Here is a 60,948-nt window from a genome sequence, read left to right as displayed (position 1 = left end):
ACGACACGACACGACACGAAAGTTAAACGAGTTAGGTTAGGGTCAAGATTTTCAACTCAAATATAACCCGTTTAGTTATATATAATTTTTATTATAAATTTATATTTTTGTAAATATATTATATATTATAAACTTGTACCAAACCAAACTTAAAAGATTATATATACATATCTAATTGTAAATGGAGAACTAAGTAAACTTTCATTTCATGTTTTTTGCCCATAAGTTTTGCATATTAGCAAATTTAGTCTCTAAGTACTTTTCTATTTAAGATTTTTGCCACAAAAATTTTGAATATTGCTAAATTTAGTCCCTAAACAATTTTGCATTTTAGATTTTGGTACAAAGGTTTTAAATACTACTAGATTTAGTCCCTATAATTTCATAATTATAGAAAATGTCACCGTGAAGTTTTTATTATAGAAACAATTCATATATTTAACTTTTTCGTATGTTGGCAAGTTTGAAACATTTGTAGACAATTATTTTAAAAAATTATCCTTATGATTTATAGAAAAAAATCGATCCCCCCCATGAAGCAGGAGTAATAACTTACTAGTTAAAACTAAAATACAAACTTTTAAAGTTACTTAATTGGGTTAACGAACTAGAAATGTAACAAACTTTGGTCTTTGTTCACATTAACGTAATCATGTTTTTTTCTTACACATTTGACCATTGAACTTGTTTGACCTGTTCATAATAAGGTAATATGATTGGTACTAAGCGGTAACATTAACCTATTATGAACAGATCAAACAAGTTTACTGGTCAGATGTATACGAAAAAAACATGTTTACCTAAATATGGATAAAAACCAAAGTTTCTTACCCATTTTGGTAATACTGGGTTCTTTATATTAAGTGCAAGTAGTCATAAGATTTATTGATGTGACATGAAATTAGGTTGTCTGATCTTTATGTATGAGGAGATAGTTAAGTCTTGGGCCAACCCAACTTAGGCCCAACTAGTTAGGGTTTAGGTTGTATACGCTTAAGGGGCTAAACTGTATGTGCTTTAAAGACCTAGCAACACAGCCTATCCCATGACTAGCCGAGACTGAATTGGGTTAGACCAAGCCTAACCTAATTGTTCATTGAGTGTCGGAGCCTAATTCCAGGGCACAGTCCCTGAGACGGTTCTTGTCCGGTATTACCAAAACGGGTAAGAAACTTTGGTTTTTGTCCAAATTTAGGTAACCATGTTTTTTTCGTACACATTTGGCCAATAAACTTGTTTGACCTGTTCATAATAAGGTAATATTACCGTAATTACCAGTCATATTAACTTATTTTGAACATGTCAAACAAGTTCAATGGTTAAATATGAACGAAAAAAACATGATTATCTAAATGTGAACAAAGACAAAAATTGGTTACTTTTCTAGGTCATTAACCCTACTTAATTTTACTCCACATTGCATATCTCTTTGCTGCGTAACTATTATTTTTTTCATTTTGCTTTCAAACTTTCATATTTCATATTCTTATGTTTGGTTCAAACTTTTCAAAAAGAATTGGATTCATAAACGAGTCCAACTTTTCTTTTATCGATGGAAAATATTTTTTATTCACAAACAAGGGAATTTTTTTTTTCAAATGAAAAAGTTGAAGATTATCTATCTATCTCTCTCTGTGTGTGTGTGTGTGTGTGTATATATATATATATATATATATATATATATATATAGGGCCGACTCTACATTTATTGAAATTAAGGAAGGGCTTAGGGCCCCCAATCCTAAGGGACTCCACTTAACTTTAACCTAGATGTCGATTAGTTAAGGGACCGATGTCGATTTCTGATTCTCCATTTGCAAACACGCACATTGAATTCTAAATGACTGTTCTTCTTCTGTGTTCTCGATTTTCTTCTTCTTCATGGCTTTAAAGTCCGAAAAATAATCGATTCTTGAATCTTGATTTGATTAAAAATAAAAAAAAAAAACGTTTCTTGAATCTTGACTACTCAAAAATCGATTCTACATCAGTCCATTCTTGAATCTGAAACGGTATGTTATTCCTCTAATTCTTTATTTCTCCATATTCCATATTCCAAAACTAATAACTGATAACTCCATTATTGATTATTCTTTTTCGATTAGACTATTTATTAGGGTTAATATGGCTTAATTTTTTTTTACGGTGACAAGTTGGATTTTTGAATTAGGTTTGGACTTTAGATATTGGATATTAGAATCAGCTTTGGATTTTGGATATTGGAACGATTTTGATTGGATTTTAAGAATGAATTTCTGTTGTCCAGACTCAAGAATTGTCAAGAACTCACTTTGCCAAGCAGGCAAAGTAGGTATTTCCAATCTATAATCCATTAATAATTTACTTACTTTCCAGTTGGCTTTTTATTGTCTTGGTGATACTTGTTGTTAAAATGAAATAAAAAATTATTTCTAAAAGAAAATATGATTAATGAAATTTAATTAAAAAGGAAAAGAAAAATACAACAAGAAGCTTTTATAGAATCATAAAAAATATTGTTTTTAAAAATTTTAACTACAAACCAAAATGTTGATAACGAACAAGAATAAACTAATTTTGATAATAATAATCATGAACAAACTAATATTGAAATTGATAATAAACAAACTAATGTTGAAATTGATATTGAAGAAAATTAAAATGATTGTAGTTGTATTTATGAAACGGCCTCAACCTTTTGGTTCGCTTAAAGCCCTCAAACTGGTTGAGACGGCTATATATATATATATATATATATATATATATATATATATATATATATATATATATAGAGAGAGAGAGAGAGAGAGAGAGAGAGAGGGAAAGAGCTAGGTTTAGGTATTTAAACTAATTATTGTGTTATTATATGCATAAATATGGGCCAATTAAAATTAAACAAAAGATTAAATAATTAAATAAATAAATAAGGGTAATTTAGTAATATGATTAATAACTTCCAGAATTAATCCCTATAATCATGATATTGACTTTTAACCTAATTTCTCCGGTGTATATCTAATTGACTTTTTCTAACCCTAAATTTATCCCCTTCATAAAACTAAAAACTTCTCTGTGAATCTTCTCAAGTGTATGCTTCTCATATGCGATTTGTTGCCTCTCTAAAAATCTAAGTATGGGCACCCTTCCTATGCTCATGCTTGACCATAACGCAACCGACGAGTCTACATGTTCTATGTCAAATCGAGTTATCGGATCTGGTACTAATCTCGATTCAGGTTCCTCATTCCCGATTCAGATCTTAATGCTCAAGATGTGCGTATGAGTTATTTTCATATCAAACTTCCTATTTTACTTATGGATTCTATTCAATCACTGATTTGGTATATTAGCTCGATAGGAATAGAAGAGAGAACGAGGGGTAGTCGTCGCTGGCGGCAGCGCTGACCACCAGAGAGGGAAACGACGGTCTTTCTGATATTTCCCTCTTGATTCTTGTTCTATTTGACATCGATCTGGTGCGAATTGAAATCTCTAATCGAAATTTTAACCATCAATTACCTTAAAAAAATTTGGATGCAATGTGGAAAAGCAGGTATGTGCAATTCGAAAACAAATTGTAGTGTGTAATAACTTAAATGGGATGACAACCCTTAAGATCATCTCATGATTTTTTTAAATGTGCGTAGTAACTTAAACAGTGCATTACCACACCTAGCTACTTACATAAGCCTACATGAATCTAAAGTATTATCATTTCAAAAATTGTGGAGCAGAAAATCCACAATAGTGTCCCTTAGTTTATTGTATGGCAAGATCAAAAGAAAGACAATATTGTCTATATAAACACATTAAGTGAAATACATAAATACAAACAATATATCAAATTGCATTACACATACAAAAGGAAGGGTAAAAAGGGAAAGTGAAGGGTAAAAAGGGAAAAGAGTAATTACCAATGAGCAAGAGGGGTAAAAAAATGATATCATTTCATATCAAATTTACTTCTTCTTATATGATAAAAATCAATTTGTTTATGTAGGTGATTTAATGGATGTTATTAGTGAGATTCCAATTCTATTGGAATGGAATCACGAATTCCAATTCTGTTGGAATGGAATCATGAATTCTAACTCTGTTGGAATGAAGTATGGATATTTTATCACTAATTTATGCATGTTCTATAATTCTTGGTTATTGGTTTTGGTGCAATTCAAAAGTCTACATATTTTTCCAAAGGAATTTAGTTTTTTATTTTATTTTTCATTTGCTAATGCATTTTTGGAATCTAAACTACAATTTGATTTTGTTTTCACAGAAGTTGATGCTTGAAGAATGGACCACAAAGTTGAAAGTGATTATAAGCAACATTATTCTTTTAGAATGTATTAGTGTCGTTGTTAGATTTTGATGTTTTTTTTTCCCATTTTGAAAGTTTTTTTAGTTTTATTCTTTAACAATAAATGTAATTCTTAACAATTGTTACTCGTATTTGTATAAGAAATAATGTATTGTTTGTTTTTATTCTTCAATTGATTGTTCAAGAATTTGTTATTCTACAAGAATTTTTAGAGTCATGATCAAGAAATAGGTTCAAGAATATTTTTATTATTTATGGTTCAAGAATATTTTAATTTTTGAATATACTCATAAACATATTTTGTCAGAATGTCCGAATTAAAAGAATTATAATTCGTAAAATCGGATTTGTAAAATTAATAAAATCTATGATCCCTTAAAAATGCAATTTTTCTTTATTAAATCTATATTAATTGACTAAAATACCCTTGTAATTAATTTTAATGATATTTTTCAATTCAATAATATATATTAATCACTTTCTTAAAATAAGTAAATTTGATTGGCTCATATTTATGCATACAATAACACAATAATTATTTTGAATAGAATAAACTAAGCCTATCTTTACTATCTTATAAAAGAAATCTAACTATTTCTAAAAATAGATTGATTATAATAATAATATTTTTTTAAGACGTCCAAATGATGAAGCTGATAGTACAAGTAACCATTAATAAAATAATATTAAATTTTAACCATATTTTGAATTCAAATATTTATCATCAAATCTCCTTATATTTCTCAGCAATTTGATATGGTTCCCTCAAATCCCAGATTCATTCAAATTTTGAACCCTTTTAGATATCCTTAAATTTAGCATGTTGATTCAAATATCCCTCCAATCGTATATACCTCTTTGTTCCCTCTTCTGCTATAAAGCCCACCGTCCAGGAACAAAAAATGACTTCATCTCCCATCTTCCATTATCCCCAACCATCGGTTCTATGACACCGCTTTCTGACGTCTTTCCTTCCAAAAACGACTTCACCACAGGAACCCTAAATTACTTTTGGAAGCTCACCCTCTTCTCATTCTCTATCTTTTTTCTCTCAACTGGCATTTAGAGTTTTGATTTGTCATATGTGACGCCGTCCACCGTGGCCATGACATTTTTTGATCGTTTTTACACCGTCGCTTCCAGTCAAACCCAACCATTCCCAAATGTCGGCCTGATTGATACACACTTTTGTCGTTTTCATGGTTATGCCTTCATATTTTATGTCGTCTTGACCAGTTTTTTTTATCGGTTATTTGATGTATCATGTAACAAATAACACCATAGTTTGATTATTTTGTCTTCGACATGTATTTTTTTTGTAACATAACATTTTTGTAGAGGAAACATATCACCGAAAGAATTTACACGCCCTGCCGCTTTGCGCGGGTACACTGCTAGTATATATATATATATATATATATATATATATATATATATATATATATATATATACACTGCCTACTAAATCCCATTAACCGTTATCACCCACCATCGCCGCCACCACCGCCACCACTATCACCACCATCTTTGCCTTATATTTTACATTATTTCAGTTTTATTTTATATAACCCAAAAAAATATTCAAATTCTATTTATTATATATATATATATATATATATATATATATATATATATATATATATTAAAGTTATGAAAGATTTTAACAATAAAGTGGTACTCTTTTTGTCAATTTTGGTCCTCCAACTTATAACATTGACCTTTCACCTTTATGTTTTTGTTCATAAACAACCCTTTCACTTTGGTTTGAATTTTTCATAACCTTCGCATTTTATTACATATTATTAGTATTTAGTTTTTTGGCAGAAATGGTCCCTCATCATCATTATTATTATTGTTAGACAAAATTACACGATTGATCCCTATGGTTTACCATATTTAACATTCTCTTTTTGATTTTAAATTAATGTCTTATTTATTAGAAAATACCCACCCAATACCATAAACCCACCCACCATCTGTCATCACCACCACCACCACCACCACCACCACCAAAATTACATAAATGGTCCATATGGCTTACCCATGGTGACAAATTCAGTCTCTACTACTTGAAAAGATCAAATTACCCTCACATTAACGGACAAAAAACAACCGTCTATATTTTCCGGATTGGTTTTCCGACCGCTGCCATACATGCCAATAAAGTTCAATTTGTGAGACCATTTCTTTGTTTTCCTCATTTATTGCAAGAAATAATGATTCAGATTTCTTTATTTATGTAATTAGATGGCATTGTTTATATTTATTTACTAGATTATCTCAATACAATTCAAAATGCTACTTTACTTTACAAAGTAATACCTTCCGACTCCAGTAACGCTAAATGAATCTTTTCTAGTTAAAAATAAAGAATATGAAATTGAATATCATAGATTTCAATTTCTTCGTAGAACCAAACACCACGTAAGATTTTTAATATATTGTTTTTACTTAAAAATTTTAAGATGATGACTTAATTGTATTTGTAAATTTTAATGACTTAATAATTAATCTAAAAAATAGAGCAACCTAATAATTAGTTTCATAAAAGTAAACACATTTGTTCCCAAAGCAGTTTTCATACAAACCTGAAACCCTTCGTTGTTTCCCCCCCTCACCAGTCACCTCCACACTCTTTCTCTACGCAATTGGTCTGATCGACGAGCTGTATAAATCACCAGCAACGTATCCAGTGTCGATCGATTCTCTTGTCCTCGTTTTGAAGACAGTAAATTTATAGCGACAGGCGAAATCTCTCTGCTGATGTTCTAAGACTAAATTTCTGTCTCCTCACCAAATCCCTAAAAATTTCCATCAAATCCCACGTTTTTCCAACCAGGTTTTCACCTGGGCATCTATCCAATTTGCAAGTTGTTGATGAATTTTGGTGGGTATTGATGGTGACTGCGGGTTCGAATAATCAAGATGAAGTTATTGGGGATAAACATCCATCATCAGCTGTTTCGAGAGGAGGAGGTGGGGCGACTCGGTCCTGGGGCACCACCGCCTCGGGTCAATCCGTTTCAACAAGTGGCAGTGTCGGGTCTCCTTCGACCCGGAGTGAGGCCACCATGGCGGTGACACCCGCTAGCGAGAACACATTTTTGAGGTTGAATCACCTTGATATTCAGACAGATAATGCTGGATCTCAAGCAGCTGCTGGGTAAGAAATTTGGTTTCAACTCCATTTTTGTATGCCGTTTATGCTGTCTACTTTCCCAGCTACAAAATCAATATGAATGTTCATATATAAACAATGCTAAGTGTTTAATTTGCAGAAAACTTCATAATTATTGGTTTAGTAACACCATAAGAAAGAACGATGAAATTGCATTGATACTTTCTTGAAATTGGCACATATTTTTTGTGACATTTGGGCTTTAATAACCATTTTAGCTAATAATGATGTGGTTAAATTCTTAAATGCATTAAATAGGACTATGTGTTGATTTCAGTTCTTGTTTTTATTAGTAACAAAAAGAAGAAGCGAGCACAACGTGCAACTGGAGGGGACAAAGGGGGTAGAGGACTTCGCCAATTCAGCATGAAAGGTTTCTACTTTGTCTCAATGCTTTCATAATGTTTTCTTTATGTATAAAAGTAATGCTTATTTTGATATTGATATTGCATAGTGTGTGAAAAAGTTGAAAGCAAGGGAAGAACTACTTATAATGAAGTTGCAGATGAACTTGTAGCTGAATTTGCTGACCCTGGTGATGGTGGTCAAACCCCTGATCAGGTATAAAGAAATATTTATGAATGATATTTGGGTATGAAGAAATGATATTTGATACTTATAAAATTCTTGTTTTTTTTGAATATTTATGACAGCAACAGTATGATGAAAAGAACATTCGTAGAAGGGTATATGATGCTTTGAATGTTCTCATGGCTATGGATATTATATCTAAAGATAAAAAAGAAATACAATGGAAAGGTCTTCCTCGATCCACCTTGAATGATATTGAAGAGATAAAGGTCCACTTTTATATTTCTAATCTTATATAAAAACTCATCAAGATTCTTTTTTTAAATACATAGATTTTATATAGTTTCTGTTGAATATGTCAGGGTGAACGTCTTGCTATAAGGAATAGAATCGAGAAGAAAACTGCTTATTTGAAAGAACTACAAGATCAAGTGAGAATCTTTATCATTTTATATTTATCTTCTTCTTCTTTTTTTTAAAAAAGTTTGAAACTAATAATCTTTTTGTTTTTCTAAAAGTATGTAGGTCTTCAAAATCTGATACAAAGGAATGAAGAGTTATACACCTCTGGAAATGCGCCAAGTGGCGGAGTGGCTTTGCCTTTTATACTCGTACAGGTAAATTTTTTGTGAGTTTTATTATTTTTTTTTATTGTGTATATTTTGTATTTGACTAATAGTCAAACATATTGATAATTGTAGACTCGACCTCATGCAACTGTAGAAGTGGAAATTTCAGAAGATATGCAACTTGTTCATTTTGACTTCAATAGGTGAGATAAGTATTATGTATGTTGTTGTTATTGAGGGTAATAATGGAATTAGATATTTAACTAATAGTTAAAACTGATTTTGTAGTACCCCATTTGAGCTACATGATGACAATTATGTTCTCAAAGCAATGAAGCTTTCTGACCAATCAAAACACGATGACGTGGCAAACAATGCGTGTGTTGATGTGGATGGAGGTGAAGGTTCGAGCATATCTTCCATGTTTCGTCCCTCGTTGGGACCCACAATGCCACCTGGCAGGGGGTCAAAGTTGCCTTCGGTGCCTGGTATTCTCAAGGGACGTGTGAAGCATGAGTTTTAGGTGTTTGTAGAAGAATGTTAAGGTTATTGGTTTTTAAGTTATTTGATGAGTAATGGCAAATTTGGTGCTTCATATAGGTGATTTATACTTGGTTGTATGGTAAATCTTGGGAATGTGGATGGTTTTTTTTGTTGTTTTAGATGTTAAAACAACTTTCTCTTACGTAAACATGCAAAAGTTTATTGGTATAATTTTTGGATAATTTGGGTTTGTTGATTATAGCATATGATATGATCATATATAATATAAGTAGTATTAGAGTGACAAAGTTAGATATTTGATCTTGAATAGAGATTTTAGGGGGTGTTTGAGATTGTATATTATTTAAAATAATTTATGTTTATTTCTAAAAGTGTTTATTAGCTTTTATGATGCAAAAAATGGATTTTAAGAAAATGTCAGAGTTTGTTCGATACAAAAACATAATAGACACATAAGTTAATTTTGAGCGGTTGAAAATTTTAGTTTATAAAGTAGTTTATCAAAAAAACTCATGGGTAAATTACACCGTTGGTCCCTCGTGCACATGCCAGAAAACATGTTTAGTCCCTATTTCCAAAATTTAACTCGTGCAGTCCCTCGTTGTTATTTATCTTGCATGGTTAGTCCCTATGCACGTTAACTGTTAACTCCTTCCGTTTAAGCTACCCACGTGCCTTGCACGCAGGGGCGTTTTCGTCTTTTCAGGGTTTTTATACATGAACCAGTATGGCGCGACTTCGATAGCCGATCATTTCTGATTTCATCCTCCGTCGACCCTTAGCATTGCACGAGAAAACCCTAGTTTTCTACGATGGTGAACTGGAGGATTAGGCAAGAATGGGAGGAATACGACCTCCAAAGCTCATACGGTAAAATTTTCTACATTTTCAGTTGATCATCCATTATACGTTCCTAAAACGTAATTTTTTTTTTGGGTTCGCAGCTGACAATCCAAGTATGTTCTCGATACGATTGAACTATGGTGGAGTTTTTACGAAGTTTCCAGGCCGCAAATACATAAAGGGGAAGATGAAATATATTGATGGCATTGATAGTGACTTGTTCTCGGTGCATGATATGGACGAGATAATGGAATTGCTTGATTGTGTGGAACCAGGTAAAAGTATTTATTATCATTTCAAACGACCAACCTGGGATTTAGATTTTGGGTTGTATGCTTTGGGTTGTGACGAAGATATAAACCACTTTAGGTCATACGTGTATGAACACAAGGTGATAGAAGTGTATACAGAGTTTTGGGAAACCAAGCTCCATACGTATCAAATGTCCCCAAACCCTGCAAAGATAAAGATACACGAAATTCCTGAGTCCCTTTGTCGTAAAAGCTTGTTATTGACATGGTCAAATTCAGGGGATTGTCCTAGTGAAGAAGCCCCTGTTTTTGAGAATGTAGAAACTATGGACGAACCCCCTAGTACATTACTTGAAACAACCTTGGAACAACCCCTTGTTACATTGAGTGAAACAGTTGAGTCAACCCCTGCCTATATACCAAGAATTGATAGCCCTTTGACTGAACCAATGATAGGAAGCACATGTCCTAATGTTGATGGTTTGGGTGATACATTTGAATGGTGTGAACCTTTTGGTGGGACTCCTATGGAACAAGATGAACCAAATAGTGAAAAAGCAGGTGAAGACAGTCAAGCTAGTAAAGACAGTCATGATAGTGATAACACTGAAGATAGTGAATACAGTCAAGATAGCGATTACATAGTTGATGAAGATAATTTGTTAGATGATCCAGAGGTTGATATGAAGAACTTTCACCTCAACATTGACAAAGACGTGGAGTGGGTTGGAAGTTTTCCTGATGATCGAGATGAAGCAGTAGAAGGTGATGAAGAATTAGAGGTTATAAACACTGAAGAATTTGTATCTGCATCTTCATCAGATGAGGGTGAAGCTAGTAAAAAAAGGAAGAAGATAAGAGATTTACGAAGAGCACATAAGAATGAAGCAGCTGCTGTCAAAGATCCATTTTACATCCACCAGACTTTTAGCACAGCAAAGGAAGTTAAACAACAAATTTATCTTCATTCCATACAGAGTAGAAGGGAGTTAGACTTCGTCAAGAATGACAAAAATAGGATTAGAGTGGTTTGCAAAGGGACAATACCAAACCTTGGGATATTAGAAACAGATGGGACCAACAAAAGTAATGACAAAGTGGGACCAAGTCAAAAGAAAAAGAAAGTGAAAGATGGTTCTATTCATAAATGCCCATGGGTCCTACTAGTGAGTAAGTGGAAAAAAGACATTAACTGGACTGTTAAGACCTATGAAAAGCAACATACGTGCCTTCAAACAAGGAAAATTAGGGCATGTAACTACAAGTTTCTCTCTGAACAGATTGTTGACACAGTGGAGGCAAACCCAGAAATACCACTTAGAGCATTACGTGAGATGCTTGAGAAGAAATACCAACTTGGATTGTCAGACATGAAAGTTCATAGGGCGAAAACGAAAGCCCTGGAATCAATTAGGGGAGATTTTGCTGCTCAGTACTCATGTCTAAGAGACTACTTACAGGAGGTGCAGAGTAGAAATCCAAACACCACAGTCAAACTTCAAGTGCAAAGCGAACCATGTTATGCATCTGAGACCAGGGTATTTGAACGAGTATACATTTGTCTTGGTCCACTGAAAAGTGGATTTGCAGCAGGGAAAAGAGATTTACTAGGGCTTGATGGTGCATTCATGAAGGGTCCATACCATGGTATGATCCTGACAGCAGTGGTATGTGCATAATCATATTTTAGTATTTGATTAATGTTTGACCATAGTTAATTGTTTGCTTATTACTGTGTTTGACATGATAATTCAGGGTTTAGATGGGAACAATTGCACATACCCTTTGGCATATGCAGTTGTTGAAGCAGAGAACTTTAATTCATGGACCTGGTTTTTAACTAACTTAGGAGATGATCTTGGTTTGTATGCAAACTCCAACTTCACTTTCATATCAGATAGACAGAAGGTAAATAAATTTCTCCATTCATTTTCACATGCATGTTTTACAATTCAATAAGCAACTTCACTCTTTTGATGATTTAGGGGTTATTGCCTGCACTTGAGAAACTTTTCCCAGCAGCAGAGCATAGATATTGCCTAAGGCATCTTCATGAGAACATGAAACGTAAATGGAGGGGCAAGGAATTCAAGGATTGTCTTTGGAAATGTGCAACATGTACCACCATACCACAATTCAACAGTGCCATGGAAGAACTAAAGAAACTTAACAGTGAAGCATATGACTGGCTTAATTCTATTCCACCTAAGCACTGGTCTAGATCTCACTTCTCAGGTATATAATATTATGTTTATAAGTGTATAATTTTTAAATATAATCTAATATAGTTGTGTTTTATTAGGGAGGGCACATTGTGATGCTGTGTTGAATAATATGTGTGAGAGTTTGAATAGCAAGATAGTGAAGGGTCGTGATAAGCCAATTATCAGTTGCTTGGAGTTTATTAGGGAGTATATCATGAGGAAAATTGTCATGGTTCAAAAAGAAATTGATAAAGCTAATGGCCCATTAACTCCTACAGCCACTAAGACCCTTGAAAAAATTAAAGAAAGGGCAGCACAGTGTAGGGCAGTGTTCTGTGGCAATGGGAAGTACCAGGTTACAAGTGAAGGTACTAATCAGTATGTGGTTAATATGGACCAACAAACTTGTTCATGTAATAGGTGGGAACTGACAGGCATACCCTGCAAACATAGTATAGCAGCTATATGGGATATGAGGCTCAACAATGAAAATGTTGGAATACCTGAGACATGGGTACACCCAACTTATTGGCTCAAGACATGGAAAGAAATGTATGTCTTCAAAGTTGAACCTATTAATGGGAGGTTATTGTGGGAAAAAAGCACATGTCCTACCAAGTTGATACCACCAAAGTATCGTGTCCCTATTGGCAGACCAAAAAAAAAGAGAAGAAGATCTGCAACAGAAGATGATGGAGTGTCCACAAAATGGAAATCTGTAACATGCACAAAATGTGGAAATATGGGCCATAATGGAAGGACCTGCAAGGGACAATCACAGACTGGGAATGGAACAGGAGAAGGTGCAGCAGGGAATACAACATGAGAAGGTGCAGCAGGTAGCAGTGGTGGTGTACAAAATGGAGTTGGGAACAAAGGAAAAAGCCCCATGCTTTGAGAATTTGTAGTTTGGTATCATGATCATGAAGGATAACTATGTTTTTGTTAGGCATTTATTGCCATATTACTTTGTTGTTATGTGTTGTATTTTGATACTTTGTTGCTGTGTAGGATAACTATTTGTATGCCATAAGACTATGTTGTTATTTTGGATGTCCCTTTATGTTAATGGTCAATGGTTATCTTGGATATTTTAGAGTTTTTGTCCTTTTTAATTGTTATATTGGATGCTAGTATTGAATGGTATATTGCATATGTTGCAAATACCACATTTTCATTAAATTTGAACACCAACTGATAACACCACATTATGATTACACAATATATTGCAACTAAAATTGAAATTTTTTTGTTAATACAAATAACATTACAAAGAGTCTCCATTACAATATACACATACCAAAATACTAACAACTTCATTACTTAACCTACACTTTATATATAAGGACTGAAACAAAAAAAACCCAGCTAATAACTAGGTAAAGCTTCAATTTGCGATTTTGTTCTTCAAGTTTCATCCTAAACGCCATACAATCACAGTCCTGATCATAATCATTCACCCATCCTATGAACTTGCATAACGGTCCCTGAACCAATTAAAGTAGATGAAGAATTAGGGCAAAATTAGAGAAGACGAAGAACGAAATTGAAATCATTAACCTTACCTTTACTGTACAAGCATAATAGAGTTTCCCAGGGTTTCTTTTGCTATAAGATGTGCGAATCACTGCAGTGGCTCCACAATTGCATTTAATATCGATCATTGTTATGTATTTGGAAGAAATCGATCGAACGAGGGGAAGAGACGAACGAGGGGAAGAGACGAACGAGAGGATACAGAGGAAAAGAGGGTTGCAGTGTTCTTTATAAGATTTAAGGTGTAACGGCATTAAATATGGACACAAACCCTAAAAAGACGAAAATGCCCCTGCGTGCAAGGCACGTGGGTAGCTTAAACGGAAGGAGTTAACAGTTAACGTGCATAGGGACTAACCATGCAAGATAAATAACAATGAGGGACTGCACGAGTTAAATTTTGGAAATAGGGACTAAACATGCTTTCTGGCATGTGCACGAGGGACCAACGGTGTAATTTACCCAAAACTCATTATTTAAATCAATAACTTCAGTAATAACAAAATAATTTATCAAAAACTCTTTTATTTACAAGAGTAAATTACTGAAATCGTCCCTGTGGTTTGGTCAAAATTACACGTTTGGTCCTTAACTTTTTTTTTTTTTTGCATTCGGATCATCCCTGTGGTTTGATTTTGTTGCGTTCTTCATCCCTGTGGTTTAGTTTTGTTGTATTTTTCGTCCCTTACATACATAAAGTTAGGGACCAAACATGCAACTTTTACCAAACCATAGGAACGAAAAACGCAACAAAATCAAACCAGAGGGACGATCCGAGTGCAAAAAAACGTTAGGAACTAAACGTGCAATTTTGACCAAACCACAGGGACGATTTCAGTAATTTACTCTATTTACAAATAATTCTAGAGTCGAGAACTATTTTTTAAAAATTCAAATAATTACCAAACCGTATATAGCAAAGCTATTTTTTATGTGCCAGTTCTATAACTTGGTCTATGAACTATTTTTTTGCATACTTTTTGTACAAGTATAACTTTATTATAATAAGATTGTAACACTTCAAAATACAAACCAATTTATAGAAAAAAAATTAAGATACAAAGAAATAATTGGATTTAAATTATTCAAAAAAACTCATAAAGAAAATATACGAAAAATGAAAAGATGACATATTCTAAATTTGCAAGAAAGCCAAGATTAAGAAATTGGGCTTCATTCATATATAACTCGGCCCGATCTTGAACCGGTGGCTTGTGAAATAGCCGCCAAAAGCAAACCGGTTCTTTCTTTTGGAAATCGAAACCCTAGGGTTAGGGTTTTCAGAGAAAATTTTCCCAATTTTCAGACTGCGGGAGGTAAAAGATGGGAGGAAAGTGTCCACACAGAAGGGTGAAGAAGAGAAGATATTCTCACAAAACGTTTCGTCGCGATAAATTCCTTGTTAAAGATATCCTTTTCTCGTCGTTCTTTTGATTCTTTCTTACAAGCTAACTACATAATATCTGCGTTTTTGGGGTTTATTTTCCTTGACTTCATTATCTCACGTGATGATGCTGTTTATGACGAGCTTAAGAAACCAGAGGCTGAGAAGGTGGCGTTGCCATTAGATGAAGATCTTCCTGGGATGGGTCAATACTACTGTTTACACTGCGAGTGAGTAATTGCGTTCTACACATTTGATATTTCATATCATATTTCATTTGAGATCATATTGTAATTAGGTTTTTTATATATTTATCTCTAATTTTGAACTGTTGTTTGCGATTTCAGTCGGTATTTTGCGAACATCACAGTGAGAGATGACCATTTCAAGACGAAAAAGCACAAGAAGCGGTATGTTTCTTTTTGGTAGCTCTTATCAGATTAGCTGCTTTCAGTTGTTTTGCTTTGAATTTCATTTATGCTTGTGCAAACAATTCAATCATCAACTATGAAGCTAAAAAAAACTAAAGTAAACTACTTTTTACATGGAGTATCATATTGACTCTGTTCTTGATTCAAAACCATTGACATCTGAAGTGGAAGTTTAGCTCTTCTACAAGATGGTCTGAGTTTTTAATGCTGTGAATTCATAAACAACTAGCCATGGACATACACAATTACACATGGTACATTGCAGTTAATAAACAAGGTGGACCCTTATAAAAAACACAGGAAAAGATAAAAGAAGAAGCAAGTTTACATCTTTTTTCATCTACTTTTGGTGGAAACTGCATAAACATAGTACATAAACAGAGAACATGATAAAACAGAAAGCTCAATACATAAACTTAGTTTATTATCGTTATTCTTTCGTTGAGCCTTTTCTGATTCTTGCAGATTGAAGATAATGGCGGGTCCCGCACCACACACACAGCTCGATGCTGACCTGGCAGCTGGAATGGGCATGCCCGATAATGGACCAAAGTTAATGTCCATGTGAGCTTAGTTTCTCTGTTTTTGTCGATACTTTATGTTTCTTGAATTCAATATGCAATGTAAGAAGAATCAAACCTTCAAAACACAAATCAATATCATAGAAGTAATATTATTATTATTCATCTTCTTGTTAAATTGAAGTTAGTTTCATTGTGTTTCTTTTTTGCTTTCCATGGTATTAGAGTACTAGTACTATTGTTTTCATGGAGTGTAAACATTACATATAAACTATATAGTATTAGAGTACTATTATTGTCACAAGATATAAAACATTGGCATATGAAATGAAGGCCACTTAAAGACCTAATCATGTGGACCACTCTATCTTGTTACCCAAACTTTGGTTGGTTGCTATCACCATATGAGACCACCATGTGAAATATATACAATTCTCAATTAAGGGGTTGTTTCTTTTTTCCTTTTCCTTCATTAAGTACTGAATGATGTATGTATGTCTAGATAAAGTTATATGTACATTAGGTCCATTTCTTCTTTATAATCAATAGACCATGACACGAAATACTCATTGCAACCTCGCATCCCAATCAACAACTTTCTACAATTGTGGATTTCAACTAAGTACGATTGTATTAATTGTTAAATCCTATGTGGTGTTCACAATGACATCTAATATGTTTACTTGTGTCTAATGTGACATTCAATATGACATAGTTATCCAATGTGTCATTCAATATGGCACCACAATGACATCTAATATGATATAAGTTTGTTTACTTGTGTCCACAATGACACCACTGTCCAATGTGACATTCAATTTGATATAGTTATTCTTTTGAAATCTACTCCTACAATGTAAAAAGAACTTGAACAAGTTTATTGGTCCAATTAAAAGACAAATGATCTAAAAAACAAAGTAAATATTTTTGGTTGGTATTTTATAATAACCTAATATTTAATACTTTAAACTCGGTAAGAAAAAGAAAACATCCTTGCATTTTCATTCCTAAAAGTCCATGTTCATAATATATGGTTATCAAGTGTATGTTGTTGATTGGAAAATGTTCAGTTTTTGGTACGAGTTTGTTCAAAAACTGTAAATTTTGTTCAACATGGTTTTCTCTTGTAATTTTGGTGTCTATTTTCAAATAGTTGTTATGATTTTGGTCCCTAGGTTTATCCATAAATTATATTCTCAATAGTTTTCTCTTGCAATTTTTGGTTTTTATTGGACTATAATTGGCATAAAGTTTTAGACTGGAACCAAAGTTAGGTATCAAAAATGTAATTTATTCTAAGATACAAATACAACATAAAAAACCAGAAAAAAATCGACGTAGTCCGTTCCAAAGTCTGATATTTCTTGTAATCATGCTCAACTTCACGTGATATACTTTTAAACAAAAACATTAAAAAAAGTACAAATATATAACTATTATGTTACAAGTACTTGGTAGATAAATTAAAAAAATTGTAGTTGTACACTCATACTGTAGTATTATTCATCTTGCTACAGAAAATATGAAACGACTTCCATTAATATTTGAAAATACATGTCTCATTGTCTCAATATTTTTTGTACGTAATTCTTAGAGAACCGATGTTGAAGTTAAGTTTTGACGAGTACATTGGTTCTTTGGTATAATTTACTGTAAACAACATTAACTATGCAACTAAAACTCACCATTATATATTAAGGTTACAACCAGAAAAACAAAAACAAAAAATAGAACACAATTACACAAAACACTCAAGATACCTCATGTTGGTTTCTTAATTAGGATGAACTCGAACCAATGGAAGCCATGTTTACAACCTCATGCCCATGCGAAAATCTCTGCAATTGAATCATCTTCGCATAACATCCATCCACATAAGTCTTCAACAAATGTGAATGCGACCCTTGTTCCACCACTTTCCCATCATCAATAACCGCAATACTATGAACATTTCGTATAGTCGACAACCTATGCGCAACAACAATTGTTGTTTTCCCCAAACACACACGCTCAAGCGCTTCTTGAATACACTTCTCTGACTCCACATCTAACGCACTTGTAGCCTCGTCTAGTAATACAATTTCCGCTTTTCTCAAAAACGCCCTCGCGATTGCCACCCGTTGCTTTTGCCCGCCTGAGAGCTGCACCCCGCGTTCGCCCACAAATGTTTTGTATCCGGAAGGTAATGCAGATATGAACTTGTGGGCGTTCGCCAGGGTGGCCGCCTCGATGATCTCTGCCTCTGTTGCCGCCTCGTGTCCGTACGCAATGTTTTCGTATATCGTGGTGGCAAAGAGACAGGGCTCTTGCGGGACCACTGCGATATGACGACGCAGTGACTTTAGGTTATATTTACGGATGTCTTTTCCGTCGATTGCGACCCGTCCAGAGGACGGGTCGTAGAATCGTTGTATCAGGGAGATCACTGAGCTCTTCCCGCAACCACTTGGGCCGACCAGAGCGAGACTCTTCCCGGCCCGGGCGCGTAAAGAAAGATCACGAAAAATTAAAGTGTCTGGGCGGGAAGGGTAGGCGAAATCGATGTGTTTTAGTTCGATTTCGCCTCGGATCTTGTCGGGCACTGTAGTCGAGTCCTGATCGTCTGGTTCGATCTCGGTTTTTCTATCGAGAAGTTCGAACACAGACTGCATGGCTCGACCGCCTTTGATGAAATCAGGAGCTAGGGTTAGGGTTTCGGCTGCACCATTGGCTGACACCATGAGAACCATGAACACGCGAATTGTCTTTGAGAAATCAGAGATTCCGTGTTTTACGAGCCATGAAGCGTACCAAAGACCGATCGCGTATGAACCGTATAGCAAGAATTGCGCGATCCCGAATCCTTGTCCGGCTATTTGTCCCTTCCAGAAGCATCTACGAAGTGGGGTATCAAGACTGGTTTTAAAAAGGTCGACTATTTTTGACTCTGAGTTGAACGCCGCCACTGTTCTCATATTAGCCACCGCCTCTCCGGCGAGTTGGGTGGCCTTCGCGTGTGCACCTTCCAAGTTGCCGGAAAATCCTTGCATGAACATTTTCTGCAAAACAGTCGCTGCAACCACGACAGGGAACACAGCAACAAGAACAAGAGCAAGACGCCATTGGAGAATAAATCCGGTGGTGCAGGCCACCAACATGAGGGCGGAGTTCTGCATGATTACAGAAATCCGGTCACCAATTGCCGACCTGACATTATTGGCATCTAGAGCTAGCCTAGCGGCGACTCTCGAGCTTTCATTCTCCTCCTGATCGAACCATGCCATTTCATTTTTTAAAACTGCCGCTAGCATTTTCTCGCGAACACGTTTTGTTAAATTTTCTCCGACGACATCCCAGAACGAATGCTGCAAGGTGTTGAAAATAAGAGCCGCCGATGACACGCCGATCAATAAATAACAGTATTTTCCGATCTGTTTAATCATGTATTCATGGTCTTGGCTGTAGTAAACACTGAGCACTGCACTGAGAACGTAAGCAAAGAATGCACTGAGGGACCCACAAACGACGGAACCCACCGACCCAACCAAGGCGTAGCTCCACTCCGGCGAGTTCATCTTCACCAGCCGCCAGAACGAACTTGCTTGCTCTTTAAATGGAAGCTTCTCGAGTTTGTAGTTAGGGTAACCTCCCTCGACTGATAAACTAAATTCCGACGTCGAGAAATCAGATAACCTCCGGGAAAACGGCGATCTCCCATACGACGAGTTCCGAGTCATTATAGGTGAACTCACTGAGTTTCTCGCACTCGAAGGTCTCGCACTCGAAGGTCTCGCACTGCTCTTTCTGGCGTTATTCATGGCGGTTTCATGTGCAACTTCCTGCATTTTTATGAGCTTCGCGTAGACGCCATTTTCGCCTTTGCTCATCAGATCATCGTGAGTTCCGATTTCTGAAACACTACCCTGTTGCAGAACCACCACGAGATCCGCCTTTCGTATGGTGGAGAGACGGTGGGCGATCACCAGAGTTGTTCTTCCGATCATGAACCTGTCTAGGGCTTCTTGCACTAACTTTTCCGATTCTGAATCCAATGCACTTGTAGCTTCATCTAAAAGCAAGATCGCTGGATTCTTTAACATTGCTCTTGCTATCGCTATTCTCTGCTTTTGTCCACCCGATAATTGTAATCCTCTCTCCCCAACCTGCATTTACCATTTCAACGTCAATCTTTGAACTTTTGAAATCATATTCATAGTACTTCTATCTAATTCCATAGGGTTGCTGATTTTTCTCACAAACTAAAACAGATGCTCATAAATTTTCAAAATTGGAAGCAACATGTTTGACTGATAAAAGTCAACAAATTCAGGGAGTACATGGTCAAACTGTTTCTTGAACATGCTTCTGGTCAACCGAAATCTTTGCGTTTGTCAGTCATGTGATGGATACAGTGTACATTTGATATGAATTATAAAATGTGTATAGTTGTATATATTTTATATTTATCGATATTGTCCTTTTACACATACACACACTGGTGTTACAGTTATGTTCTTGTTTCTTGCATAAATCTGCATTTTGCACATGGAGTGTTGACTGAAAAAACCAGGTTTCAAACTTCTCAATTAATGCATTCCCTCGAAAGAAAACTTTACCTTACTACATTTGACTTTTACACCAAGTTAGGTTTTCCTTTTTTTACCAAATTTGCCACTCATTTTTAATCTTTACAAAGAACCAAAAAGCAACCAACTTTAACTAAAGAAAAATCAAACCCTACCCTCCAAATGCATCCAAAAATCAAGAACAATCACCATTAATATCAAAGCATAAAAGTTACCAAAGTGGACCCACAAAATAAACCAAGATTATAAGTTTTTAACCTACCTGAGTATCATAGGCATCTGGTAATTTGATAATGAACGAATGAGCATTTGACACACGTGCAGCTTCTTCAATCTCACCCATGTATGCATCGGGTCGACCCAAGAGGATATTCTCTTTAATGGTGGTTGCAAAAAGTGCAGGTTCTTGGCTAACTAAACCAATTTGTTGCCTTAACCATCGCAAATTCAGACCTTTTATGTCATGCCCATCAAGCATTACTTGTCCTGTGTTAAAATTAAGCAAGATTAGAGGTATTCATGTTGTACTATGTGCGTGTAGAGTTGTACATTGAGATTGATTATTACCTGATGTGGGATCGTAGAACCTTTCAATTAGAGAAACCACCGTGCTCTTCCCTGAACCACTGCTTCCGACCAATGCAATTGTTTTTCCGGCGGGAACAGTTAAAGTGAAATTGTTTAGAATTTTAACATCTGGTCTTGAAGGGTATGAAAATTCGATGTTTTTCAGCTCTAATTGGCCGGAAACGGAATCCAATTCCAATCCTGATTCAGAGTTTTTGTCGACGCTCGGTTTATGATCGATAATTCTATAGATTTTACCCGCTGCTACTCGTGCTTTTGCAAACGCAGACATACTTGGAGCTGATTGGCCTAAAGCTCTGTCAAATTTTGAATTTTGGAATCGGAATAATTAGAATAAAACGAGATTGATTAATGGGGTTTATTGAATTTTTTAAAAGAAGAAGACTTACAGGCCACCGATCATGACGGAGAACATGGTGGAAATGGCGAGTCCTCCGTTGGTGTAATGGTGGCGAACAAGATAGCCTCCGTACCATAGAAGAAGAGCATAGCAACAAAAGACTGTGAAATAAGTTGCTCCTAATCCTAATCCTTTTGAAAATCCAGTCTTGTATCCGAGTTTTTGTGAGATCTTTAATGCAGAAGAGTAGGCTTGTAATGCTCTTGATTCACCAACATATGCTAAAACTGTTCGAATTTGTGCGATTGTCTGTATTTTTTGATGGATCAAGAAAGTATCCAGATGGTAAAACAGATTAGCTTTTTGAAATTGATAATAATTTCTTGAATTTGGCTCAAATTCAACCAACACCCAGATGCAAGAACATGCATGTTTTTTTATTTTTTATTTTTTCGCTTCAGTTTGTCCAAATATAACAACATTCAGATTATAAAACATTAAAAAGATTAACTTTTTTTTTGAAGTTTGCTCTAAAATATTGATAGCCAGATTAAGAAACAAGAAAAATATGGATTTTTTTTCCCCAAAAACAAAAACAAATTAAGCTAAGATTCAGAAATACCCAGATAGAAAATTAGAGGAAAGACTGATATATTTCTTAAAAATCGAAAGAAACATGGAAAAAATGATTTTTTTTCCTTGATCCGAATAGAAAAAAAAAAAAAAAAAAAAACAGGGGACGACTGATTTTTTCGTCATCTTGAATTTAGATCAAATCAAACAATACCCAGATGGGAAAATAAGAGGAAAGACTGATATGTCTTTGAACTTAGCTCAAATTCAGCAAACTCACATGAAAAAAAAAAAAAAAACAAAACAAAAGAGAAATTACTACTTTCTTGAATTCATTTTATGGATTTAAGGGAATTATATTTATATAAAAGTATAAAACACACCTGCTCAGCAATATTTCCAGCTTCCGAAAGAGCTTCTTGACTCTTAGAAGACAGTTTCGCTAATGTAATTGTATGAATAGCTCCAATTATCGCAATTAAAGGCACCACTGCAAGTGTCACAAGCGCCAATTGCCAAACTGCTGTGAATCCCACCACAAATCCAGATACAAATGTCGCCATATAGTGTATAAAATTCCCTAGCTGCACGCACACACACACATACACACAAACAAACACAGAGTTAATAATCTCATATGTATGAGTCAAAAAGATTGGATCTTTTTCACCTTTTCACTAATGGCGTCTTGAACCATAACAGCATCAGTATTGATCGCATATACAACATCTGAAGTTCTGACTTCAGTGTCAAAGAACTGAATATCTTGACTCAGTGCTGCTTCAAGATATTTGATCCTCATTTTTGTTGATTGTCTCTCTCCTGTCCACATCCAACATGATATCTCTGCAAATAAATAATAAAACCCATGTCAAATTTCAAATCTTTTTCAAGAATAATTGATATTGATCCCTAAAAGGTGAAGAATTTAGAACAAACAAGCATACCTGCCCATGAAGATGCCCATATTGCAGCTCCAACTATAAGAAAGTAAAATGCGTACTGCAAGAATTTGAAAAGAAATGAAAAAGATGAAATTTTGATGGTGAAAAAATTGGATTTGGAGAAAAAGAAAGTTACCCTTAACACTTCATCAGTCATTTTATCAATGTTGTTGACATTGGAGCCAAATGAATTGACAAGATCAGCAAAGAATCTGAGGAAAATAGGTAGCGAACAACCATGAACGAAGGCACCAATTGTTCCAATACCCATTAACACATAGTCTAATCTATCTGCGAATCTAAATAACTCTCCAAATCCTACTGAAACACCCTTATCTTTCTCTGCATTTTTACTATTCTCTCCTTCCATTTCCATGGTTTCTTTGTTTTGTGAAGAAGAAGAACCCACGGGTGGGCTTGGGTTTTCAGAGACAAGTTCAAGACTTTGCATTTCGAACCATTCCAACTGCTCTCTCCTTCTCTTTATCTTCTCCTCAGATGCTTCTGATCGCATTTTTTTAATAATGTTTTTATTTATTTATCACTTTCTCTCTCTTTCTCTTTCTCCTTCACTTTCTCTTTTGTCTGTATAACTTTTTCTTTCTCTAACATTAAAGACTTTGAAGCTCTCTTTTATACTGTATCACTTTTCTTTTCTCAATTTAATTTTAAAAGGTAAAAAAGAAAAGTCCCGAGTAATTATATGAACAAAGATTCTTTTGTTCACACCTCATAGAGTCCACATTCAAGTGTATAAAAGAAAACAGATTATATACGAAACAATATTTCTTTCAAGAAACAAGTTATGGTATAACTATAATACGCAAAATATATAGTAACCGACTTTAAATTTCTTTCACTAAAAATCCTTCAATAAATTTTTATTGAGTAAACCATTAATTACATTCAATAAATTACCTTCAAATTATATAGTAACAGCTTTTAAGTTTCTTTCAATAATATCTTTGTATTAATTTATTTGAGTAAACCATAATTTTCTTTCAAATTATACTGCAACAGCCTTTAAAGTTAATTCAATAAATAAGTTTTGGTACCTATAATACGCAAATTATATAATAACAGCCTTTAAATTTCTTTCCGTGAATGTCTTTAAATAAAAATTTATTTGAGTAAACCATAAATTTCTTTCAAGTTAAATACTAACAACCTTTACATAGTAACAACCTTTAAATTTCCTTCAACATTTTTTTTCAATAAATAAGTTTTGAAAAAAAATGGTAAACCATATCATCTGAAGCGGCCCATGTCAACCGCCCCAAGGCCGAAGTCAGTATAGAACACTAATAATATTTTGGATGTGCCAAAGTTTGAACTCTGGATCTGTTTGGAATTTCATTCCTCAACTAGTAGGCTCCAGTTATGTTACAAGAATACATATTTGAAAATATCTAGTATTGTTATTTAACTTCAATCTCGTTAACGTTACCTAAGGAGTTGATAGTTAGCACCATTGGTACATCCCTCTTGACATAGTCTAAGTAACTAGTAACTGGGCGGTGCAACACGAGGACTTTCCAAGGGTTTATCACTATCTGAGTGGTCCACGTTAACCCACCCCAAGACCTAAGCTTTGCTAACTATAATATACAACTTGAAGTCCAATTAGCAATAGCCTTTTAATTGAAGTCACATATTTCTCAATCAAACATCCAAATCATGGTTTTGTGGTCTACTTAGAGAAAAACCAATGGTTGTATTCTTTTTTCTGAGTTTTGTTTGTTAACAAAATATAGTCAAAGAGAGATGAGTGAAATGAGAGAGGGAGTGACATAGAGATAGGTGAAAAGACCAAAATGCCCTCATGTGCATGGCATATGATGAGTCTTAAATGAAATATAATAACGGTGTCAAGAGGGAGGGACCAAAGGTGCTAGTTTAGGTTGTAATAGGTACTATGTCTACAATATTGACGATAGTTTAACCAAAGGTGTTATGAAAACCAAACATGAAAACCAAACATCTGGACTAAACATGTAATTTAGTCTTTGATATTATAAATCATGAAATCTAAAATTATCAAGAGAAAGCTTAAACTTTGTAAATCGTTTCATTATGATATATACATAATATGAAGCAAACTAATTATCATCTTATATATTTAATTAGGGTCAGGTAGGGGTGTGTATGAGTCAGTTTTGGTTGGTTTTAAGGTGAAACCGGACCCAAATCGATAATTTCGATTTTTGGGTTTTGAAACCCACTAGGTTCAGTTTTTGAATGAGTTTGGTTATTGGGTTTATGGGTCACTTTCTTTGGTTGCGAGTTCAACCCATTGGTTGATTAGCTTTGGGTTTCAACCCATTTTCCAAAAATTATAATAAGATGAAACAAATGCAGTGTATCATCGTCTTCCTTACATCAAGACCCGAGAGCCTTTATCTTTCTTACGTCTTATTCACGGATCAGTTTTAAACCTAAAACCGAACCCAAATCGAATTTTTTGGTTTTGAAAAATCTAAACCCAAAACCGTTCAGTTTCGGTTTTATCAGTTTTTGTCGGTTTTTTGGTTTTGGGTTTCGGTTTTGCTCAACCCTAGGGTTAGGACCAAAATGGCTGCCAACTTTGTTATATTACATTTAAATGCAAATCCCATGTTTATCTTGGTGATTTTGAAGGGAAATGAGTAAAGTAATTAATGTAAACGAGTTTTTCAAAGAAAATAAAATTTTTTAGTTTTTGAAAAATGACTATTTTCTGTTGACTGCACCCATTCCAGATTGTTCTTCAAAATCTAGAGGTTTTTTTTTTTTTTTTTTTTTTTTTTTTTTTTTTTTTTTTTTTTTCAAAGAAAATCTCTCTCCTTATATTTTCAATGTCTATTTGGAAGTGTTTAATATAACCGTTTTTCAAACAAATGTTTGATCGTAAGGCATAACATTGTGTATGTATGTGTATGTGTGTGTATGTATATATATATATATATATATATATATATATATATATATATATATATATATATATATATATATATTTCCTATTACTATGTTTGTTTAGCTTTTTTTTTTAACTTTAGCAAAAAACAATTTTTTTTTTGAAATTCCGAAACTTTTTATCGGGTTTTGAACTTTCGAACTTTTTTTTTCGAACTCTAAAATTTCAGTTAAAAACAAAGAATGTCAGTCCATAATGTAATTTTTTTTGTGATAATTTAATCGGTCTGGAATAGAGATGGCAACGGGGGCGGGGAACACAGGGGACCCCAATCCCTATCCCCATCTCCGAATCCTCATTCCAATCCCCATCCCCATCCCCATCCCCATCCCCATCGGGGAATATATATAAACCCCCATCCCCACCCCCAACGGGGACTGGGGATCTCCAACGGGGAAACGGAGATTTCTTTTTCTCTTTTAACATGCAAACTTTTACGTAAGAAAAAACTCTATATTTCAATTTTACCAGCATAAGTTTAAAGATTTTATAAAATGTATAAGTACTCATAAATTGCATAAAAAATATAAATAAATTTTCTACCAAATTTAAATACATACATAAAAAATCACGTAGAAAAAAATTATCAGATTGATATTTAAGGTAAAATAGATCAACCAAAGAGAAAAAAAATATCTATACACGAGTTTAAATTAGATAAAAGAAAAAGCAAAATGTATAATTTCAACCAAGTAATTACTAATGAGTTAGGTTACTTAGATCAAATTTTATGTATTATAAACTATACTATAAATATACGTTTTGTATTATTTTTATATATTAATATATGTCGGGGACGGGTCCAAGGTCGGTGATTAAGGGTATCCCCATCCCCATCCCCATCCCCACTTTTATTATCCGGGTATTCCCCATCCCCGTCCCCATCCCCGGTCAACCTGGGGATTTCCCAGTCAAAACGGGTGCGGGTTTCGGGTTCCCCATTGGGTATGGGGCCTTTTGCCATCCCTAGTCTGGAATTCTCCATTCCGGACTTGATGTTTATTTTTGCCAAAAATATATTTTTTGTTATTTTCTATAAATACATAATACATTCTGGATAGATAACTCAACATAGATTTCCAAATACACATTTATTATGTTCGAAAGACTTAAGTTCAATGTTTTAAAAACCGTTTTTTTAGTTGAAACGGTATGGTGACCGATTCTCGGTTCGACTGCCGAGTCAACCTGTTTCTATCATTTTCATCTTTTTTGCTATTTTTATACACATACATATATAAATCATGAATTTGACGCTTACTAGTTCAAACATTAAAAATATATATAAAAATAAGTTGTAGATCAATCTAAATACATTAAAATAACACATAACCATAAGTTTTTAGTGTTTTAAATCAATTCATATACGTCAAAAAGAAAATAAAATATAATACCGAAACAAAATATAGTTTTAGATGAATACAAACACATCAAAAAACATTATAACATTTACCATATGTTTTTATTTAGAGAAAACTAAATATATTTGAAGAAAATCATCAATGTTTATTATGCAAATAGTTATTTTTCATGTGTTTTTATTCGGTTCAACCAGTTTATTTTGATCGGTTAAACCGGGTTTTTAAAAAGTCAGCCGGTTCAATCCGGTTCAGAAATCGACATAAAACCGATGATAGTTGAACCGCTCTTTCCCCGGTTCCCGATCCAACCGGTTCGACCGGCCGGTTCAAACCGGTTTTTAAAACATTGCTTAAGCTACATAACTTGTTTTAAATCAGCACAATTGATTTTTCTAAGCTAATTAATATTTTAATAGAAATATTATAAAAAATTTAATTCTATAATAACATAAAATATAACTACAAAACCATATTTTATTGTTCAGAAACTCTCACAGACAAAATCAGTATTTCATTTTGAAATTATTTTATTATAAAGCTAGAATTTAAATAACAATAATTTCACTTTTTTTTTACCATATATCCAACAAAAGTGAAAATAAAGACATTGTTAGGCAAATATATAAGGTAAAGCAAACATATGAGTAAAAAGTTAAAATCATGTAATTATGATGTCAATTCTCATCAATCTCCCACTAAGTTTGTTCTAAATATATTTTATGTGATAGCAAGTTGAGTGATATGCACTCCTAAATACTCTACTAACCAATTTATCAGTATGATTGCGAAAAAAAATATATTTTTAGTATTTCTAGTATTACAAATCATAAGATAATTATTAGTTAGTTCCGTATATCCATACCAAAGTTAATTGATAATAACCAAATCATAATCTGACAAAAACATTATAACAAGATTTCATAAATCATAAATATGAAAATGCTGCTATGAACTTTATGTAACTGTCCACTATGAAATATTTTTATGTTTCATATTATGATCAAATAATTTGAAGTTGCTACATTTTTTAACGTTCTCCATTAGCACATAACACATAAGCCACAAGTATATGCATTGTCGGAAATGCCATATCCTAAATTCCTTTGTATCTATCCAACATTCCATATCTATTTTATCCTTCAATTCTTACCTATCCTACTGGAGTCTAGATATTTACGCAGGTGTATCTGGTAAAATTGCACCATTTGAGCTTTTCAAGGTCCACATGGGAGTCCCAAAGTTTGAAACATGACCATCTTGTTGTGTAATTTCATTCCTCAATCATTAGCTCCATTGCAAGGATACAAATTATAATGTATTAAGATAAAAAAAAAAAAAAACTCCAAAAACAATTTCTTGAAAACCTACGCAAATATACAACACCGAGAGCGGATTTTGAGGTAGAAAATATTTGGACTTCAATGAATTACATATATGAATATCCATCCTACATTTGCTTTTAACACCTCATATGTTCCATGCATGAAACCTTTAAGCTGGCGTAATGCTACAAAAACACATGTCAATGATCTTTTTTTAAATGTTATATAAATATTTATTGCCACTTTCATTTAAATAGTTTAATTCCCATGATAATAGAAAAATAAAAGATGTACGGAAATCTGGTTCGCATCATTACCAACTCATTTCTAAGATCTCTATAAATTATTGGGCAATCAAAAGCAAAACTCCAAACTTTTGAACCTTTAAGTTGGCATTGCGACCCTGGCATATATATATATATATATATATATATATATATATATATATATATATATATATATATATATATATATATATATATATATATATATATATATATAACACCTGGATAAGAAAATATTTTGAAAACTAAAAAATTTAAAGATTATTGACACGAAATCACAAAAAAGTGTTGGTTTTGGCTTTAAATGACCATTTAATTTTTTTGGACCCGCCCGTTAGACTACTAAACTTGAAATTTACCTGTTTAGAATACCATTTTATTTTGAATTAGCAAGGTTCGAGTTAAAGTGTTGATATGTATATTGACTTTAGATAGTCAAATGTTTTCGTAGCCATGTGGACATATACATGGACTTTGACATTGAAGAACCACCATCCATCTCCCCACCATCGTCCACCACCTCCTCCCACCACCACCACCACCAATCTACAAATCAGTTCTAACCTATTCATTGTCTTTACCCCTTTGCCCCTGTTCTTCGATCCTTCATTGAAACTGTTAGTTGTTAAAACTCTATGTTATTGATGTATAGTCTTGTGTCCTCATTCAGCCCTCTTGCTGCACATTCCTCAAGGCTTTCACATGTGATTCGATTTGAATCAAAACACTAAGAATTTTCAGTGACTTGCAACTACAAAAACAATCAATTATCATATATGTTTATCAATCGTGTTACCCAACTTTACAGATAGTTTAGGTCCATACATACCTATATGCAATCAATTTAATTTCGTTAGGATGGAGGAGTTATCAGAATTTCAAAAAATCATAGTATTTCAAAATCGAAGGTTGATTTCCATTTCATCTTTGTAATGCTTGTAATTTCGGGCTAGACGTAAGGTATAATAATAACTATTATACATTTTATCGAACAATTAAAATCATTGAATAAGATAATTGTTCTTCGTACGCGTAACGAGCTAATAAATACTTAATATATACATGATATGTAAACAAATATTAAGATTATATAATATTTGTAGAAAACCTTAATATAAAAATTTATCGTTGAAGCGATAAAATAAAGTGTAAATATAAAAGATTATTTAGGATAAATAATCTTAGCGAAAGTTATAGTAGTCGTGATCACGAGCACGTGGATATAAAGACCATTTAAATCTGACTTCGTATGTGGAAGTTATGATTTTTCTAAGTTTCATGTTCAACTCGACACAATGTGTGTGTCATAAAAAGTGAGATAGAGGTCAATTGCTTGTTAGACAAAACATTCTAAATGAAAGTTGTAGTACTCTTCGATATGAAATAGGCGATATAAAGAACATCGAAAATGGAGTTAGTATGACGAAGTTATGAATTTAGCAACATTATTTATAGTCTAAGCCTTCTAGGAGCGTAAAACGAAAAATAAAGTGTGAATTAGCCGATGATGTCCAAATAAAAGTCGTAGTACACGTTGATACGAAATCGAGAATATAATAATCATTGAAAACGGATTTCGTTTGCAAAAGTTATGATTTTTAGAAAAATTAGAAATTCGGACAACCGAGATCATACCATGGCACAATCTAAGACAACCATTCCTCCTTAATCCTGCAAGCGGATGCTGACATGTGGCAAGGCGTGGCGTGCCTCCTTGAAATTTCTATATATATGTCCGTTTTTGAGCTCATTTTTGCACCAATCCTCTCAATCTTCTTCCAAACTCTTGAGGCCAAACTTTAGTAATTCTTAGGTGTTAGTAGCGAAGCTCTGGAATACCAGAGAGACCGGAGAAATAGAGCTTTCCGTTTTGAAGTTTTGCCCGCGAAGTTTCCGGTTTTTCACTAAACAACCTCTAAGTTGAGTTATGCTTACCGTACTTTAAGTATAACTTATATTTATATTCGTAAACGTTACTATGAACTTATAAATAAGATTTATCAGTAATACCAATACTTATACTGACCAATCTACTTACGAGAATTATGATTAGACTAGATGTGTGAGGTGTTTAATTAAAGTGAATTTTCCAAACAATGTACCTCTATATACCAAACGGGTCCTACCTCCGATATCAACTTACCTAGTTGTTCCTTATCAACTATAATTTAGTATTCTTTTGGACTATTGATAAATCTGATAAAAATATTATTATGAATAATATTTAGGTCATTTTATGGGAAAAATATGAAGTGTTAGTTTCTAAACTCGAATTTTTCAACCAAATTTTCATTTTAAAAATACCTAAAAACATAGTTTTTAATGCCATCTCATGTCAAATATAATTGTCAAATACATAACACCACAAAACAAGTCATAATATCCCAGAATCCACAAATATCCCCATCAGCAGACGAGTGTTTACAATCATATCAGCGACTTCCCGTGATCCTAAGATGTACTTGAAACACATTTACACCAACACTGTAAGCACGAAGCTTAGTGAGTTCCCTAAAATACCACATACACAAAATAATTACCCTCTCATGGATGTATCACGATAAAGATCCTCCGGTCATGTGTCTCAGTGAAGACCCTCCGGTCTCACATCTCGGTATGGACCCTCTGGTCATAACTTAATATATACAAAAAATAATATAAAAGCATAAGTCACAAAGACAGAATGCATAAAACACATATGTCAGTACAAGCAAATAAGACCCTCCAGTCAATAATACAAATAAGACCCTCCTGTCAATACATGCATCACCATACAGGTAAGTATAGTGAGAAAACTCACCTCTCGTATAAAAGCAAGTAACCTCGCACCCGAACTGCCAGTCTAGACTCCTCCTAAATGTGCCGCATGTAACTCTAATTAATAATAATATCAATAACCTCGAATTGCTAGACCAAGCCTCTCAACTAAATCTCAGAAGGGTAAAAGACCATTTTACCCCTCCTTGGTCAAAAGTCCGCAATTTGATCTAAAACTCAAAAGTCAACGAAAGTCAACACCCAACGTGTACGCTAGGCGTACAGCTAGCTAAGCATGCGACGCGTATTTCCGCCCTACATTGCGCGTAGCTGGGAGTACGCACGGCGTACTCCTCGGTCTCCCTCTTCTCACTTCTTTTGGTCTTAACCCGTTAAGACAAACATTCTAACCATGGATCTGGGCTGAATTAGACCTATTCCTTCATAAAGTTACTGACTAAGCCTTTGCAAGGCTAGTCAAGACCCAATCTCAAAAACTCTATTTTTCTCAACACAAAAGGTCATACAACTCATGCATGAAGAGATTAAGACGTCCAAGCACTCATTTTTATGAACTAAAACACTCTAATACACCTAAAAGGACAGAAGAATAGCTCTGGAGTTCACCAAACTTACAAAGTTCCAAACTTGGGACCTAAAACCCTAAAAAGGACTCAAAACAAGAACTAGAACATACAATGAACAAGTTTTGAACTTGATATCTCTGGAAGATGCACAAACTGAAGTAGAATTCAGATCCACAAGGTAAAAGCACAAGCTATCCTTCCTTCAAGTTCCTTTTCCACCAAAAGATTCATAAGAACACTCAAATGAGCCACAAGCACTCACACAAGCTATGAAAACGAGATTAGGGTTTGAAGGAGGTTGGAGGCTGATAATGGTGGCTAGAAATGAGGCCACCATGTTATTTAAATAGGGACAAAAGAAGAGATTAGGGTTACATTCTAAGCCTAGTACGCCCATCGTACCCTCTAGTACACCCAACGTACTAGGTAGCCTCTGCGTCCATGCCACACACATGAGTACGTTGCGCGTACACATGCGTACGCCCAACGTACTCAAATGCCACCTTTTTCACAATAAGGACTAGTCTTGACATTCACATAAAAGGTTATGCTTTAAGAAGTTATACATCCTTATGAGAATGTTACAATTCTCCCCCACTAGAATCAGACTCTGACATCAAAGTCATCTTACGGAAACAACTCTAGATACTGCTCATGCATCTCGGATTCCGGCTCACAAGTCAACTCCAAGCCTCTATGGTGCTGCCACTGAACTCTAACCAAGTTCACTGCCATGTTCCTCAAGGTCTTCACTCGCTTATCCAAGATCGCCACCGGCCGCTCAATATAATTTAGACGATCATCAACCTGAATGTCTTCTAAAGGAACCATGGTCGTCTCATCGGGTACACACTTCCCCAGGTGGGATACATGGAAGGTGTTATGAATCTGACTCAGTTCTGCAGGCAACTCGAACCAATAAGATACCTTTCCCACTCGAGCAACCACCCTGAAAGGAGCAATGAATCTGGGACCCAACTTGCTCTGCTTCCTGAATCGGATCACCCCTTTCCATGGTGATACCTTCAGGAGAACAAAGTCACCGACCTGAAATTCTAGCTTGGAACGTCGTCGATTTGCGTAACTTTTCGGACGACTCTCGACTGTCATCAACATTTGTCTGACCTACTAGATATGCTCTGTCGTCTTGAGCACTATCTTGGTGTTCCCCATAACTCTCTATCCGACCTCCCCCAACAGATATGAGTCAGACACCTCCTCCTATATAAAAGCTCAAAAGGAAGCATACCAAAGCAGGAGTGGTGGTTGTTTTTGTAAGAAAACTCAGCCAAAGGAAGTTAGGAGTCCCAACTCCCACCAAAATCGATAACGTAAGCTCGTAGCATATCCTCGAGCGTCTTAATAGTCTGCTCGCTTTGCTTGTCCGTCTGCAGATGGTACGTGGTGCTAAAATGTAGCATGGTACCCAACTCCTCATGAAATCTCTTCTAGAATCTGGAAGTAAAGCGCAAATCTCGGTCGGACACAATAGATGTAGACATCCCGTGCCGGGCCACCACTTATCAAACATAGATCTCTGCTAACTTCTCCGCGAAATAGTTCTCACTTATAGCTAAGAAGTGAGCACTCTTTTTCAACCGGTCCACTATCACCCAGATAGTGTCCACACCCCTCGCAATCCTCGGTAACTTGGTAATGAAGTCCATAGAAATATGTTCCCACTTCTAAAAGGGAACCTCTAGAGGTTGTAACTTTCCATGAGGGTGCTGGTGCTCTGGCTTGACCTTGCAACAGGCCAAACACCTTTCTATGAACCATACCATATTTCTCTTCATATAAGGCCACCAATAATTGTGCTTTAGATACAGATACATCTTCATGGCCCCCGGGTGGATAGAAAACCTCAACTTATTGGCCTCCTCCATCAAAATCCGTCGGGCTCCACTTGTATATGGCACCCAAAACCGCCCATGGAGAGTCAAAAGCCCCCTAGTATCTGTCTCAAAAGCCGAAACCTTCCCGATCACCCGCTCCCTCTTTTGGTTTTCCGCTCTCATAGCCACCACTTGGGCCTCCCTAATGACATCTAAGATTGGAGTCATCACTTTCATCCTCATACATACATCTCGAATTGGGTCACTCACTGATCTACGACTCAGGGCCTCAGCCACCACATTAGCCTTGCCAAGATGATACAAAATCTCACAGTCGCAGTCCTTCACTACATCCAACCATCTTCTTTTCCTCGTATTCAGGTTGAGCTGATCCGTAAGGCTCTTATGGTCCGTGTAGATGGTACAACGGACACCATAGAGATAATGGTGCCAAATATTGAGGGAAAATACCACCACCCCCAGCTCCAAATCATGGGTGGGATACCTCGTCTCGTGAGGCTTCAGTTGACTCGATGCATATGTGACCACATGCCATCTCTACATCAACATAGCACCTAATCCTGATATCGATGCATCACAATAAACCACGAAGTCCTCCACCCCTTCCGGGAGGGATAGCACTGGAGCCTCACATAATCTCTGGCGAAGGGTCTCAAATGATGCCTGCTGCTCAAGCCCCCAAACAAAAACAACATCCTTCTTGGTTATCTTAGTGAGAGGAACATCAATCTTGGAGAAATCTCTGATAAACCTCTGATAATAACCTGCCAGGCCAAGGAAACTCCTAATCTTGGATGGGGATCTCGGCACCTCCCATTGCATTACTGCCTTAATTTTGGCTGGGTCAACCAAAATACCGTTCTGGTTGACAAGATGTCCCAAGAACTAGACCTCTCGTAGCCAGAAATCGCACTTGGAGAATTTGGCATAAAGCCTCTCCATCCTCAACACCCCAAGAATATCCCGAAGATGCTCCTCATGCTGCTCTCTAGTCTTTGAATATACCAAAATGTCATCAATGGAAATAATCACCGATCGATCCAACATGGGCCTACACACTCGGTTCATGAGACCATGAACGTTGTCGGTGTGTTGGTGAGCCCGAAAGGCATCACCACGAACTCGTAATTCCCATAACGAGTCCGAAAGGCCATCTTCGGAATATCCTCCTCTTGAATCCTCAGCTGATGATATCTTGATCTCAAATTAATCTTGGAAAACCAAGATGCCCCCTGCAATTGGTCGAAGAGATCATCGATCTTGGGCAACAGGTAGCGGTTCTTCACTATCAACTTGTTTAACTCCCGATAATCTATGCACATCCGGTGTGAACCATCCATTTTCTTGACAAAAAGGATCAGGGATCCCCATGACGATCTACTCGGTCGAATGAACCCCTTCCCTAATAGCTCCTAAAGCTGAGAGGATAACTCATGCATCTCGGGCAGCACAGGATGATATGGTGCCTTGGCGATAGGCGCTACCCCCGGAATCAGATCGATCCGGAACTCCACCCGCCTCTTAGGAGGTACACCCGGTAACTCCTTGGGGAAAACATTAGGAAAAATCACATACCATTGGAACATCGGAAACAGAAGTTGTCCCCTTTTTCACAACCCGAGTATCTACCACATAGGCCAGAAAACCCATACACCCATGTTGCAAACTTTGCTTTGCCCTGGCGGCAGAACAAAAAGTTGATCCCGATCTAGTACCCTGTCCATAAATAGTAAGCAGTCCTCCACTTGGATCCTGAACCGTCACCAACTGTCGCTCACAGTCAATCAAAGCTCTAAATTGTCTCAACCAATCCATCCCAATCCATCCCTACTATAACACTTACATCCCCCATCGCTATCAACACCAGATCAATCAGAAACTTGACACCAAAAATCTCCAAAACACAGCCACGAAAGACAACGGTAGCAAAGACCATGTGCTTGTCAGTTATGGAAATCCTCAATGTCCAACTCAAAGCCTCATGCCTGATGCTAAAGCAACAACTAAAGGATATGGACACAAAGGATTGACTTGCACCCGAGTCAAATAGCACTAAAGCAGGCACAAAATTAACAAGAAAAGTACCTACATGAAACACAAGATAAGCATAAATAGATTAAATCAACAACATAAATAAGGGAATACATACCAGCAACAACATCAGGTGTCGCGCGGACCTCCTCAATAGTCAGTTGAAAAGCTCTCCTGTGAGCTCTCGGGGCCTCGGCCTTCCCCGGCCGACCATCAGTAATACGCAAGGTAGCAGGAGCATGCCTGAGTGAGTTGAGGACACTTAGCCTTCCTGTGACCAGTATGGTTGTAATGAAATCAAACCGAAAATCGATTGGGGCAATCCTTTGCTATATGCCCAATCCGCCCGCTGCTCCTGTCTTGGCTATTGGTCAAGGGAAGGGAAAGAAGAGGAAAGCTTCATCGAAGAACTATCGCAAGGTGAAAGCCCGAGATGGTGCCTCTTCTAGTGGGACCAAAGTTGATCCCGCTAAGCCCCGCTCTAACCCGAAGGAGGCAGAATGTCACCACTGCCACAAGATAGGACATTGGAAGAGAAGCTGCCCGGATTACCTGCAAGCAATCAAAGAAGGAAAGATCAAGCCATCTTTCGCAGGTATATACACAATCAAATCTAACGATTCTAATCATGCTACTTCTTGGGTTCCTGATACCGGTTGTGGTTATCACATTTGCTCTAATGTGCAGGGACTAAGAAGAAGTAGGGATGTGGAGCAAGGAAGGATCAATCTAATCATGGGGAACAGAAGATCGTCGCCTGTGACCAAGATTGGAGTGTATTCTTTAGTGCTTAGGAATAGTTTGGTTTTGGATTTGAACAATTGTTGCTATTCGCCAGAAATGGCTAGAAACATCATTTCATTTCATGGTTTATATAGACAAGGATTTAGATTTTCTTTTAATAATGAGAATGGTTCTATTTTGACTTATCTAAATGGTGTCTTTTACTTTGAAGCTATACCATGTAATGGAATATATGAAACCGTTATGATTGTTGATAACTTAGGAAATGATGTTTTGAACATTGATTCTTCCACTAGTATGGATAAAGCATCCTTGTGGCATTGTCGTCTTGGACATGTCAACAAGAAACGCATAGCCCAACTCCAAAAGGATGGAGTGTTGGAGTCATTCGACCTTAGGGAAGATGACACATGCGAGTCTTGTTTACTTGGAAAGATGACTAAGTCACCCTTCACAAGTACATGTGAAAGGGGCGAGGGTCTATTGGACCTAATACATACCGATGTATGTGGACTGTTTAGATCTACCACGAAGGATGGGAACCGCTTCTATGTGACTTTTACCGATGACTATAGTAGATATGGGTATATCTACCTAATCAAGCAAAAGTCAGACACCTTTGAAAAGTTCAAAGAGTTCAAGAATGAAGTGGAGAATCAATTGGGCAGGAAAATCAAGATGCTTCGATCCGATCGAGGAGGAGAGTACCTAAGTCTTGAATTCCACGATTATCTCAAGGAGTGTGGAATAGTTTCACAATTGACGCCTCCTAGGACACCGCAGTTAAATGGTGTGGCAGAAAGGCGTAATCGGACCTTATTAGATATGGTTCGCTCAATGATGAGTCGTGCTTCACTACCAATCTCTTTTTGGGGGTATGCCTTAGAGACTGCCGCCCATATCCTTAATCGAGTCCCTACTAAGAAGGTTGCCAAAACACCTCACGAGATGTGGACAGGGAAAGCTCCCTCGTTGGCACATATCAAGGTTTGGGGTTGCGAGGCTTTCGTAAGACGAGATACTCACGACAAGCTTGAACCTCGAAGTGAGCAATGTATTTTCATCGGCTACCCGCAGACATCCTTTGGATATCTCTTCTATAGACCGAAGGACAATGTTGTCTTCGTAGCGAGGAGAGGAGTTTTCCGAGAGCGAGAACTCATAAGCCAAGGAGACAGTGGGAGGCAAATCGAACTTGAAGAGATTCAAGAGTCGATAGATGAAGGAACCTCTACCGCTGGCATTCAACCCGAGGAGGAAACTCCGGTTGAACCGATTGACGAATCCCTACCTCTTAGATGTTCCGATAGAGTTAGAGTTCATCCGCAGTTTTATGGCTTTCATATTACTACCGAAGGGGACACGTATATTAGTGATGGTACACTAGTAAATCTTGATGAACCTAAAAGCTATAAGGAAGCCATGGCAGGCCCGGAGTCTGTAAGGTGGAAAGAGGCAATGGATAGCGAGATCCAATCCATGTATGATAACCAAGTTTGGAATTTGGTTGATTACGTGCCCGGACGTAAGACCGTTGGGTGCAAATGGATCTTCAAGAAGAAGACCGACGTGGATGGGAACGTACACACATATAAAGCGCGATTAGTCGCGAAGGGCTTTACTCAAACTCCCGGAGTTGACTATGATGAGACCTTCTCACCAGTTGCGAAGATTAAATCTATTAGAGTGATGCTAGCAATTGCCGCATTTCATGATTATGAGATTTGGCAAATGGATGTCAAGACCGCTTTCCTTAACGGAAAGTTGGCTGAGGATGTTTACATGGCTCAGCCAGAGGGGTTTGTGGATCCAAAGCATCCGGATAGAGTGTGTAAGCTTGAGAAGTCCATTTATGGACTTAAGCAAGCGTCTCGCAGATGGAATCTTTGCTTCGATGAGAAAGTCAAAGAGTTTGGATTTGTACGAAGTGAAGACGAATCTTGTGTATATGTCAAAGCCAGTGGGAGTATAGTAAGCTTCCTCGTTCTATATGTCGATGACATATTACTCATAGGAAACGACATCCCGACTCTGCAGGAAGTTAAGTCCTGGCTCGGGAAGTGCTTCGCTATGAAGGACCTCGGAGAGGCTTCTTACATTTTGGGAATAAGGATAGTAAGAGAAAGAAGTAAGAGACTAATTGGACTTAGTCAGAATACTTACTTAGAGAAGGTACTAAAACGTTTTAGTATGGAAAACTCAAAGAAGGGAGAACTACCGATACAAAGTAATGCCAAATTGAGTAAGACTCAAAGTCCGAGTACCGAAGCTGAGATAGCGGAAATGAGCCGAGTACCATACGCTTCCGCAGTTGGCTCAATCATGTACGCTATGACTTGTACTCGCCCTGATGTAGCCTTCGCTTTGAGCATGGTTAGCAGATATCAAGGGAATCCTGGCAAAGCACATTGGATTGCGGTGAAAAACATCCTTAAGTACCTTCGGAGGACGAAGGAATGGTTCTTAGTCCTCGGAGGGAGTGATGACTTGAAGGTGCGAGGGTATAGTGACGCCAGTTTTCAGACCGACAGGGACAACTACCATTCGCAGTCGGGCTGGGTCTTTACCCTAAATGGAGGAGCAGTGACATGGAAGAGTTCCAAGCAGGAAACCGTAGCTGATTCAACGTGCGAATCAGAGTACATTGCAGCGAGCGAAGCGTCGAAGGAGGCAATATGGCTAAAGAACTTCATCGGTGATCTTGGAGTTGTACCTGCCATAAAGGAGCCAATGGAGATTTTCTGTGATAACGAAGGCGCGGTTGCCTTGACCAAGGAACCGAGGGATCATGGTAGATCAAGACATATCGACAGAAAGTATCACTTCATTAGACATCGTGTAGAAGAAGGACAACTTGTAGTGAAGAGGATATCATCAGAAGATAACCCAACAGATCCGCTTACGAAGGGACTGAGTAGGGTTAAGCACTTGCAGCATGCTAGGAGTATTGGGCTGAAGGATGATATTAGCATAGATTAGATAGTATTAGAAACGTGTAATAGATAAATGTAATTGACATTTGATGATTAAATAAAGGAGTTTATTTATGAGTAATGTTACTATCTTATGTTAATTGTTTAGCTATTGTTTCACTTTGCATGTTTTGACTTCCAGAATAATTGAGTTTATTAGGAATAATCGAATTGTTCAAATGGTCCACAATCGTTCATATGTTGGGAGTAGATATGAATGAAGATTGTCATGAATTGGTGTGTAGAATGTCTAAATGGTGTTAGACATAGCAAAGGATTGCTGCAACGTTCATGAGTGCTTATGAACTAGTTTTGAGCATTGGAATAAACCCGCGCTTGCTGGAATCACCTTATGGAATACGATATAAAAGGTGATCGCAAGACGATAATATCATATGGTCTTAAAACCTAGATATATGGTTTATTATTTGTTAATTGATTGTACATTGATAATACGAAAACGCATCAGTAACTTGGTGTTATAAAACGTATTGTTGTGTATTGTTGGTTAATGAATAAGTAAATGCATATAAGTCGAAGTTTATCTGTAACTTTTATCTAAGAAGGTAAAAGCGATATCTTGGCCGCTCGATGATTTGATTTGACTTATGTGCCGGGCCCGGTCAGAACTGAATTGATGTGTTCGATTAAGTTCTATGTCAAATGAATCAGAGATCGAGAAACCTAAATGCTTGACTAACCATTCCATAGGATTGTCAGCATGATATCTAACAGAGGACTGTACGTTCCCTTATCTAAATGACAAGATTGATTAGATCAGAGTTGACAGCGTCTTTGAGAGCTACGATTGCAAACCGAATTGTACTTGTGAATATAGTTACTAGACTTATCCAAGTGGGAGACTGTTGGAATAGTGTCTAAGGCTGCAACTATATTAGGCAAAGTATTTGATCCGGTTGTGCATGGTCCTTTTGGGTTGCCTTCACCATAGCAACTTGATAGGATGATTTATTAAGAGAGAGTAAATATTATTAATATATTATGAGAATAATATAATGAATAATATATTTGTTATTTGATTAATATAAGTCATAGAATTAATTAGAATTAATTAGAATTAATTTGGTGACTTAAAGAGATTAATTAAATAAAGGGGTATAAACTGTCAATTTTTTGATAGTTAAGCTTTAGACTGTAAATCCATTAGGATATGCTTTGGACGAATTCTAAGAGTATTAGGATAGCCAAAATCGTCCAAAGGCTTATCTATGGAATGGATTTGGATAGCCTTAAGAGAAGATTATCCAATTAGGGTTTAGGTTGTAACCCTTAAGGAGTCTACAAGTATAAATAGACCCCATGGTATAGGGAATTCGACACCTCTCATAAAGTAAGAGAACCCTGGCCGAATTCCTTCCCTCTCCTCTCTCCTAAATCATTCTTCTTGCTATTGGTGTTTGTAAGCCATTAGAGGAGTGACATTTGTGACTCTAGAAGCTCCAAGACCTCAAGATCAACAAGGAACTCAAAGGTATGATTCTAGATCTGTTTCAATGTTGTTATTTAACCTAATTAGTCATTAGAAGACTTGGATTCAAAGCATGTTTATTAGAAAGCCTAGATCCAAGCATTAGGGTTTTGCATGCGCACATAGGAAAGTTTTATGGCTAAAAACCCATCAGTGGTATCAGAGCCTAGCTTGGTTTTCTTTAAATTGTTGCTTGATTAACTTAAACAAACCTGCAAAATTCGATTTTTAGGTTTCTGAGTCACTGACTCGGCGAGTCCCAAGGTGGACTCGACGAGTAGGCCTGACTCGGCGAGTCCCCTTGTGCACTCGACGAGTCCAGGCGTCAGGAATGGCCAGATTCGGGATTTTTTCATAATTATCTTATGGAAACTTACCTTAATCATAATAGATCAATCTAAATCCGATTTTTTGATATATATGACTATTATCTTGATCTAGTTAAAGGTATTTATCAACTAATAAAATATTTAATTTCCTTATATGATAATTAATTAATTATTTTAATTATTTTGGTAATTATCTTGAATAAAATCAAATATAGATAATTAGGATATTAATTGTTAATTGGAATTATTTGTTATTTGATCCTCTATGTTTTAAATGTTTAAAACCTACCCTCAAGTTTTGAAATTTATATTTGTGATTAAAAGTTTTAATTTAGACAACTTAAATTTCAAACCCTAGATTTTAAAAGTTTTAAAATACAACCCTATACTAATATGATATTACTAGAATAATATATATATGTATAACTAAATGCTAGTCTTACCGTTAGTAGGCCTCATTCACGAAGCCGATCTATAAGGTGGGTATAAGGTTGCGGCCTATAAAATGGCGCTTAATGGGTGTACACTCACACCCACCGCTTGCTTGATTGGTGGAGGGTCGTTAGCCGAACGGGTAGGATAGGGCAACCTCATCCTCTCATTAAAAGTATAATAAGAAATACAAAGTAACTACACATTTTTTAAAATTTTCCCAATCCTAGTTACTTTAGGAAAAGTGAATTGATGCAATCCCATGAAATTACACTTTGCACCTTGCTAAGATGTTAGTGGAGCGTGTGTGGTTTACCGGCACACTAATTGGTTCTAAGCGAAGGTGGCAAAGGGTGATTCATTGTTTATCATAGTTCGATGGAGCGTGTGTGGTTTACCGGCACATCGAATAGGTGATCGTTACAATGAAGGCACCATGTGAATTTGCATGGTAATTCACACCCGCTTTGTGATCCTCGGCATCCCAGTCACAAACTAGAGGGGCATATCGAGATTTAAACATGCCATTGAATAGTTTCAATGAATCCCATCCGAACCTAGGAATTCTCAAAAACACTTAGGACTAATAGTTTAAGTTTTGTGATGGAGAATTAGTGAATCGTCATTCACTTACCTTCAATTTATTTGCATGTTAGATTACGGCATCCCTTTTCTAGTATGTAAATGTTATTGTTGGATCCTAGCCCTAATTTTCTTATTGGGTGATAATTAGGGATTCTTATTCTAATCTATCTTTGTCCTTTTCTAATTGTAGATGTCGAACGCAAACAACGCTGCTGCTAGTTCTTTCACGTTGATGAGCCTTTGCCAAAAGGTCACCTTCGATGGAACAAACTTTAGCGAATGGATAAGATACATTCACACCATTGCTCGCTATGAGGATAAGGAGTATGTCCTCGATGAGAAGCTCGAGAAAATCAACCCCGAAGTTGCTACTCCTGCCGAAATCACCGCCTTTGAAACTCATGAGCGAGATGCAACGAAGGTACATTGCATCATGATCGCAACCATGAACTCCGAATTCCAAAAGTCCTACGAGGACATGTACCCGTACGAGATGCACCAAGACTTATTGGAGAGATATCACCAAAACGCGAGACAAGAGCGTTATGAGATTTTCTCCAACATGATTTCCGCAAAGATGGGTCATGGAGAATCTCTTACCGTGCACCTGCAAAAGATGCAAAGGTATGTCGACCGCCTTCGCAAGTTAAATGTTGACTTCGGTGAGGACTTGGCGATCGACATGGTGCTTCACTCTTTGCCTCCGATGTACAACCAATTTAGGATGACCTACCACATGAACAAAGAAGAGGTCACCCTAAGCAAACTCCAAGGTCTCTTGAGGGTCGTTGAGAGCAACTTCAAGGACAAGTCTATTGCACCTACTCCCAATCCGCCCGCTGCTCCTGTCTTGGCTATTGGTCAAGGGAAGGGAAAGAAGAGGAAAGCTTCATCGAAGAACTATCGCAAGGTGAAAGCCCGAGATGGTGCCTCTTCTAGTGGGACCAAAGTTGATCCCGCTAAGCCCCGCTCTAACCCGAAGGAGGCAGAATGTCACCACTGCCACAAGATAGGACATTGGAAGAGAAGCTGCCCGGATTACCTGCAAGCAATCAAAGAAGGAAAGATCAAGCCATCTTTCGCAGGTATATACACAATCAAATCTAACGATTCTAATCATGCTACTTCTTGGGTTCCTGATACCGGTTGTGGTTATCACATTTGCTCTAATGTGCAGGGACTAAGAAGAAGTAGGGATGTGGAGCAAGGAAGGATCAATCTAATCATGGGGAACAGAAGATCGTCGCCTGTGACCAAGATTGGAGTGTATTCTTTAGTGCTTAGGAATAGTTTGGTTTTGGATTTGAACAATTGTTGCTATTCGCCAGAAATGGCTAGAAACATCATTTCATTTCATGGTTTATATAGACAAGGATTTAGATTTTCTTTTAATAATGAGAATGGTTCTATTTTGACTTATCTAAATGGTGTCTTTTACTTTGAAGCTATACCATGTAATGGAATATATGAAACCGTTATGATTGTTGATAACTTAGGAAATGATGTTTTGAACATTGATTCTTCCACTAGTATGGATAAAGCATCCTTGTGGCATTGTCGTCTTGGACATGTCAACAAGAAACGCATAGCCCAACTCCAAAAGGATGGAGTGTTGGAGTCATTCGACCTTAGGGAAGATGACACATGCGAGTCTTGTTTACTTGGAAAGATGACTAAGTCACCCTTCACAAGTACATGTGAAAGGGGCGAGGGTCTATTGGACCTAATACATACCGATGTATGTGGACTGTTTAGATCTACCACGAAGGATGGGAACCGCTTCTATGTGACTTTTACCGATGACTATAGTAGATATGGGTATATCTACCTAATCAAGCAAAAGTCAGACACCTTTGAAAAGTTCAAAGAGTTCAAGAATGAAGTGGAGAATCAATTGGGCAGGAAAATCAAGATGCTTCGATCCGATCGAGGAGGAGAGTACCTAAGTCTTGAATTCCACGATTATCTCAAGGAGTGTGGAATAGTTTCACAATTGACGCCTCCTAGGACACCGCAGTTAAATGGTGTGGCAGAAAGGCGTAATCGGACCTTATTAGATATGGTTCGCTCAATGATGAGTCGTGCTTCACTACCAATCTCTTTTTGGGGGTATGCCTTAGAGACTGCCGCCCATATCCTTAACCGAGTCCCTACTAAGAAGGTTGCCAAAACACCTCACGAGATGTGGACAGGGAAAGCTCCCTCGTTGGCACATATCAAGGTTTGGGGTTGCGAGGCTTTCGTAAGACGAGATACTCACGACAAGCTTGAACCTTGAAGTGAGCAATGTATTTTCATCGGCTACCCGCAGACATCCTTTGGATATCTCTTCTATAGACCGAAGGACAATGTTGTCTTCGTAGCGAGGAGAGGAGTTTTCCGAGAGCGAGAACTCATAAGCCAAGGAGACAGTGGGAGGCAAATCGAACTTGAAGAGATTCAAGAGTCGATAGATGAAGGAACCTCTACCGCTGGCATTCAACCCGAGGAGGAAACTCCGGTTGAACCGATTGACGAATCCCTACCTCTTAGATGTTCCGATAGAGTTAGAGTTCATCCGCAGTTTTATGGCTTTCATATTACTACCGAAGGGGACACGTATATTAGTGATGGTACACTAGTAAATCTTGATGAACCTAAAAGCTATAAGGAAGCCATGGCAGGCCCGGAGTCTGTAAGGTGGAAAGAGGCAATGGATAGCGAGATCCAATCCATGTATGATAACCAAGTTTGGAATTTGGTTGATTACGTGCCCGGACATAAGACCGTTGGGTGCAAATGGATCTTCAAGAAGAAGACCGACGTGGATGGGAACGTACACACATATAAAGCGCGATTAGTCGCGAAGGGCTTTACTCAAACTCCCGGAGTTGACTATGATGAGACCTTCTCACCAGTTGCGAAGATTAAATCTATTAGAGTGATGCTAGCAATTGCCGCATTTCATGATTATGAGATTTGGCAAATGGATGTCAAGACCGCTTTCCTTAACGGAAAGTTGGCTGAGGATGTTTACATGGCTCAGCCAGAGGGGTTTGTGGATCCAAAGCATCCGGATAGAGTGTGTAAGCTTGAGAAGTCCATTTATGGACTTAAGCAAGCGTCTCGCAGATGGAATCTTTGCTTCGATGAGAAAGTCAAAGAGTTTGGATTTGTACGAAGTGAAGACGAATCTTGTGTATATGTCAAAGCCAGTGGGAGTATAGTAAGCTTCCTCGTTCTATATGTCGATGACATATTACTCATAGGAAACGACATCCCGACTCTGCAGGAAGTTAAGTCCTGGCTCGGGAAGTGCTTCGCTATGAAGGACCTCGGAGAGGCTTCTTACATTTTGGGAATAAGGATAGTAAGAGAAAGAAGTAAGAGACTAATTGGACTTAGTCAGAATACTTACTTAGAGAAGGTACTAAAACGTTTTAGTATGGAAAACTCAAAGAAGGGAGAACTACCGATACAAAGTAATGCCAAATTGAGTAAGACTCAAAGTCCGAGTACCGAAGCTGAGATAGCGGAAATGAGCCGAGTACCATACGCTTCCGCAGTTGGCTCAATCATGTACGCTATGACTTGTACTCGCCCTGATGTAGCCTTCGCTTTGAGCATGGTTAGCAGATATCAAGGGAATCCTGGCAAAGCACATTGGATTGCGGTGAAAAACATCCTTAAGTACCTTCGGAGGACGAAGGAATGGTTCTTAGTCCTCGGAGGGAGTGATGACTTGAAGGTGCGAGGGTATAGTGACACCAGTTTTCAGACCGACAGGGACAACTACCATTCGCAGTCGGGCTGGGTCTTTACCCTAAATGGAGGAGCAGTGACATGGAAGAGTTCCAAGCAGGAAACCGTAGCTGATTCAACGTGCGAATCAGAGTACATTGCAGCGAGCGAAGCGTCGAAGGAGGCAATATGGCTAAAGAACTTCATCGGTGATCTTGGAGTTGTACCTGCCATAAAGGAGCCAATGGAGATTTTCTGTGATAACGAAGGCGCGGTTGCCTTGACCAAGGAACCGAGGGATCATGGTAGATCAAGACATATCGACAGAAAGTATCACTTCATTAGACATCGTGTAGAAGAAGGACAACTTGTAGTGAAGAGGATATCATCAGAAGATAACCCAACAGATCCGCTTACGAAGGGACTGAGTAGGGTTAAGCACTTGCAGCATGCTAGGAGTATTGGGCTGAAGGATGATATTAGCATAGATTAGATAGTATTAGAAACGTGTAATAGATAAATGTAATTGACATTTGATGATTAAATAAAGGAGTTTTATTTATGAGTAATGTTACTATCTTATGTTAATTGTTTAGCTATTGTTTCACTTTGCATGTTTTGACTTCCAGAATAATTGAGTTTATTAGGAATAATCGAATTGTTCAAATGGTCCACAATCGTTCATATGTTGGGAGTAGATATGAATGAAGATTGTCATGAATTGGTGTGTAGAATGTCTAAATGGTGTTAGACATAGCAAAGGATTGCTGCAACGTTCATGAGTGCTTATGAACTAGTTTTGAGCATTGGAATAAACCCGCGCTTGCTGGAATCACCTTATGGAATACGATATAAAAGGTGATCGCAAGACGATAATATCATATGGTCTTAAAACCTAGATATATGGTTTATTATTTGTTAATTGATTGTACATTGATAATACGAAAACGCATCAGTAACTTGGTGTTATAAAACGTATTGTTGTGTATTGTTGGTTAATGAATAAGTAAATGCATATAAGTCGAAGTTTATCTGTAACTTTTATCTAAGAAGGTAAAAGCGATATCTTGGCCGCTCGATGATTTGATTTGACTTATGTGCCGGGCCCGGTCAGAACTGAATTGATGTGTTCGATTAAGTTCTATGTCAAATGAATCAGAGATCGAGAAACCTAAATGCTTGACTAACCATTCCATAGGATTGTCAGCATGATATCTAACAGAGGACTGTACGTTCCCTTATCTAAATGACAAGATTGATTAGATCAGAGTTGACAGCGTCTTTGAGAGCTACGATTGCAAACCGAATTGTACTTGTGAATATAGTTACTAGACTTATCCAAGTGGGAGACTGTTGGAATAGTGTCTAAGGCTGCAACTATATTAGGCAAAGTATTTGATCCGGTTGTGCATGGTCCTTTTGGGTTGCCTTCACCATAGCAACTTGATAGGATGATTTATTAAGAGAGAGTAAATATTATTAATATATTATGAGAATAATATAATGAATAATATATTTGTTATTTGATTAATATAAGTCATAGAATTAATTAGAATTAATTAGAATTAATTTGGTGACTTAAAGAGATTAATTAAATAAAGGGGTATAAACTGTCAATTTTTTGATAGTTAAGCTTTAGACTGTAAATCCATTAGGATATGCTTTGGACGAATTCTAAGAGTATTAGGATAGCCAAAATCGTCCAAAGGCTTATCTATGGAATGGATTTGGATAGCCTTAAGAGAAGATTATCCAATTAGGGTTTAGGTTGTAACCCTTAAGGAGTCTACAAGTATAAATAGACCCCATGGTATAGGGAATTCGACACCTCTCATAAAGTAAGAGAACCCTGGCCGAATTCCTTCCCTCTCCTCTCTCCTAAATCATTCTTCTTGCTATTGGTGTTTGTAAGCCATTAGAGGAGTGACATTTGTGACTCTAGAAGCTCCAAGACCTCAAGATCAACAAGGAACTCAAAGGTATGATTCTAGATCTGTTTCAATGTTGTTATTTAACCTAATTAGTCATTAGAAGACTTGGATTCAAAGCATGTTTATTAGAAAGCCTAGATCCAAGCATTAGGGTTTTGCATGCGCACATAGGAAAGTTTTATGGCTAAAAACCCATCAATAACAACATAAGTCACAAAGACAAAATGCATAAAACACATATCTCAATATAAGCAAATAAGACCCTCCGGTCAATAATACAAATAAGACCCTCCGGTCAATACATGCATCACCACACATGTAAGTATAGTGAGAAGTGAGAAGACTCACCTCTCGTAGAAAAGCAAGTAACCTCGCACCCGAACTCCCGGTCTAGACTCATCCTAAACGTGCCACATGTAACTCTAAATAATAATAATAATATCAATAACCTCAAATTGCTAGACCAAGCCTCTCAACTAAATCTCAGAAGGGTAAAGACCATTTTGCCCCTCCTTGGTTAAAAGTCGATAATTTGACCTAAAACTCAAAAGTCAATGAAAGTCAACACCCAAAGCGTACACTGGACGTACAACTCTCTACATTTGGCGTATAGTTGGATAACATGCGACAGGGATTCTCCACACTACGTTGTGCGTAGCTGATAGTACGCACAACGTACTCCTTGGTCTCCCTCTTCTCAATTCTTTGGTCTTAACCTGTTAAGACAAGCATTCCAACCATGGATCCGGGCTAAATAAGACCTATTCCTTCATAAAGTTACCGACTTTAAGCCTTTGCATGGCTAGTCAAGAACCAATCTCAAAAACTTTATTTTTCTCAATACATGAGGTCATACAACTCATGCATGAAGAGATTAAAACGTCCAAGCACTCATTTTTATGAACTAGAACACTCTAATACACCTAAAAGGATAGAAGAATAGCTTTGGAGTTCACCAAACTTACGAAGTTCCAAAATTGGGACCTAAAACCCAAAGAAGGACCCAAAACAAGAACTAGAACACACAATGAACAAGTTTTGAACTTGACACCTCTGGAAGATGCACAAACTGAAGTAGTACTCAAATCCACAAGCTATCCTTCCTTCAAGGTTCCTTTTCCACCAAAAGCTTCACAAGAACACTCAAATGAGCCACAAGCACTCACACAACCTATGAAAACGAGATTAGGGTTTGAAGAAGGTTGGAGGCTGATAATGGTGGACAGAAATGAGGCCATCATGCTCTTTAAATAGGGTCACAAGAAGATATTAGGGTTCCATTCTAAGCCTAGTACGCCTAGCGTACCCTATGGTACGTCCATTGTAATAGGTGGCCTCTACGTCCATGCCACGTACATGAGTACACTGCGCGTACACATACGTACGCCCTGCGTACTCAAATGCCACCTTTTTCATAACAAGGACTATTATTGACATACACATAAAAGATTAAGGCTTAAGAAGTTATTGTTGGATTAGGTGTATAAGCCCATAACTATAATTAGTATATATTTGATCCAAGAGTAGCATGGTCCATTTCAGGTTACCCTTACTAGAACAATTTTATAGGATGGATATTTGACAAAGAGGTTATTTGTGATTTATTAATATATTATAAGTATAATATATTAATTGAGAAATCATATTATTTAATAGGTATTGATCAAGAATTAATTTGGAATTAATTTAGTGATCAGAAGAGACTAATTAAATTAATGGGGGCTGATTAGGTAAATCAGTATTACATATAGTTTGGGCTAATGATCCATGTTGATTAGAATGGACTAAGAGATAGTACAAAATGCTTATCATATGGATAATTGGATTCTACGCCCAAGGACGTGAATTAGGGTTTACAAGTTGATACCCTAGGAATTCCACACTATAAATGTAACCCTTAATGCACCTAAAATAGGCCTAATGATTCCTAGAAGAATATAACCGATTTTTTGTGTGCCTAACCTCTCTCTCATTATCCTCCATTTTCTCATGGTGTTTGTGACTTGTTTGAGGCATCACACTTGAGGTGCTAAGCTCTTGAAAGGCCAAGTTCTACAAGCTACAACAAAGAGGTAATCGTTTAACTAGTTTTATGATTCATGTATCAAATTTTGTATGCTAGTTATGCTTCATGCTTTGGAAAATAATATTGCCTGTATAATTAGAGAAAACTTAGATCCAAATCATTAGGGTTGTATATGCACCATAGGAGTGTTATAGTACATAAAACCCAATAGTTATATATCCTTTTGGGGATGTTACACAATTGGTTTTGCAAGTTTGATAATTATAATTTATTATCAAAATAATATTATGGGATTGAAAAACCTATGTGTCTCACCAGGTTTCCCAACCTGACCCACTCAAATTATATGCATAACTGGTAACAAGGGTAAAGATGTTGGAACATGATTAGGATTTCAAGTGATTAAGAGACAACCTGCAATAATGTTCAGGACCATTAGGTCGTTATGCTATAACATATGTTGTGTATTGATTATGACATCCTTAGGGTTTTTGTATTTGGAAACCACGTCTTTACTCAAGATATTTTAATAAAACGAGACAATTTCTACAAAATACTTTATTGTATTCAGATTTACTACAAAAAAGATATTGTGATTTTTAAAGCGTAAAGAAAAGTTTTTTTTTTTTTTTTTGGTTCTGAAAAATAGGGGGTGTCACAGTTGGTATCAGAGCATTAGTTTAAGCGAACAAGGAATAACGATTAATCTAGACTTAAACTTAGAGATTAATTGATGATGTTGAGAGGTGTGTCTAGTATATTTTAGGTTGTCTAACTAAATGAATATTATAAAGACACAAGCATGAGAATATTTTAGGGCGTATGCCGTAATTAATATTATGTGTTAATAAAGTTACTTTTATAGCATGCCTTATGTTGTATACTTTACTAGCTATTAGGCGCACTAGCATACTTTAAGAGAAATGTCTTATGTGCTAATATATGCAAAATGATATGTATTATAGCATGCCTTAGGTTGCCTACACATGTTTCTATTTATTGAAGAAATTTGAGGTCTATTTCCGACCTTGATTTGGAAAAGGAATTTTTATGTGTACAAGATTCTAAACGTTTAATTACTTTATTAGAATTACCATGTAATGCTTTTGAGAAATTTTATGTGTACAAGATTCTAAACGTTTAATTATTGTATTAGACATGGCATTTAACGTTTCGAGGAGATAAGGAAAAATTCGATAGTAAACATCAATAACTTTGTAAATAGTGTATTAATACCTATAGAGTGATACTATACCTTTGAGTACGTTTGGTAAAATAATAGTACTTTTGAAGGAGTATTGTACGTGTAAAGTACATTTTCAATTGGCGGGATGATAAAACTTTGGCGTGATCCATGAAGTCGTCCCACTGTTAGGCAGATCTGCCACCAAAGCAGATTGAAGCAATGATTGCTTACGCAGAAGAATTGAAGACGGTGATGCTATGAAGAATTTAGAGAATTCGAGAAAGACGAAAACATTAAGGTTGACAAAGTTCCCCAAACTCAATAGGTCGAGACTTTGTCTATTTTTACGAGTGGTATGTTAATAGATGATATGTTCCATATACATGACACTATGATTTAGTATTTAATAATACTGAGTAACAATTGACTTCTCTCACACCCTTACGAGAATTACATAGTCTGCTACACCGATTTTAACATACAAGACTAGGATGCTGAAATTAGTTATTGGTTTGTGAAGTGCTGAATAACCTACTTGTTTAAGTAAAGTCGGTTCGACGATTGGATTGGTGCGGAATAATAATATCATGAAGATAATCGTGTATGAACAATGATGAACACGAACAAGTGAGTTAAGTGAAATGTATAGATAGAAAGCTACAAAATATTACAATGTAGAACACTCATGGCTACGGAGAATTCCTCATCCAACTCTCCTCTCTCTGTAACAAATTTCTACATGGTGCACACCAACAAATGACCACACACCTCCACTTTATATACTAGTTGAGGTGTAACATCCAAAAAATCACAATAAAATTATCCATTTTTAATTAAAGTAAAATCATTTCGACCAGAGCCCAAGTCATAAGAAACCAATGTCAAGTACAAATATTCCAAAATCAGTGTATCATAATAACTCCAAAACATGTTGTTGAAGGATGTCTATGATCATGCCTTTACTTTTCCCTGATCGTCTGAAGTACATGAAACATAAAAATTAAACTGTAAGCCAAAGCTTAGTGAGTTCCCCAAAATAGTACCACACAACCATATAATTGCATGCATACTCGGTCCATAACCATCAAGCTGGATTACCCATTAGCCCACAACATGAGTCTGACTTGCCTTTCTGGCCCATAGCTCATGTCTGGATTGCTCTCGAGCCCATAACATAAGTATGGTGTAACGCCCGCGAATCCGGGCTAGTCAATTTAGAGGCAATAGGGGTCGAAAACGACTTTTCGACAAAAGATTATTTAGAATAAATAATCTTAACCAAGTTTTAGAGTATGTCACAAGGTTTCCGTACATATAAGGAACACCGAAATCCGAGTTATAACGAAGAAGTTATGACCCGTTGAAGTTTCGCGACGGAACCGGCACAATATCGGGAAGCGTAAATAGTGAATTTACGATAGAGTGAGATTTAGCTTTAGCAATCTAAACGAAAGTCATAGAATATGTTAAACTAAGAACATCGATAAAAAGAACGCCCAAATCTGACTTCGTATGAAGAAGTTATGATTTTTTCGAAGTTTCGTACTAGCAGTGTACAGCCCGAAATTCGAATATTAGATCGAGCGGTTTTTAGCCGACACGACCTAAACGAGAATCAAAGATCTCGTTGAGAGTAGCGTAACGAGAAAAAGATGGGCGAAAACGGGTGTCGGATGAAGAAGTTATGAGGATTTAACGGACCAATCGTGTCTCGGCCCGTTAATAATATAAAATTTAAAATCGAGCCAAAATTAGCCGACGAAGTCTAAACGAAAGTTGTAGAGTACGTTCCCACCTTCGCGTGGATATAAAGAACGTCGAAAACGGAGGTCGTACGCGAAAGTTATGAATTTTTAAAGATGGGCATGCAATTTGCGAAATCTGATGCGAGATAGATGACGTGGCCTCATCGCAGCCGTCCATCGTCGATCAACAGAGCGCCCTTCGGATCTCGCCACGTCGCCTCGCTTCGCTTTACGCCCCGTGTCGGAGTTCGGTACGCCCAGCGTACCCTCGGTCCTTATCCTCTTCTGAAGTGCAAGCCAGCTGGTGCGAGCTGGCGACCCAATCCGAGATTACGCCCAGCGTAGCTGCTGGACGCGCCGCGTAGTCCGAGGCTGCTGGGGCTATAAATAGCATGCGAGCCATTCCGAGTTTTTCACTCCAAATCCACTTCTTTCTCTCACTAGTTTCTCTCTCTAGCTCATCTAAACCCCCCTAAACCCTAGAAAAACCCCTTAGCACCCTAGGGAAGCCCCGAGGCTCCCGGAGTCCCGAGAAAAAGGAGTTTTTCGGTTTTGAAACGCCGCTCCAATTAAGTCCCGGTTTTCGATAAAATTCGCTGTAAGTGTGCTACGCTTATGCAATTTTTTATATAGCTTTCAAATAATTATAGGAATGTTATTAGGTCCTTAAAATAATTATTTGAGCTATTATTATGAGTTATATTGAGCGTTATTAACGCTTAATAATAGTCAGACTAATTAATTTGTCGCGGTTATCGTTAAACTAAACCCTGGTGGTATCGGTACTAGGTTTTATCGAAGGAATATCGTTTTGAGAGTATCGAAGCGCTGTCCGAGTGCTGAGTCACCACCTACTCAGGTGAGTGCATAGTTACTTTCAGCTTACACATAGATATGAAGTATTTTACGTGCTGTGTGTGTATATTATCTGTATACTTGCTATCTATATTGGAAGAACGTTTTATACATGTTTTCAGTGATTCAAACTGTATAAGTATTTTATATCTACATAATGTGCGGGGTAAAACACGGGTAGATATAATAGTTGCTGTGTGACAAAATAAAATAATGAGAGGCCTCGTTATAGCTGTTCTTGATGATCTAATCATCTAGCGGAGTATAGATGACAACCACGGACTATTCTAGACAGTCCAGTGGAACACTAGCAGGCTCGCAACCTGTAGGTGTTTATTCGAACTGTGTGTTTAACCGAACTGTGTGTTTATTCGAACTGTGTGAACTGTGTGCTCACCAGGTATACTCCATCCCAATGATAGTCCTTTGACTAGGTCCCTTGTGTTAGATGTTTTAGGGACGTAATGTGAGGATAACGGGAATGGGTAATTGGGTTGATTGTTTGATGTTTAACAATAATAACTATATTATTGTGGGTTGAAAACCCTATGTACTCACCAGGTTTCCCAACCTGACCCATTCAGTTTATTTATATCACAGGTGTTGATATGAAGTCACATTACACAAAGAGATTTAAAGAGATGTAGATCACTAGTGTAAATAATTGTAAGTTCTGTTTATGCTTATGTTTCTGTATTAACGATGACATCCCAAACGTTTTAAAATGAAATAAATACGTTTCTTCGAAAATGTTTTAATAACGTATTTACCATGTGTTTCTGGGAACAAATTCCGCAACATTTTTATAAAATGAAGTACTCTGATTTTATAAAGCATAAACAAACCGGTCTTTTTTGGCCGTGATTTTGGGGATGTCACAGTTGGTATCAGAGCATTAGTTTAAGCGAACTAGGAATATGGATTTATTTCTAGACTTAAACTTAGAATGCTAAGCGATGATTGTGAGGTGTGAGCACTAGATTATTTTAGGAATTATGCCTAAAATGCTTTTATGTGCTAAATACTTGTGCCTGATATGCTGTTAGTTGTTCGGATCTATGGTCTGTTGCCGACCGGATCTGGAAACCTTATGTGTTTAGGATTCTAAACGTACGACTACGATATTAGAACTAGCATATAAACGTTTCGGAGCGATAAGGATGATTTAACCGTCAATCCTAAGTAAAGGCCTAGATTCACCTTATTCGGTGTATAGATCAAGATGGCAAGAACCCGTAGCGGAAACGTGAATGCAAATGGGAACCGAAACCAACCCCCAGTGATTGAGCAAATACCGGTTGTAGTAGCCGCTGCTGAGCCAATAACAATGGCCGGAGTGCAAGCAATGATCCAGGTGATGTTGGATCGTCAAATGGAGGGAACTAGACGTTTGCTCCAGCAAAATCAAAAGGAAGCCACTATTCAGATCGAACGGCCCGAGTTGAATGAAGGGCAGACTGAGGAGGAGAACTATAGTGGGACTGTTGGTCAAGTCAACCCACCAATAGTTCGACAAAACAACCAAGATGACAAAGTCGAGAGGAATGGATGCAAGTACAAGGATTTTCTGACTTGCAAGCCATCAACTTTCACTGGAAAGGAGGATCCGATCGGGGTCATGGATTGGATCTCGGAGATGGAGTTAGCTTTCATGACGTGCGGTTGCAGAGGAAAACAACAGACCACATTTGCAGTGCGTCAGTTTCGAGGAGGCGCTGTACGTTGGTGGAATACCTTGGGGAAAAGTCTGAGCCCCAATGAGCCCCTACAACTAACATGGGCAGAATTTCTGGTGCAGTTCAAACGTAGGTACTGCTCAGCCCAAAACCTGCTCGAGCTAGAGAACCAGTTTCTAACCCTGAAGAAGGGAAGCATGTCAATCGATGAATACACCAACAACTTCACAGAGAAGATGGAGTTTTCCTTGCGCCTTGTTCCGGATGAGCTGACGAAAATCGACAAGTACGCAAAGGGACTTCCATGGGAGTACGCGGTGCCAGTGCGTCAGGCACCTACTCTGGAGGCAGCTATCTGGGCTGCCAAGTCTGTGGAAGATATGATTAAGGGAAGAGCTGCCAACAAGATTGAGGTTGGCGAAAAGAGGAAGTTTGAGGAATCTACGAGGCCCAATAAGAAGATCAAGTATGGTTCAAAGGAGTCTAGCGGAGGAGGAAACAAAGTGAAATGGTGCGAGAAGTGCAAGAAGAATCACTTTGGGAAATGTAGCGAAGAAGTGACTTGCTACAAGTGTGGGAAGACCGGACATTACGCCAACGAGTGCAAAAGGGTGTGTTATGAATGCCGTGAAGAAGGGCATGTTGCTAAGGATTGCCCGAAAAAGAAAGAGGCGGCAAAACCAAACATTCCGCCAAAGGCAAGAGCATTTCAAATGATCCTTGACGAAGCAACTGACGATGCAAGGAATCAGGAGTAAGGATGGATATATAGAGATCAAGTTATGAAGAAGCCATATAGATAGTGTCATATGATGTAGCCTATTAGAGGCATAGTCTAGGGTGAACTTGAACACCTATGTAACCGTTTCAAGAAATAATATAAAACCTTCGTTTTGTTATCTGATGTGTTGAATGATTGTATGATTTGCTGCATGGTGACTTGGGAAACTGCGAGACAATACTTGGGACGAGTATGAGTAGGTGTGAATGGTAGTAGAGGCCTATACTACCGGAAGCACAGGACTCACACTTGGATCAGGGAAAGTCACAAGGTTACCAAGAAGCTAGAAATTGATTTCGTTTTATTCAAGTACGTCGTTACCATCGTTTCGGTAATGACTAAGAAGATTGTTGATATTCCGACCCTTGTGTTCATATCGAATCGAGTCCGACTACGATGAGTATGTTGTGTGGATTCAGAGAAACAAGTTTGATGTAGCGTCCGACATTAAACCAAACGGTTGAAATTAAAGCGATCAATAGAAGTATCGCACTCGTTGTTAAAGAAGTTGGTAGCTAGAAATGCCTAATGTTAAAGTGTGATTATATCACATTAGAACATGAAGGAAGGCATAGTCTGTTTTAGAATTTAACTCTAAGAGACCTAAGTCTAAGTGTTGCAACATACGATGATAGGTCATTAGAATATGACACATCGATCCATAGTAGTAATAAAAGAAGTCATCTCAAGTTCGTATCCAGTAAGGATCGAGATTTTGACTTGAAGATCATAATTTGGAGTCTAGCCTGAGGTAGAGAGCAGGTGCACGATCGAGTACTACATACAGTCAATAAGTCTGAGAGATAGACTTGAAGGAATGTAGAAGTTATAATTATTACCTAGGATGAAGAGACGACGTATGCAGTCATTATACGACCATGTTTCGTTGATGATTCCGGGACGTAATCATCCTAAGGGGGAGATAATTGTAACGCCTGCGAATCCGGGCTAGTCAATTTAGAGGCAATAGGGGTCGAAAACGACTTTTCGACAAAAGATTATTTAGAATAAATAATCTTAAACAAGTTTTAGAGTATGTCACAAGGTTTCCGTACATATAAGGAACACCGAAATCCGAGTTATAACGAAGAAGTTATGACCCGTTGAAGTTTCGCGACGGAACCGGCACAATACCGGGAAGCGTAAATAGTGAATTTACGATAGAGTGAGATTTAGCTTTAGCAATCTAAACGAAAGTCATAGAATATGTTAAACTAAGAACATCGATAAAAAGAACGCCCAAATCTGACTTCGTATGAAGAAGTTATGATTTTTTCGAAGTTTCGTACTAGCAGTGTACAGCCCGAAATTCGAATATTAGATCGAGCGGTTTTTAGCCGACACGACCTAAACGAGAATCAAAGATCTCGTTGAGAGTAGCGTAACGAGAAAAAGATGGGCGAAAACGGGTGTCGGATGAAGAAGTTATGAGGATTTAACGGACCAATCGTGTCTTGGCCCGTTAATAATATAAAATTTAAAATCGAGCCAAAATTAGCCGACGAAGTCTAAACGAAAGTTGTAGAGTACGTTCCCACCTTCGCGTGGATATAAAGAACGTCGAAAACGGAGGTCGTACGCGAAAGTTATGAATTTTTAAAGATGGGCATGCAATTTGCGAAATCTGATGCGAGATAGATGACGTGGCCTCATCGCAGCCGTCCATCGTCGATCAACAGAGCGCCCTTCGGATCTCGCCACGTCGCCTCGCTTCGCTTTACGCCCCGCGTCGGAGTTCGGTACGCCCAGCGTACCCTCGGTCCTTATCCTCTTCCGAAGTGCGAGCCAGCTGGTGCGAGTTGGCGACCCAATCCGAGATTACGCCCAGCGTAGCTGCTGGACGCGCCGCGTAGTCCGAGGCTGCTGGGGCTATAAATAGCATGCGAGCCATTCCGAGTTTTTCACTCCAAATCCACTTCTTTCTCTCACTAGTTTCTCTCTCTAGCTCATCTAAACCCCCCTAAACCCTAGAAAAAACCCCTTAGCACCCTAGGGAAGCCCCGAGGCTCCCGGAGTCCCGAGAAAAAGGAGTTTTTCGGTTTTGAAACGCCGCTCCAATTAAGTCCCGGTTTTCAATAAAATTCGCTGTAAGTGTGCTACGCTTACGCAATTTTTTATATAGCTTTCAAATAATTATAGGAATGTTATTAGGTCCTTAAAATAATTATTTGAGCTATTATTATGAGTTATATTGAGCGTTATTAACGCTTAATAATAGTCAGACTAATTAATTTGTCGCGGTTATCGTTAAACTAAACCCTAGTGGTATCGGTACTAGGTTTTATCGAAGGAATATCGTTTTGAGAGTATCGAAGCGCTGTCCGAGTGCTGAGTCACCACCTACTCAGGTGAGTGCATAGTTACTTTCAGCTTACACATAGATATGAAGTATTTTACGTGCTGTGTGTGTATATTATCTGTATACTTGCTATCTATATTGGAAGAACGTTTTATACATGTTTTCAGTGATTCAAACTGTATAAGTATTTTATATCTACATAATGTGCGGGGTAAAACACGGGTAGATATAATAGTTGTTGTGCGACAAAATAAAATAATGAGAGGCCTCGTTATAGCTGTTCTTGATGATCTAATCATCTAGCGGAGTATAGATGACAACCACGGACTATTCTAGACAGTCCAGTGGAACACTAGCAGGCTCGCAACCTGTAGGTGTTTATTCGAACTGTGTGTTTAACCGAACTGTGTGTTTATTCGAACTGTGTGTTTATTCGAACTGTGTGAACTGTGTGCTCACCAGGTATACTCCATCCCAATGATAGTCCTTTGACTAGGTCCCTTGTGTTAGATGTTTTAGGGACGTAACGGAGGATAACGGGAATGGGTAATTGGGTTGATTGTTTGATGTTTAACAATAATAATTATATTATTGTGGGTTGAAAACCCTATGTACTCACCAGGTTTCCCAACCTGACCCACTCAGTTTATTTATATCACAGGTGTTGATATGAAGTCACATTACACAAAGAGATTTAAAGAGATGTAGATCACTAGTGTAAATAATTGTAAGTTCTGTTTATGCTTATGTTTCTGTATTAACGATGACATCCCAAACGTTTTAAAATGAAATAAATACGTTTCTTCGAAAATGTTTTAATAACGTATTTACCATGTTTTTCTGGGAAAAAATTCCGCAACAGTTTTATAAAATGAAGTACTCTGATTTTATAAAGCATAAACAAACCGGTCTTTTTTGGCCGTGATTTTGGGGATGTCACATATGGCTTTCCTTTCTGGAAAAAAACTTATGTCTGGCTTGCTCCTAAGTTTTTTTTGGCTTTTACACAGAGAAATATTGCCTCAACTCAACCACACTATGTCGACATATGCAATAGATAAACATATAACTAGCAAATAGATAATCATGCATATCTAAGAGATCACTACATCATATCCACATCCTATATACCAGGATACATAACCTAATGGCCGACATTGGTGCCTTCGACCCACAAGTACAGTGAGGAAACTCACTTCACAGTCTGAAATGATAACAGAAAAGAACGCTGCTCCAAATGTCAACTCTATAGGTCACCTATACAAAAAAGTGACATAGACTCAAATCACAGATCAAAATACCCAAAGTGTCCCTAAGTCAAACTCGGTCAAACACTAGGTCAAAGGTCAAAGTCAACAAGTCAAAAAGTCAAGGGAAGGTCGATTTTGGCTGGGACCTCACATAACTTCTATCTCAGTGTCTCGAATGCAGCCTGTTGCTCAGGCCCCCATCAAAAATCCATGCCCATCTTTGTCAGACGGGTGATGGGTAGAAAAACCATGGAGAAATCATGAATAAATCTCCGATAATACCCTACTAAACCCATAAAACTCTTGATCTCTGAGGGAGACTTCCGGACCTCCCACTGCAGAACAGCCTCAATCTTGGCCGGGTTGACTGATATATATATATATATATATATATATATATATATATATATATATATACACCAAAGGGCTTGTAGCCCAACGGTATCAGGTGGTGCCCTCCCTCTTTGAGGTCGAGGGTTCAAGTCCCGTCGTGGACATAGGTGGAATAGATGTTGTTAG

General features: G+C 37.1%; 4 protein-coding genes across 5 annotated transcripts; 3 read left to right on the top strand and 1 right to left on the bottom strand.

The window, feature by feature from the left end:
• The first annotated feature begins 6,857 nt into the window (after positions 1 to 6,857).
• LOC145090100 (transcription factor-like protein DPB) lies at positions 6,858 to 9,299 on the top strand. Of its 2 annotated transcripts, none has more exons than XM_079028451.1 (8): positions 6,858 to 7,459; positions 7,768 to 7,847; positions 7,929 to 8,035; positions 8,134 to 8,274; positions 8,368 to 8,436; positions 8,524 to 8,622; positions 8,707 to 8,777; positions 8,863 to 9,299. In XM_079028451.1, exons 1-8 carry the CDS (start codon positions 7,194 to 7,196, stop codon positions 9,095 to 9,097), a joined length of 1,068 nt encoding a protein of 355 aa, XP_078884577.1. In that variant the 5' UTR covers positions 6,858 to 7,193; the 3' UTR covers positions 9,098 to 9,299. The 2 variants fall into 2 exon arrangements, with proteins under 2 accessions (XP_078884577.1, XP_078884571.1); XM_079028445.1 differs by having other exon boundaries at positions 8,128 to 8,274.
• Positions 9,300 to 9,830: 531 nt separating this feature from the next.
• LOC145056560 (uncharacterized) lies at positions 9,831 to 13,202 on the top strand. The gene is made up of 5 exons (XM_079004250.1): positions 9,831 to 9,948; positions 10,023 to 11,839; positions 11,928 to 12,080; positions 12,158 to 12,407; positions 12,475 to 13,202. The coding sequence occupies exons 1-5, from the start codon at positions 9,891 to 9,893 to the stop codon at positions 13,200 to 13,202; spliced, it is 3,006 nt and encodes a 1,001-aa protein (XP_078860376.1). The 5' UTR covers positions 9,831 to 9,890.
• A 1,941-nt stretch (positions 13,203 to 15,143) lies between these two features.
• On the top strand, positions 15,144 to 16,426 carry LOC145090096 (zinc finger (C2H2 type) family protein). The gene is made up of 4 exons (XM_079028441.1): positions 15,144 to 15,320; positions 15,418 to 15,526; positions 15,644 to 15,706; positions 16,193 to 16,426. Exons 1-4 carry the CDS (start codon positions 15,236 to 15,238, stop codon positions 16,293 to 16,295), a joined length of 360 nt encoding a protein of 119 aa, XP_078884567.1. The 5' UTR covers positions 15,144 to 15,235; the 3' UTR covers positions 16,296 to 16,426.
• A 1,334-nt stretch (positions 16,427 to 17,760) lies between these two features.
• On the bottom strand, positions 17,761 to 23,859 carry LOC145090088 (ABC transporter B family member 1-like). The gene is made up of 8 exons (XM_079028438.1): positions 23,395 to 23,859; positions 23,262 to 23,316; positions 22,985 to 23,160; positions 22,698 to 22,898; positions 21,791 to 22,050; positions 21,381 to 21,697; positions 21,076 to 21,299; positions 17,761 to 20,390 (listed from the first exon to the last, which is right to left on the bottom strand). Exons 1-8 carry the CDS (start codon positions 23,770 to 23,772, stop codon positions 18,027 to 18,029), a joined length of 3,975 nt encoding a protein of 1,324 aa, XP_078884564.1. The 5' UTR covers positions 23,773 to 23,859; the 3' UTR covers positions 17,761 to 18,026.
• Positions 23,860 to 60,948: the final 37,089 nt, after the last annotated feature.

The sequence above is a fragment of the Lactuca serriola genome, chromosome 1 (genome assembly GCF_051521515.1).
Source record: "Lactuca serriola cultivar US96UC23 chromosome 1, Lser_US96UC23_V15, whole genome shotgun sequence".
Lineage (NCBI taxonomy): Eukaryota > Viridiplantae > Streptophyta > Magnoliopsida > Asterales > Asteraceae > Lactuca > Lactuca serriola.
Note: the sequence above shows the minus strand (reverse complement) of the source record. Positions and strands in the feature narration are given on the sequence as shown.

Coding starts and splice junctions, on each gene's coding strand:
- LOC145090100 (XM_079028445.1), top strand. CDS start 7,194: ATGGTGACTGCGGGTTCGAATAATCAAGATGAAGTTATTGGGGATAAA. Junction 7,848..7,928: donor TCGCCAATTCAGCATGAAAG/GTTTCTACTTTG, acceptor GATATTGCATAG/TGTGTGAAAAAGTTGAAAGC. Junction 8,437..8,523: donor TGAAAGAACTACAAGATCAA/GTGAGAATCTTT, acceptor TTTTTCTAAAAG/TATGTAGGTCTTCAAAATCT.
- LOC145056560 (XM_079004250.1), top strand. CDS start 9,891: ATGGTGAACTGGAGGATTAGGCAAGAATGGGAGGAATACGACCTCCAA. Junction 11,840..11,927: donor GTATGATCCTGACAGCAGTG/GTATGTGCATAA, acceptor ATGATAATTCAG/GGTTTAGATGGGAACAATTG. Junction 12,081..12,157: donor TCATATCAGATAGACAGAAG/GTAAATAAATTT, acceptor TTGATGATTTAG/GGGTTATTGCCTGCACTTGA.
- LOC145090096 (XM_079028441.1), top strand. CDS start 15,236: ATGGGAGGAAAGTGTCCACACAGAAGGGTGAAGAAGAGAAGATATTCT. Junction 15,321..15,417: donor CGATAAATTCCTTGTTAAAG/ATATCCTTTTCT, acceptor TCATTATCTCAC/GTGATGATGCTGTTTATGAC. Junction 15,707..16,192: donor ACGAAAAAGCACAAGAAGCG/GTATGTTTCTTT, acceptor TGATTCTTGCAG/ATTGAAGATAATGGCGGGTC.
- LOC145090088 (XM_079028438.1), bottom strand. CDS start 23,772: ATGCGATCAGAAGCATCTGAGGAGAAGATAAAGAGAAGGAGAGAGCAG. Junction 23,161..23,261: donor ATGGGCATCTTCATGGGCAG/GTATGCTTGTTT, acceptor ATTTATTTGCAG/AGATATCATGTTGGATGTGG. Junction 22,899..22,984: donor AAGACGCCATTAGTGAAAAG/GTGAAAAAGATC, acceptor GTGTGCGTGCAG/CTAGGGAATTTTATACACTA.